Source organism: Neovison vison, chromosome 1 (assembly GCF_020171115.1).
Source record: "Neovison vison isolate M4711 chromosome 1, ASM_NN_V1, whole genome shotgun sequence".
Classification (NCBI taxonomy): Eukaryota; Metazoa; Chordata; class Mammalia; order Carnivora; family Mustelidae; genus Neogale; species Neogale vison.
This window is the reverse complement of record NC_058091.1, coordinates 174983517-175055605: the sequence shown is the minus strand read 5'-3', so window position 1 is coordinate 175055605 and position 72089 is coordinate 174983517. Positions and strand designations below refer to the sequence as shown.

At 38.3% G+C, this 72089-nt stretch overlaps 1 pseudogene; it reads right to left on the bottom strand.

The window, feature by feature from the left end:
- Positions 1 to 28338: 28338 nt before the first annotated feature.
- On the bottom strand, positions 28339 to 68033 carry LOC122917327 (annotated as a pseudogene).
- Between the last annotated feature and the right edge of the window lie 4056 nt (positions 68034 to 72089).

Here is a 72089-nt window from a genome sequence, read left to right as displayed (position 1 = left end):
CTCAGCTTCTCCAAGCGGAGTTAGAAGAATTATCTAAGGTTGGGGGCCATTCTGATGCTGAACAGGGATGCCTCCCAGACAAGGGGAAGGAAGAAAGGTTCAGGATAGTTAACAAAGCTTGAATGCCAAGGAACCCTCTAGTTTTGTAGTGTTCTTCACCCTCCCTTCCCCCTGCACACGCTGCAGAAAGTCTGTCCTCAGGATGAATCTCAGAAGACAGTTTTTAGATGAGGAAGAAATCACGTAGCACTCACTGTAATGTTTCAGGGCAAATAAAGGGTCTAGAGGGGGCCTGGGTGGCTCAGTGGGTTAAGCCGCTGCCTTCGGCTCAGGTCATGATCTCAGGGTCCTGGGATCGAGTCCCGCATCGGGCTCTCTGCTCAGCAGGGAGCCTGCTTCCTCCTCGCTGTCTGCCTGCCTCTCTGCCTGCTTGTGATCTCGCTCTGTCAAATAAATAAATAAATAAATAAATAAATAAATAAATATAAAGGGTCTAGAAAGAGTTGCCAAGTTATCAAATCATAAAGAAAAAGAATAAAAAAAATAGTGTTTCGACAAATTTACTGCAGCAAAAAGAGAAAATGAATAAAAGGAATGCAGCATGTAATAAACAGAGGACGGCTTTATGCTGACAGAAAGCATAAGCCAAGAACGTAGAAAAACTCAAAAACCTTACCCGTCCACAAGCATTCCCCACGAAGTCACCAATCCTGGAAGGACTAGGTTTGTACCTTTAGAAAGATCACTGAAACGCTCTTTGAAACCAGAATTGTTATTGAGTCAAACAACACCACAACAACAAATCTGTATAAAAAGATAAAAAACTACTTACAAATTTTACTACAGATATATAGTAAAAATTAATTAACAAGTTTGCTAGATAATTTCTACCATTTAAGCTGTTATTCATACTTAGGCCAGAAATAACAGCTTATTTCTCACAGTGTGTTTGACACAAGAAGGGCATGATTCAGGAGTCATGATAGCTATCTACAACTTTCAAGTTAAAAACATCAATTTCAAGTATGGACAGTTATTGGGCTATGGGGGTTGTACAATAGGTTTGGTATAGGATTCTTGGTTTCACCTCCGGTCATGATCACAGGTTTGTGGGATCGAGCCCCACATCAGGCTCCATGATCAGCAGGGAGTCTGCTTGATGCTCTCTCTTTCCCTTTCCCCTGCTTGCTCTCTCTCTCTCTCTCTAAAGTAAATAAATAAATTTTTTAAAAAACGGACAAAAATTATTTTTCTCACGTTATCTTTCCCAAGAAAATGAGATTTCAGCATTGACTAAGTTTATAAATGTTGTTTTTGTAGATGTGCAACTGAGAAAATATATGTGCAACTGAGAAAATAATATATATGATTTCCATTAATTTCTGCTCAGCCTTCAGGTTTTCTGATACAGTAATAACACACAGTCAAAGGAGTGGGAGGAGTCAGGTCAGAGTCTAAATCAGAAGGGTCATTACCTGACTGCCATCTCAAGAAAGGCTCTTGGGCTTTCACTTTCTTCTCTTCCAAAACTACAGACATTTGACCTACTAGCTCTCTTTAAAAAAAAAAAAAAAGAATAAAAATTCCTTACTTTTCCTATTGTTTTCTAACTCTTGGATCATATGGGAGAAAAAAAAAATGTCAATGGTCCAAAATCGCCTAGGGAAAGTTTCCATTAGCGGGAAAATGCATGGGGCCTGGCATGCAGTTGGGACTGGATTTAATCCCAATCCTGCCACTTGTACATGTTATGAACCCAGAATGCTGGCAACTCTCTAAGTCTCTCTTTCCTCCTGGGCAAAACCGGGCAGGCCAAGAAGGATGTTTTTTCTTTTTCTCCTCCTCCTCTTCTTTCTCCCCCAACTCTTCATTCTTTAAAGTTCTAACTGCCTTTTTTTTTTTTTAATGAACTCACAAACTTATAAAAGCTTCTTTCCATGAAAACACACATAAACACAAAGTTCTATACATCCTATCAGTGGGTCTCTTTAGGAAGAAGTCCATCAACTCCATATTAGGAATTTCAGGACGTGGATTACCGGTAAGGTCACTGCTGGTACTAACCTGAGGGATACCCACATTGCTACTCTAAAACAACTGGCCGGATTTCACTTTGTGACATCAGCAGATCCTCTCAAAACATTAATAACTGAACTCTGTCTATGCTTATTGCCTTGCATATGACTTTTACTAGAGGGTTGAATAGATGGCTATCATGTTTTTTAAGATTTTATTTATTTATTTATTTATTTGACAGAGAGAGAGAGAGATCACAAGTAGGCAGAGAGTCAGGCAGAGAGAGATGGGGAAGAAGGCTCCCTGCTGAGCAGAGAGCCGGATCGGGGCTCCATCCCGGGACTCTGAGACCATGACCTGAGCCGAAGGCAGAGGCTTTTACCCAGTGAGCTACCCAGGCACCCCAGATGGCTATCATTTTCACCAAGATCCAATTATTTAAAGATTTCAGGATATGCAAGGAGGGACAGTAGAATACAGTGAACAAAATCCTTGGCTTATGAATCTATAGACCTGAGTTCTACTCTTTGATCTCAAAGGTTCTCTGTCACTTTAAGTAAGTTACTTGGCAGCTCCTTTCATAATCATGATGGGGAAACTTGCCTTCATGATTCTAGAGTGATTTCCTACTCTCTATTTGTTTATTATGTTCAGTTAGCCACTGAATAGTACATAATTAGTTTCTGATATAGTGTTCAGTGATTTATTATTTAAGTATAACATCCCGTGCATATCACATGTGCCCCTCTCTATACACATCACCCTGTTACCCCTCTCCCCCATCGTCCTCCCCTCTGAAACCCTCAGATTGTTTCCTACAGTGCACAGTCTCTTATGGTTCATCTCCCTCTCTCCCCCTTCAGACTTCTCTCCTTCCCCTATGGTCCTCCATGCTATTCCTTACGTTCTACATATGGTGAAACCACACGATAACTTGACTTTCTCTCTATTCTTATTTTTTTTTTCCAATTTATTTATTTTCAGAAAAACAGTATTCATTATTTTTTCACCACACCCAGTGCTCCATGCAAGCTGTGCCCTCTATAATACCCACCACCTGGTACCCCAACCTCCCACCCCCCCGCCACTTCAAACCCCTCAGATTGTTTTTCAGAGTCCATAGTCTCTCATGGTTCATCTCCCCTTCCAATTTATCCAAAAGCACATACCCTCCCCAATGTCCATAACCCTACCCCCCTTCTCCCAACCCCCCTCCCCCCAGCAACCCACAGTTTATTTCGTGAGATTAAGAGTCACTTATGGTTTCTCTCCCTCCCTATCCCATCTTGTTTCATGGATTCTTCTCCTACCCACTTAAGCCCCCATGTTGTATCACCACTCCCTCATATCAGGGAAATCATATGATAGTTGTCTTTCTCCGCTTGACTTATTTCGCTAAGCATGATACGCTCTAGTTCCATCCATGTTGTCGCAAATGGCAAGATTTCGTTTCTTTTGATGGCTGCATAGTATTCCATTGTGTATATATACCACATCTTCTTGATCCATTCATCTGTTGATGGACATCTAGGTTCTTTCCATAATTTGGCTATTGTGGACATTGCTGCTATAAACATTCGGGTGCACGTGCCCCTTTGGATCACTACGTTTGTACCTTTAGGGTAAATTCCCAGTAGTGCAATTGCTGGGTCATAGGGCAGTTCTATTTTCAACATTTTGAGGAACCTCCATGCTGTTTTCCAGAGTGGTCGCAGAATAAATATTGTGAAAATGTCTATGTTACCTAGAGCAATCTACACATTTAATGCAATCTCTCTATTCTTATTATGAGTTCATAGAGGACCCATAAAGACTGCTGTTTTTATTTATGTGGATACAAAACCATTTGGAATTTTATCCAGCGGTTTACAGTGAGCCCCATTTGTGTCCATTCCCAGATGTGTCTGGCTGTGTACACCCAGGCCTACTTGTGCAACCAGAGTCAGGCACATCTGAGCTGCTGTTCTGGGCTCCTTGGAGTCTAGATCAGCTGGGAGAATCCCTCAATCAGCTCCATCCAGACCAATGTGGCTTGCCAGAACGTGCACCCCAAGTAGTGAGGCCAGCCTTGTTTCCTGACAACTACAGAGGCCTCAGCCCTCCCAGAAATGAGGGCCAAGATGGTGCACAGCTTCTACTACAATGTCAGGGGAACTATGAAGAATTTGCTCCTACTCACATATGCCAGAGCCAGAGGGGGCGTCATGCTGTAGGAAGAGGGAACTGGCTATTTCAGTGACTGCTAGGTGGGAATACATTAAGTAGTCTGGAATTATGGAGAAATTCATGCCCCTGGGACATCCTTTGAAGAGCAAGAAGCAGGAGAGCAGAAGTGTCAAGAAGATAAATTCCTTGTCCTTTCTCCCCTCTGAAAGCTTCTCTGGCAATACCCAGAGTGACCAAAAAATAGGTTGTATCTTCTTGTGAAACTATCCTCAGTAACTGGTACTGTTTCCCAGTTCTATGGGCCTCCCTGTCTCACTCTTGCTGCCTGGAATTGTACCACCAATAAAGCATAGCCTGGGAGCTTCACCTGGAGCTCTGTTTTCCAGTTTCTGCAAGGTGCACACAGAATGTAATGCCTAGGATCTTCCTAGGCATTTGCTTCTCATCTACAAAAATCTGTGGGGGTAGGGGGCAGGCAGAGGGGGAACGATGGCAGGGAAATCTGAGAAAACTCAACAATATGGCTTCGCTTCAAATGTGAACCAGATACAAATGCCATCAATAGCCAACGAATTGGCAAATGGTTTCCAATGTTCATAATGTCACTCTTCTCTTTACATTAATCCGACCCTGGTATTATTGCTCTCTTCTGAATTGATTTTTTGTTATTTACTTGAGAGGGGGTTAATTTTATAAAGACTATGGAGAAAATACAGGAGAAATAGAGAAGTAAAAGAAGGATGTCCTCTAAGAAATGGGAAAACAAAATTAATAGATGACAGGAAGATACCAGTCCTACATACAAGAATGCCTACGGTCTATGGAAGCCCAAATTAAATATCGTGCATCTACAATAATAAAAGATATTCCAGTTTCAAAAATTTGATTTAGGGCGCCTGGGTGCTCAGTGGGTTAAGCCTCTGCCTTCGACTCAGGTCACGATCTCGGAGTCCTGGGATCGAGTCCCACATTGGGCTCTGCTCTGCAGAGAGCCTGCTTCCTCCTCTCTCTCTCTGCCTGCCTCTCTGACTACTTGTGATCTCTCTGTCAAATAAATAAATAAATTCTTTAAAAAAATTTTTTGATTTAAGCTCTTCTTTTGAAAAAATAAAGATCCTGAAGCCTATTAATCTTCATTGGATGGTGTAATAAGCCACAGCACTGATTTGGAATAAGCACAGGATAGGTACCATCTATCTTCCAAGAAGGACTTGTCTGTCTTACTGGGAGTCTTGTCAGCAGACACCCTTTAGTTGCCAACATTGTTTGGAGGCTGCCTCAGTTGCAGAGAGCAAACTCACCCAAGATTACATCCATTGTAAGTCAGCACAGCAGAGAGACCAACAGAGAGGGATATAAAGGCCTGGCCTTTTGGTCCCAATGAGGAACGTCTATAATGGCTCATTGGAGCTCCATCTCAAGCACCCTGAGGTGTCAGCATAGGTTGTTGTTGGCTTACACGGCACCTCAAATTCTCCTTCTGCCCAATCTAGCTCATTTCCCCTCACAACAATAGGTGTTGATGCCAACGCATCTGTTGATAAATATTAAACACAGTTCATTCTACACTTGACTCTTTTCCACATTAATTTTCTTGGTGTGAATATGTGTGTGGGGGGGGGAGGAAATTTTAAAATAGCTCCCTTTGGCCTTTAACTTATATGCCTAGTCCCCAAGCAGAGGTAATAAGACACTTAAGGTCAGAAAACTCAGATGTCAAACCAAATAGATAAAGACCTTTACTGTGCATTAACCTTTTATTTGCTGGTATGTATGAAGAGCACAGGTTTATGAAAGCACTTTATATATATTTTTTAACTTATGGGAAATATTTTAATTTTTTTTAATTTAATTTTATTTTTTCAGCATTCCAAGAGTCATTGTTTATGCACTGCACCCAGTGCTCTACGCAATACGTGCCCTCCTCAATACCCACCACCAGGTGGGTATTGAAAGATTTTTATGAAAGAATTTTAATATTTTATCAACTGATGGGAACATCCTGGGTCATCCTGCCTAAATATGTCTTCCCCTAAGCAAAGTGGGACCGTTATTAAGGTGGCTCTTAAAAGGGAGACCAACATGAGGCAGACCAACATGGTCTCCTCATTAACTGAAGATTTCTGCCAGAGGGGGGAAAAAGCATGTAAAGATAGAGACTGTTCCACAGTGACAGAACTTTCCATCATATGGCAGCTGTCTAACTGACCTGGAGCCCACAATACTATCTCTCTGACTGCTGGAAATACTTGCTGCTCTGCTCTGAAGAAGTCCGTTCCACCAGCTGCTTCAGCCAGGCAGGAGAAGGACAGTGCCTACACCCAGAAGAGCTGAAAGACAAACTGCTGGACTAAGTAGTGAACAGCCCTGCTGAGACACTGCCTTTCAAGTGACCAGTGACCCTTTCTCTACTTCCTACAACTAACTAGCTGCTGAATCGACACCAAACTAGAGAGAGATAAAGAATAGTCCTTTCTCTTTCTCTCCTTTTTCTTGGACTACAAGCATTGTCCAGAGAGCCATACAGTCTCTGGGAGAAGGGAATCCCTTATTGATTAATCATTAATATTATTATGGTATTAATCATTAATTAATCATTAATATCAAATACATTTGACCTGCTTTCCTATACTTGGAGCCTGCCCAGTAAAACTCACTAGAAGGAGGAGAGCATTCTCTAGTTAGAAACCAAGAGAATATTCCAAGGGACATGAGCAAATGTGCCACTGTAAACTTGATTTATTTAAAAAAAAAATAGAAAACTTAAAAAAAAAACTTAGTTCATAATCTCAACAATATTTGGGAACACATTATTATGGATAAATTGTTCAGATGAAATAGGAAAAAGTGCTTTAGGTTTAGAAACCAAATGCAGAATGTAAAATATTTTTTAGGTGTATTATTGTAACTAAGTAGGATAACGTTGTTACTCTTAGGAGGAGACTGTTAACATTTCCTGGTTGAAGAGTCACGTCTAAATGGCTAACCAAAATGTAAGAGGATAAAAGTAAAGAGAGATCAAGAAAGTAACAGAAACAGCAACCTGGCCAAAATATAATCCAATTTAAATTTATCCTTTCATCTAATCCTTATATTTAAAAATATTCCAATTAAAAGAGAAAAAAGGAAAAGTACATCCATAAAGGCTCCTGAAGTTAAAGATGCATTCATAATAAATAACCACCGAACTGTGCATTTTCATGGAATAAATATCATATACAGTATATTTTTATTCTTAAGTCAGCATTGTGAGCCTAAATAGGTTTAGAAAGTGAGTGAAAGAAAAGCAACCACTTTGGTGACTCACTCTAAAAAGAACAGCTATTTATACTGTGAAACAAATAGACTTTAAACTATAGAGATTCTAATCTCAGCCTACGTCTTCTAAACCACCAACATTGTGCCTATATATAGAGTCAAACATAGTTTGTTTGGCATTGAAAGGCCAGAAATGAGCCCACAGTTACATGGTCAATTCATCTTCGACAAAGTAGCAAAGAATATTCAACATGTCCCTTCAAAAATCATGCTTAGCGAAATAAGTCAAGCGGAGAAAGACAAATATCATATGATCTCCCTGATATGAGGAAGTGGTGATGCAACATGGGGGCTTAAGTGAGTAAGAGAAGAATCCATGAAACAAGATGGGATAGGGAGGGAGACAAACCATAAGTGACTCTTAATCTCACGAAATAAACTGTGGGTTGCTGGGGGGAGGGGGGTTGGGAGAAGGGGGTAGGGTTATGGACATTGGGGAGGGTATGTGCTTTTGGGTAAATTGGGAGGGGAGATGAACCATGAGAGACTATGGACTCTGAAAAACAATCTGAGGGGTTTGCAGTGGCGGGGGGGGTGGGAGGTTGGGGTGCCAGGTGGTGGGTATTATAGAGGGCACAGCTTGCATGGAGCACTGGGTGTGGTGAAAAAATAATGAATACTGTTTTTCTAAAAATAAATAAATTGGGGAAAAAATGGTGCTGGGAAAACTGGACAGCTACTTGCAAATAAATCCACTTGCATGGATCATTTTCTTACACCATATGCAAAAATAAACTCAAACAGATTAAAGATCTAAATGTGAGACCTGAAACCATAAAAACCCTGGAAGAGAGCACAGGCAGTAATTTCCCTGAAATATCCCACAGTCTCTTCCTTCTAGGCACGTCTTCTAAGGCAAGGGAAGCAAAAGTAAAAATAAACTATTGGGACTACGTCAAAATAAAGAGCTTCTGCACAGGGAAGGAAACAATCAACAAAACTAAAAGGCGGCCGATGGGATGGGAGAAAATATTTGCAAAATATCAAAATATATAAAGAACTTATTGAACTCAACACCAAAAAAAAACCCCCAAATAATCCAGTTAAGAAATGAGCAGAAGACACGAACACACATTTCTGCAAAGAAGACATTCAGATGGCCAACAGACACATGAAAAGATGCTCAACATCACTCATCACCAGGGAAATGCAAACCAAAACCCCAATGAGATATTATTATCTCATACCTGTCATAATGGTGAAGATAAAACACATAAACAACAGGTATTGGTGAGGATGTGGAGAAAGGGAAGTCCTCTTGTACTTGTGACAGGAATGCAAACTGGTTCAGCCACTTTGGAAGACAGACTGGAGGGTCCTCAAAAAGTTAAAAATAGAACTACCCTATGATCCAGCAATTGCACTACTAGGTATTTACCCAAGGAATACAAAAACACTTCAAAGAGATACGTGAACCCCCAATGTTGACAGTGGCATTATCTACAGTAGCCTAATTATGGAAGCAGCTGAAGGGTCCATTGACTGATGAATGGATGAAGAAGATGTGTTGTCTGTGAGTGTGTACATATAGATGGTGGAATTTTACTCAGCCATAAAAACAATGAAATTTTTCCATCTGCAACAACACGGATGGAGCCAGAGAGTATAATGCTAATGGAAGTAAGTCAGTCAGGGAAAGACAAATACCATATGGTTTCACTCATATATGATATTTAAGGGAAAAAACAAAGGGGGGAAAGAGAGAGAGAGAGAAAGAGACTTTTAACTCTAGAGAACAAACTGATGGGTTACCAGAGGGTAAGTGGGGAGGGGATGGGTAAAACAGGAGATGGGGATTAAGGAGGGTACTTGTGACGGGCACTGTGTGTTACATGTAAGTGGTAAAATCATTAAATTCTACTCCAAAAATTCATATTACACTCTATGTTAACTAGCTGGAATTTAAATAAAAACTTAAGAGTTTGTTTGAACATAAGGTTGATTTGTCTTTGAACTGCAATAATCAAATATCATCATCATCATCATCATCATCATCATCATTTTGGAATGCAAGCCTAATGGAACTCCTAACTAAAATAAAAACGATTTATGCATTTTGGCCACACTGCTAAGGTATGTGAGGTACTGCTTTCTCCTCTTGCAGAACATGGGGTATATAATTCCCAGCTACAGTGGAATACTTCACATGTAAAATAATTTCTTTGACAATATTCATGACACTACAAAAATAATCCTAGCCCCTCTCTACTTCGGCCTATTATTCCCTTGATAGAAATCAAAATTATGATTTCTCTTGTGAGATCCAAATAATACAGGAAGGGATAACAAATTTTATTAACTTCTTTTATACTACCATGTGAATTCACTGATCCAATCCTTTCTCAAAGCAGATCTTTGATAAGAGAGCAAACATGAGTCAAGCATAGCAAAATTTTCAAAGAAAAAATAATGTTTCTCTAATTCAAAAAACTGTTTTAGATTGTATTAAGTGTCCCTTACTGAGGATAATTACATTAAAATTTATCACTTAACATTTCTAGTTTTAAAAAATAAAACATACCTTTTCTGTATAAGTAAATCCATTTTAATTGTGAAATGCTTGAAACATATTTAAAAATCAAAGACTAATATCACATTTAGTTAATACTAATATTTCAAATTATTTGTTTCAGATCTTCTAATTAAAAAACTCATTATGGGGACGCCTGGGTGGCTCAGTGGGTTAAGCCTCTGCCTTTGGCTCAGGTCATGATCTCAGAGTCCTGGGATCAAGCCCCACATCCCCTTCTCTGCCTGCCTCTCTGCCTACTTGTGATCTCTGTCTGTCAAATTAATAAATAAAATCTTGTTTAAAAAACCTCATGTAGTTATAACTACATTAGTACCTCTATTGATGAAATTCCCTCCTCCCTTCCCTTTCTGGAGCTAAGAACTGTGCTCAGTTGATGATTCCTCTTTCCATCCATGTTTTGATATTTTCTCTACACCTACATGCTTTCACCAATGTATGGTATTGATTTGATCTTTTTAGCATTTACCCTAACAGGTGGCTTGTTCTTTACCCCAATCAACACTGCTTTTGAGATCCATCTCTGTGTATTCATGTGACTCTACTTCATTAATTTTGCCTACTGAATAGCCTTCTGTTACCTGAATCTACCTAGATTTTGACCATCCTCAGTAAGGTTAATTTCAATATTTGGCTATTATACACAAATCAGTAAGGTTAACTTCAGTATTTTGCTATTATACAGAAATCTTCAATAAGCATTCTGGTACACGTACCTCATGCACAGGTGTTAGATTTCCTCTAGTCTACAGAGATAAATCTGTCTAAAAATAGACATTATGGGTTGCAGATTATGTGTGTGTGTGTGTCTGTGTGTCTGTGTCTGTGTGTGTGTGTATCTGATTTTACTAAATATTCCCAGTTTTGTTATGCCAAGTAGTTCCAACCTATACTACGATCAGAAGTATGTGAGGAGTCCCACATCCTCAAAAAGACTTAAGAATTGTCATATTTCAAGACGTGTGGCAATACAATACACTAAGAATGATATGACAATATCATGAAAATGGCCTCTTATCTATTTTTACATTTTCAGCTCCTTTTTTCCAAATGAGGATATTTCTGTGTATTTATTAGCTTTTCTCTGTTCCCATTCTTTGATAATCTTACCCATCAGATGTCTTACTTAGTGACATGTACCATTTCTTTGTATATTCTAGATACTAAACCTAAACCTTTGCCAGGTATTGAGTTACAAAGAACCTCTGGTTTAATTTGTCATTTAACTTTGTTCTACACTGTCTTTTATATGTAAAATTTCATGAATTTTATTACTATCAAATCTATCAATTTTTTCTTTTTGTCCTTTGTAAGAAATCCGTACAAACGCTAAGGCAATTATAAACATGTTCCATTTTCTTCTAAGGGCTTAATAATTTTATTTGGAAATCTTAGCTCTTTAATCTATTTCAGATTCTTTTTTTTTTTAAAGATTTTATTTATTTGTTTGTGTGAGAGAGAGAGAGCAAAAGGAGAGGGAGTAGCAGAGGGAGAATACCAGGTAGCCTGACATGGGGCTCAATCCCAGATTCCAGGACCCCAGGATCATGACCTGAGCAGGAGGCAGATGCTTAACTGTCTGCGACACCCAGTCATTCCTCAAATTCTCTCTCTCTCTCTTTTTTTTTTCATTTAAAGAATTATTTATTTATGTTAGAGAGAGCAAGAGAGCATGCGCACATGACTGCAAGTGGAGGAGGGGTAGAGGAAAAGGGAAAGAGAGAAACTCAAGTAGATATCATGCTGAGAATGGAACCCAACTCCTTCTTCCATCTCACCACCCTGAGATCAAGACCTGAGTGAAACCAAGAGTCGGACGTTTAACGGACTGATCCACCCATGTGCCCCGGATTCTTTTTTTCTATGAATAACCCAGAAATCCAATATTTTCCTGCTGTGAACTGCTACTTCTTCATAAGCACTCAGTGAATAGGTCAAAACTTTTCCTCCAGATATTGCTTCTGTCCTGTATACTCCTCCATGGTGACAGGGACTCTCTCTGTGTCCTCTTCCCTATTGGCCTAACTATGATCTTTTCCATAACTTATAACACTCTTTTAATAACTACAGTTCCATAATAAATACCCCATCTTCATTCTTCTGTCAAGTTAACTTAGCTGCTCTTAGACCTTTAATCCTACATGGGAATTTAGAATAAGCTTATCGAATTTCAGATTCAACTTAGGAGTGGTCCAATTTTGACCATGAAATTCACAAAATAATAAACCACAAGTGGTCATAGCATTCTAAAATTTATTCTAAAAGGTACTCAGACCAAGGTCTGAGAAATCTTGATCTTTGCTAGCAGTGTAAGAGACTCCTTGAACCTGCATGTAGGTGATTTGGCCTCAGGATATCAGGATATTTCTTGTTTCGTTCATAGTCTCAGGCCAGAAGAAGATTTTATTTCTAGTAAACAAACCTCTTCCGACTTAGGCCACAGTGATATCCTTGTTTTTAATCTCCAATTACATGTATCTGCAGTATTTCCTACTGAGAAAATGTGTGTCCAATTACCAAGCTGTATGTTTTATACATAAAGTAGTAAATCCTTTTTCAAAGCAAAGTAATGAAACATCATGTTTATTTAAAACCTAACCTAGCACAAAAGCCAAACACTGTATACAGTGGTTTGCATGCAATTTTATTTAAAGCTAGCTTTTCTATTAAGTTTTGTTTGTACTTTTTTTTTTTTTAAATCTTTCCAAGTAGATATTTGTTCATTCATTCCAGGAATGATCGTTTCTGTCAGTCAAAAATCAAACATGCTTTTCACTCAAAATTTTTGGCTTGGCATGTCACAGCCACTTCAAGATCTTACTTTGGAAAAACACATCAAAATCATCATTATCCCACAGCCATGAGATTAATGCCTAAGAGCAGTGAAAGGGAATCTAATTCTGGACTTTTTTTTTAAATTTATTTTTTATTTTCAGCTTAACAGTATTCATTATTTTTTCACCACACCCAGTGCTCCATGCAATCCGTGCCCTCTGTAATACCCACCACGTGGTACCCCAACCTCCCACCCCCCCCCGCCACTTCAAACGCCTCATATTGTTTCTTTTTAAATTTTACTTTTTTACTTTATTTTTTTCCCGGGCTTTCTTTAAAAGAAAATTCAAGTTTTGTATATAATGATGCAGTAAGTAAGAGGAAGGTCTTGCTAAGTTGCACGCCACTGTGTATTTGCCTTTGCAAAATACAGTTTATGTGTTGATGGTTTTCAGGACAGATATGGGGACTCATTTAGGGGGCAGTTTCAGCATCAGTTCCTGCTAGCTTTATCTCAGATCCACCTGGAGAGAGCTTCTGCAAAATGAAGCAAATCTATATACAAAACATGAGAGCATATCAAAATTAATTAATAAAGCATACCATGGACATAGCCTCCAGATAGGAACTTTAGAGAAAAATGATTTATTTCATAAGACAAACATACCTGACAAATAGATCATGTAGGTTCTGCTTATATAATCCCTACAGTGAAATACTGACTTTAAGTTTAATTAAAGACTATTGAATGGTTTCTAGGGATTAGGTACTCTATTAAAAGCCACAACTATAAATACAAATGGTGTGTGTGTGTGTTTGTGTATGAGCGTGTGTGTGTGTGTGTGTTTGTGCCTTAGTATTACTTCTTGTTTCAGAAAGCAATTGTACATCATGCATATAAGAATTTATAAAACACACAAAAATACCACAATAAGTTAAAAAAAACAGGCAAAAAAAGAGGTAAAGTGAGAAAATTAAATTTAATGATGAATAAGGCTAATGTGAATGAACAGTTATGTCCTAAAGTCCTGTTCATGTCTGTAGGTAGGTCATTATATGACCACAAGTCAAACATACCCATTTACATTTAATTGATTATTTCATCGGGTTAAATTTCCAGAAGAGGAATGACTGAGGAAAGGAGTTTATTCTGAAGGCTTTGATTCATATTGCCAAATTGCCCTCTGCAAAATTTATTCAATTTACCGTCTTGCCACCATCATATAAGAAGGTCCTGTTTCCCACATGTTAACTAATTCTGCATATTATTCTTCATTTAATTATTGCCATTCTAATTAAGTAAAATCTCATTTTTATTTTCATTCCCATGGTTCTCAAAGCAATGAAAACTTGTCATAGAATATTGTGTTTAATATGACTTGCCTCTTGGAAGGCATTATTATTATTTTTTTTAATGAGGCATCTGTCATTTTAGAGATCCCTTAAATAATAGTAAGGATGTTACACAATATATAAGGACAATAACCTATATTCTGCCACATGTGTTAAAAATACTTTTTTGGGGGTGCCTGGGTGGCTCAGTGGGTTAAGCTGCTGCCTTCGGCTCAGGTCATGATCTAGGGTCCTGGGATCGAGTCCCACATCGGGCTCTCTGCTCAGCAGGGAGCCTGCTTCCTTCTCTCTCTCTCTCTCTCTCTCTTTCTCTCTGCCTGCCTCTCTGCCTACTTGTGACCTCTGTCTGTCAAATAAATAAATAAAATCTTTAAAAAAATACTTTTTTTCTCCTGTTGTGAGTACCTTTTCAACCACTTTTTACGTATTGATAGTGTTTTGTTTTTTCTGTGGTTTAATTCACTTATCATTGCAGGTGTCATTCATGCCTGTTGTCAAATTTCATGGGTTGTATTCAGACTAAGATTAGATAAATATATATGGATATTCTCTCCTAGGAATTTTATAATGTTACGCAATTATACATTTAAATAGCATTTACATTTGGGGCATCTGGGTGGCACAGTTGGTTAAGCATTCAACTCTTGATTTCAGCTCAGGTCATGATCTCAGTGTTGTGAGATCAAGCCCCCAGTCAGGCTTCAAGCTTAGTGTGGAATCCGCTTGAGATTTTTTTTTTCTCTCTCTCTCTCCTCCTCTGTCCCTCCTGCTTGTTTTCTCTCTCTGTCTCTAACATAAATAAATAAAATCTTTTAAAAAATGGCAAATACATTCATGGAGAATTTATTGTGGTTTAAAATGGAATTTAGGAATCTTACTTTATTCATATTTCCAGACAACTGGACAATTGGCCCAATGCTAATCATTAAATAGTCATTCATGTCTTCACCAAGATGGAAGACTAAATTTGCAATTCTGTTTTGAACTGTTTCTCCCATTTAATTAACAATATTATAATGATGCTAGAATTTATATTTTAATTTTTAGAAACATAATAAATTTCTCAAACTTTTATTTTGTTTTCCTTGATAGTATCTTTTCTTTCAGTGTTTTGAGCTATTTATTGGACAGTCATCTTACGGGGTACTAGGGATTAAGCAGCAAACAAGACAGATATCCACAGAAGATTACATTTTATTGTAGAAAGTAATTACCATACAAACAATTACCCAATTCTTTAATTGTAAACTCAACTACTTTATGGAGTAAAATGCTGCCAAAATGATGTAGACAAAGTGAGTAGGAGAAAGCTTATCCAAGAAAAAGATTTTGAAGACAAACTCTAAAGGATGAAAAGGAATTAGTAATGAAATGAATAGTAGCAGGGAATTTTTCAAGCAAAGTGACAGCAAGCAGGTGCAAGTGTCATAAGATGATAAAAGAAGAATGGTGCATTTGAGGAATGTAAAGAATATGGGGGTGGCCACAGTAGAGAAAGCCAAGGGAACAACAGCTCAAGTTGTGAATAGTGTATAGAAACCACATTACTCAGAATCTTAAAGGTCATGTGAGGAATCTTAACTATTTTTCTGAACAACAGTGACAAGCAGATATTGCTTCTGTCCTGAGTGGATTTAAGCCAGGGGGACGTGTTATGGAATCAGTCATGTGTCAGTATCATGAAAGAATCAGGAAGGCACTAGTGTAGATACAGTAAAACAGGTGAGGAGATTATTGCCATTGGTAGGCAAGAGATGACAGTGACTTAAAATATGGTCATGGCAGTAAGGAGAGAAGAAGGCACGTGAAAATGATTCTTAAGAGGGAGAACTGAAAAGGATTTATTGATTTAGTGTACGTAGAGAGCAAGAGAGCCAAGAATCTGGGATGCCTACTAGGACGCAGGGATTAGGAGACAAGGTAGATATTGGTGACTTTCTCTGTGAGGGGAGAGAACCATGTTTGAGATATATGTAAACTTATTTATTTGTGAAAATCAAAATCCCTCATAAGAGGGATTTCAAGAAGTGATATAATATATATTAGGGAGCCATCAGTGTCCATTAAACTATGTGGCAGATGAGATAGCTTATCTCAGGGGAGGGTGCACAGAAAAGGACTAACCTCAATGACACATAATACTGACAGGTTTGATGTACAAAAACATATTGGTAAAGCAATCTACTGTACAATGACCAGAGACATGGGAGATACACTAGGAGAATGCAAGAACACAAGACAGGAACCAGAACAAAACAATAAAATATTACTACCTGAACAAATCCTGAAAAATGAAATGAAAGCACAATTACTGAGAATCAGAAATATTAAGCAGAGAATTAACTCAAAATTTAAAAATAAAAAACTAACTGGCCTCTATGAAATAATTTTATTTTACTTCAATGTGAAAGAAAAAAAGAAAGAAAGGAGAGAGCCTGAAAGAAATAAGCAATTTTCTAGAAAAAACCTAATTGAATATGGGTGGCCGAGTGGCTCAGGCGATTAAGCACCTGACTCTTGGTTTTGGCTCACAGTATGATCTCAGGGTCATGAGATCAAGACCCGAGTGGGCTCCATGCTTGGTGGGGAACTGGCTTAAAGATTATTTCCCTCTGCCCCTCCCCCTATTCGAACAAGCACTCTCTCTCAAATAAATGAATTTATTATTTTTTAATTTTCTTTTTAAAAGATTTTATCCATTTACTTGACAGATCACAAGTAGGCAGAAAGGTGGGCAGAAAGAGAGAGAGGAGAAGCAGGCTCCCTGTTGAGCAGAGAGCCCAATGCGGGGCTTGATCCCAGGACCCCGAGATCACGACCTGAGCCGAAGGCAGAGGCCTTAACCCACTGAGCCACCCAGATGTCCCTCAAATAAATGAATTTAAATAAAGAAAAAAAGAAAAAGCATAATTGATTAAACCCAACTTTTGACAAGAACAACATTTAAAAAGACCAATTTCTATAAAATAAATAGAAAATTATGTCAAGCATTTGCTAGTCTAAGATTATTTCCCACAGGAAATTTCTATAAAATCGGAAAGAGTTGATAATTCCAAGGGTATTTAAAATGTTACAGAGCATAAAACAAAAATGAAAACTTCAATTTTCTATGAAATAAGAACAACACTAGTACCAACACTTGTAAAAACTTGTACCAAAAGGGAAACTAGAGATAAATTTCAGATATGAACATTGACTAAAAACTTCTACAGAAAATATTATCACAGTCCAGGGAAATATAACTGTTGTGACCTTTATTCTTGCAATGCAAAGATGGTTCATACCAGGAGAACTATTAACTAAGTTCATAATATTAAAATATTTAGTGAGAACAATAATCCTTACATAGATCCTAAGAAAGGAATTTTGCAAAACTAAATACCTTCTATGACAGTTTATACTCAACAAACTAGGTATAGGTTTATACTTTCTTAAATGAAAAATATTCTTTTTTTTAAGATTTTATTTATTTATTTCACAGAGAGAGACACAGTGAGAGAGGGAACACAGCAGAGGGAGTGGGAAAGGGAGACGCAGGCGCCTCAAGGAACAGGGAGCCAATGCAGGACTCAAACCAAGGACCCTGGGATCATGACCTGAGCCGAAGGTAGACGCTTAAGAACTGAGCCACCCAGACACCCCATGAAAAATATTCTAAATTCAGCCCAAAGCTATCTAAGCAAAACCCATGATGATGCTGTCCAAGGAAACATGAGATTCTTTTAAAGTCAGTAACAGAAAAAGCAAGTCCACCATCATTACTGTTATTCAACGATCTTAATGCCAACACAATCATAAAATACAAAAAAAAAAAATCAGAATTATAAACTTTGAAAGCAGGGCTTAAAACCATTCCTGTCTGCAAATGATAAGACCGGAGAAGAGAATACGGTGGGGATGTCCCACTGTAATTAACAAATACCCCTATGATCAAGAAGAAGCCTCGGCATAGGACCAGGAATTAACAATATAATTAAGGGAAATGCTTGCATATATACAAACAACTCATTAAGAGTTAAAATGGAAAAAAGCCTCAAATTTCTAGTAGCAACACAAAGTCCTAAATACTTACTAATAAGCTTAATAAGACTATGAAGAAATGTTGGAATACTTTTGACAAAAAAGATTTAAAGCAATAGCTTACTGTGTTGTTTGACAGGGAGATTTAGCTTCATAAAGGTATCAATTTCCCTGAAGTTAATTTATACATTTAATATGATCCTCACAAAATCAGCTTACTTCTTAAAACATACACTAACTCAAAATCATGCATGGAAATTTTTAAAGTTAAAAAAAAAAACCTTTAAATTTATGAAAAAAAAAGAGCAACAATGGATCGTTAACATTTGTAAATAATAAAAATACAAGCTTCGGGGGGACAAGATGGCGGGGTACTAGGAAGAGGCGTCTTTTCAGCTGGTACCCCAAAGTGAGCTGATTACCTACCAAAGAACTCTGATCACCCATGAAATCAGCCTGAGATCAGAATTATACACGTCTGGATCTCTACAGGGGCAGAAGACGCCAGTGAGCAGGTAAAGCGGAATGGGAACAGCGGACTGATATCGGAAGATAAACAAAAGGGGGAGGGAGCCACCAGAGGCGACCGGTGCAAAAGTAATACCCCGATACGAGCGAGAGTGCCCTGCGTCTGGGGATCAGCATTAACTCGGAGACTGGTTGAAAGCACTCCAAAAGAGCAAAGGATCGCGGGGGCAAACTGTGGGAATCGGGGCGGCTAGGGACAGGGGCTTGAGTCCCCGGTCCCAGACGGCCTCCTCGGCGCGGAGGCAGAGAGAGTGCGGCGGAGAAACCGGCTCCTGGTCCCTAAGCCGCCAGCGTGCCCCAGAGCGCGGGGTTCCGGCTCCTGTGAGGGGATGGAAGCTGCGCCGGTCTGCAGAACGCGCGCTAGCCCTACCACAAAGCTTGAGATGCGCGCGCACGTCGCTCCAGCTCTCCTGGGTTTCTAAGGCCCGGGGGCGCTTCTTGACCCGCACCATTGTTTCAAAGTCTAAGCCTCGCGCCCGCGAAACTCTTCCCCGGACAGAGGCGCGCAAAAGCCCAGCCTGCGGCTTACGGACCAGCGCCCCGTTCTCAGTGCCCCAGACGCGCGCCCGACCCACAGCCGCCTCTGAAAAGAGGTGCGCGCAAGCCGGGCACTCCCAGCCCCGGCCAGCGGCAAAATCTCAGTGTGCGATCGCTGCTTGGAACCTCTCTGGCGGTCAGGAGCTCCCAGACAGCCGCCACTGCCTTGGCTTTGGGGACGAGCAAAAGATCCTGCGCCCCCAGGGTCTTTAACTTGGAACCTGCACTGCCAGCATCCAAGGGGGAATTTATTCAGCTTCTGCACCCAGACTGAGGCTTCTGAGACGGAGATCAGGAAGTGTTCCAGGGTGCACCTTGACTGCACCAGAGTTGATACATCCAGCTACATCTGTTCAGTCTTCTCCCACCAAAATGACTAGGAGGAGGAATGCCCAACAGAAGAAAAATACAGAGGATGGACCTTCCGCAACAGAGCTAACGGCTATCAACATAGACAATATGTCGGAAAGAGAATTCAGGCTAACAATTATCCAGGCAATAGCTAGGTTGGAGAAAGCCATGGATGACCAAACAGAATTGATTAGAGCCGAACTGAAAGCGACCAGACAGGATGTTCACAATGTTAGGGCGGAGCTTAAAGCTACCAGGGAGGAGGTCCACAATGCTCTCAATGAGTTCCAATCCAATCTAAACTCTCTCAAAGCTAGGGTAACTGAGACAGAAGATAGAATTAGTGATCTGGAAGACAAACAGATAGAGAGAAAGGATCAGGAGGAAGCCTGGAACAAACAGCTTAGATCCCACGAAAGCAGAATTAGGGAAATAAGTGATGCCATGAAGCGTTCCAACGTCAGAATTATTGGAATTCCTGAAGGGGAGGAGAAAGAAAGAAGTCTAGAAGATGTCGTGGAACAAGTCCTTCATGAAAACTTTCCGAATCTCGCGAATGAAACCAGCGTTCATGTACTAGAGGCTGAACGGTCTCCACCCAAGATTATACACTCCAAAAAAACATCACGACACCTGATAGTCAAATTGAGAAATTATAATTGTAGGTATAATCTCTTGAAAGCTGCCAGGGCAAAGAGGCTCCTTACTTACAGAGGGAAGCCCATCAGAATAACGTCAGACCTGTCCACAGAGACCTGGAAAGCCAGAAGAGGCTGGCAAGATATATTCAGGGCACTAAATGAGAAGAACATGCAGCCAAGAATACTTTATCCAGCAAGACTGACATTCAAAATGGATGGAGAGATAAAGAGTTTCCAAGACCGGCAAGACTTAAAAGACTATGCAACCACCAAGCCGATACTGCAGGAAATATTAAGGGGGGTTCTATAAAAGAGGAAAAATCCCAAGAATAGCATTGAACAGAAATATAGAGACAGTCTACAGAAAGAAAGACTTCAAAGGTAACTCGATGTCAATAAAAACGTATCTATCAATAATCACTCTCAATGTGAATGGCCTCAATGCACCCATAAAACGGCACAGGGTTGCAGATTGGATAAAACGACAGGACCCATCCATATGCTGCCTACAAGAGACCCATTTTGAACCTAAAGATACACGCAGACTGAAAGTGAAGGGGTGGAGAAGCATCTTTCATGCCAATGGGACTCAAAAGAAGGCTGGGGTAGCGATTCTCATATCAGATAAATTAGACTTCAAACTAAAGACTGTAGTCAGAGATACAGAAGGACACTACATAATCCTTAAAGGGACTATCCACCAAGATGATCTAACAATTGTAAATATCTATGCTCCCAATATGGGAGCAGCCAATTACTTAAGAAAACTGTTAATCAAGATAAAGAGTCATATTGATATGAATACACTAATCGTAGGTGATCTTAACACGCCTCTTTCAGAATTAGACAGATCATCGAAGCAGAAAATCAATAAAGAAACAAGAGCATTGAACGACACATTGGACCAGATGGACCTCATAGATATATACAGAACATTCCACCCTAAAACAGCAGAATACTCATTCTTCTCAAGTGCACACGGAACCTTCTCCAGAATAGACCACATACTGGGTCACAAATCAGGACTCAGCCGATACCAAAAGACTGAGATTATTCCCTGCATATTCTCAGATCACAATGCTTTGAAACTGGAGCTCAATCACAAGGAAAAGTTCCGAAGGAACTCAAACACCTGGAAGCTAAAGACCACCTTGCTTAAGAATGCTTGGATCAACCAGGAGATCAAAGAAGAACTGAAACAATTCATGGAAACCAATGAGAATGAAGACACTTCGGTCCAAAACCTATGGGATACAGCAAAGGCGGTCCTAAGGGGAAAATATATAGCCATCCAAGCCTTGCTCAAAAAAATTGAAAAATCCAGAACACACCAGCTGTCTCTACACCTTAAAGAACTGGAGGATCAACAACAAATCAAACCAACTCCACACATAAGAAGGGAAATCATCAAGATTAGAGCTGAGATCAATGAGGGAGAAACCAGAGATACAGTAGAACATATCAATGAAACTAGAAGCTGGTTTTTTGAAAGAATCAATAAGATCGATAAGCCACTGGCTACACTAATCCAAAAGAAAAGAGAGAAATCCAAATTCATAAAATTATGAATGAAAGGGGAGAGATCACAACTAACACCAAGGAAGTAGAAACAATCATCAGAAGTTACTACGAACAGTTATATGCCAATAAGCTTAGCAACCTTGATGAAATGGATGCATTCCTGGAAAAATATAAACTACCAAAATTGAACCAAGAAGAAATCGACAACCTGAATAGACCGATATCTAATAACGAGATTGAAGCAGTGATCAAAAATCTCCCAAAAAACAAGAGCCCAGGACCTGACGGATTCCCTGGGGAATTCTACCAAACCTTCCAAGAAGAAATAACACCTATTCTCCTGAAGCTGTTTCAAAAAATTGAAGCAGAAGGAAAACTTCCAGACTCTTTCTATGAAGCCAGCATTACCCTGATCCCCAAACCAGGCAAGGACCATACCAAAAAGGAGAATTTCAGACCAATATCACTGATGAATATGGATGCTAAGATTCTCAACAAGATCCTAGCCAACAGGATCCAACAACACATTAAAAAGATTATCCACCATGATCAGGTGGGATTCATCCCTGGGCTACAAGGATGGTTCAACATTCGTAAATCAATCAATGTGATACAACAAATTAATAGGAGAAGAGAGAAGAACCACATGGTCCTCTCAATTGATGCAGAAAAAGCATTTGACAAAATCCAACATCCGTTCCTGATTAAAACGCTTCAAAGTATAGGGATAGAGGGAACATTCCTGAACCTCATCAAATCTATCTATGAAAGACCCACAGCAAATATCATCTCCTCAATGGGAAAAAGCTTGCAGCCTTCCCGTTGAGATCAGGAACAAGACAAGGATGCCCACTTTCACCACTCTTGTTCAACATAGTATTAGAAGTCCTAGCAACAGCAATCAGACAACAGAGAGAAATAAAAGGTATCCAAATTGGTAATGAAGAAGTCAAACTCTCTCTCTTCGCAGATGACATGATTCTTTATATGGAAAACCCAAAAGACTCCACCCCCAAACTACTAGAACTCATACAGCAATTCAGCAGCGTGGCAGGATACAAAGTCAATGTGCAGAAATCAGTGGCTTTCTTATACACTAACAAGGAAAATACAGAAAGGGAAATTAGAGAATCGATTCCATTTACTATAGCACCAAGAACCATAAGATACCTGGGAATAAACCTAACTAAAGAGGTAAAGGATCTATACTTGAGGAACTATAGAACACTCATGAAAGAAATTGAAGAAGACACAAAAAGATGGAAGACCATTCCATGCTCTTGGATCGGAAGAATAAACATCGTTAAAATGTCTATACTGCCTAGAGCAATCTATACTTTTAATGCCATTCCGATCAAAATTCCACCGGCATTCTTCAAAGAGCTGGAGCAAATAATCCAAAAATTTGTATGGAATCAGAAGAGACCCCGAATCGCTAAGGAAACGTTGAAAAACAAAAATAAAGCTGGCGGCATCACCTTACCTGATTTCAAGCTTTATTACAAAGCTGTGATCACCAAGACAGCATGGTACTGGCATAAAAACAGACACATAGACCAGTGGAACAGAGTAGAGAGCCCTGATATGGACCCTCAACTCTATGGTCAATTAATCTTCGACAAAACAGGAAAAAATATACAGTGGAAAAAAGACAGTCTCTTCAATAAATGGTGCTGGGAAAACTGGACAGCTATATGTAGAAGAATGAAACTCGACCATTCTCTTACACCGTACACAAAGATCAACTCAAAATGGATAAAAGACCTCAACGTGAGACAGGAATCTATCAGAATCTTAGAGGAGAACATAGGCAGTAATCTCTTTGATATCAGCCACAGCAACTTCTTTCAAGATACGTCTCCAAAGGCAAAGGAAACAAAAGCAAAAATAGACTTCTGGGACTTCATCAAAATCAAAAGCTTCTGCACAGCAAAGGAAACAGTCAAAAAAACAAAGAGGCAACCCACGGAATGGGAGAAGATATTTGCAAATGACAGTACAGACAAAAGGTTGATATCCAGGATCTATAATGAACTCCTCAAACTCAACCCACACGAAACAGACAAACACATCAAAAAATGGGCAGAAGATATGAACAGACACTTCTCCAATCAAGAAATACAAATGGCTATCAGACACATGAAAAAATGCTCATCATCATTAGCCCTCAGGGAGATTCAAATTAAAACCACATTGAGATATCACCTTACACCAGTTAGAATGGCCAAAATTAACAAAACAGGAAACAACATGTGTTGGAGAGGATGTGGAGAAAGGGGAACCCTCTTACACTGTTGGTGGGAATGCAAGTTGGTGCAGCCTCTTTGGAGAACAGTGTGGAGATTCCTCAAGAAATTAAAAATAGAGCTTCCCTACGACCCTGCAATTGCACTCCTGGGTATTTACCCCAAAGATACAGATGTCGTGAAAAGAAGGGCCATCTGTACCCCAATGTTTATAGCAGCAATGGCCACAGTCGCCAAACTATGGAAAGAACCAAGATGCCCTTCAACGGATGAATGGATAAGGAAGATGTGGTCCATATACACTATGGAGTATTATGCCTCCATCAGAAAGGACGAATATCCAACTTTTGTAGCAACATGGACGGGACTGGAAGAGATTATGCTGAGTGAAATCAGTCAAGCAGAGAGAGTCAATTATCATATGGTTTCACTTATTTGTGGAGCATAACCAATAGCATGGAGGACAAGGGGCGTTAGAGAGTAGTAGGGAATTTGGGTAAATTGGAAGGGGAGGTGAACCATGAGAGACTATGGACTCTGAAAAACAGTCTGAGGGGTTTGAAGTGGCGGGGGGGTGGGAGGTTGGGGTACCAGGTGGTGGGTATTATAGAGGGCACAGCTTGCATGGAGCACTGGGTGTGGTGAAAAAATAATGAATACTGTTTTTCTGAAAATAAATAAATTGGGAAAAAAAAAAAAAGAAAGAAAATAAAAATAAAAATAAAAATAAAAATACAAGCTTCAATAATTAAAACAGTGTGCTATCAGCACATGAATAAACAGTCTAAAAGAACAGAAAAAGAAATGTCAAAAATAGATCTTAAATGTATTAAAAATTAGCATTTAATAAATTTATCTTCTACCAGGAGGGATAAAGAGCCTGTTAAATAATTGATCTGGGTACAAAAATAAGGTCAGATCCATACCAGAGTAAATTCCAAATAGTTCAAAGATTTAAATATATATAGAAATGAGTCCATAAAAACTATCAGAAGAAAAAAAAGAGAACTTTTCTATAATCCCAATGTGGAAAAATCCTTTCTTGACTCAAAATTCAAAATCTAAAAACAACAGAATATCTCTCTATGACAAAAATTGCCATCATGAACACCAAAGGATAAATCAATGATAAAGTGGGAGTAACAAAGTTACACTACATCTTATCACCTTAACAGATAAATAATTTAAAAAATATTTTAAAAAGATAAACAGACAAATGAGCCCACGATATGAACAGAGTTTTTATGAGAAAATTTAAAATCTACAAATGACTCTTAAACTTAGGAAAACACACTCTTTCACTCAAAATAATGAGAAGACAAAGTAGAGGTAAAGTAAGAGACCTCACTTTGACAAAATGTAGACCAAGAACTCAAGTGATAGAGAGAACATTAGCAGAGTTGCTGTGCAAATATGACATGCAAAGTCGTGCAGCATTCCACATTCAAACAGAAATGCAATTTTAAAGCATCAGCTTGACAAAAATCCACGGTTTTTTCCCATCTTTTTTTTTAATTTATTTTTTATTTTCAGCATAAAAGTATTCATTATTTTTGCACCACACCCAGTGCTCCATGCAATCTGTGCCCCCTATAATACCCAGCACCTGGTACTCCGACCTCCCACCCCCCGCCCCTTCAAAACTCTCAGATTGTTTTTCAGAGTCCATAGTCTCTCATGGTTCACCTCGCCTTCCAATTTCCCCCAACTCCCTTCTCCTCTCTAACTCCCCATGTCCTCCATGCTATTTGTTATGCTCCACAAATAAGTGAAACCATATGATAATTGACTTTCTCTGCTTGACTTATTTCACTCAGCATCATCTCTTCCAGTCCCGTCCATGTTGCTACAAAAGTTGGGTATTTGTCCTTTCTGATGGAGGCATAATACTCCATAGTGTATATGGACCACATTTTCCTTATCTATTCGTCCGTTGAAGGGCATCTTGGTTCTTTCCACAGTTTGGCGACCGTGGCCATTGCTGCTATAAACATTGGGGTAGAGATGGTCCTTCTTTTCACTACATCTGTATCTTCGGGGTAAATACCCAGGAGTGCAATGGCAGGGTCATAGGGAAGTTCTATTTTTAATTTCTTGAGGAATCTCCACACTGTTCTCCAAAGAGGCTGCACCAACTTGCATTCCCACCAACAGTGGAAAAAAGACAGTCTCTTCAATAAATGGTGCTGGGAAAACTGGACAGCTATATGTAGAAGAATGAAACTCTTTGTGTACACCATACACAAAGATAAACTCAAAATGGATAAAAGACCTCAATGTGAGACAGGAATCCATCAGAATCCTAGAGGAGAACATAGGCAGTAACCTCTTGGATATCAGCCACAGTAACCTCTTTCAAGACATGTCTCCAAAGGCAAAGGAAACAAAAGCGAAGATGAACTTTTGGGACTTCATCAAAATCAAAAGCTTCTGCACAGCAAAGGAAATAGTCAAGAAAACAAAGAGGCAACCCACGGAATGGGAGAAGATATTTGCAAATGACAGTACAGACAAAAGGTTGATATTCAGGATCTATAATGAACTCCTCAAACTCAACACACACAAAATAGACAATCATATCAAAAAAATCCACGTTTTTAAACACACTTGGTAAGTGTGTGGAGAGTAGAGCTCTCAGCCATTGCTGGTCAAACTGTAAATTGGCATAATCCCCATGGAGGGCAATTTTGAAGTATCTTTCACAAATTACATGGTACATATCCTGTGAGCAACCAATTTTACTTCTAAGGATGTATCTTACATAGACATACTCATAGAGACCGTAAATGATGGTAAGGACAAGTAATGCACTATAGCACAGATTGTAAAAACAAAATTTAGAAACAAAGTGTCTGTAGATGAGGGATGCCTTAATATATTATGGTATATTCACACAAGGGAATATTACACACTCCTTATCTTGATGTGGAAATACATGTGAGATAGATTTTTTTAAGTGAAAACACAAACATAGAAGAATATGTAAAATACGGTACCCCTGGCATAAAACACAGAAAAATAATGCATGCTTATTTGGTTTTATGTGCACAAAAACCTGTGTGGAAAGACACCTAAGAATTGAACACGATAATATATGTCAAAGGGTGTACTGGGAACTGGACAAATGAGAAATAAAGTCAGGAAGAGACTTAGCATTGTATAGTTGTGAGGAGTGAGGAGTACAGTCCTTGGCAATAGTCATGACAGTGAGTGAAGCTGCAGACGTACAAGTTTGTACGGAAATACGGAAGCAACTCAAGTGTCCATCAACAGATGAATGGATAAAGGAGATGAGGTGTGTGTGTGTGTGTGTGTGTGTGTCTATATACACATATGTGTGTGTGTGTGTGTATCCTTCATCTTCTCTCGATATATACTGAATATTACTCAGTCATAACCATGTATGAAATTTTGCCATTTGCAATGACATGGATGGATCTAGATGATATAATGTTAAGTGAAGTCAGAGAAAGACAGAGGCCATATGGCTTCCCTTCTATGTGGAATTTAAAAGCAAATGAACAAAGGAAAAAAGAGACAAACAGAAAAACACTCTTAAATATAGAGAACAACTATGATTACCAGAGGAGAGATGGGTGAGGGAAGGGTCAAATACACAAAGGGGATTAATAGTCACTGATATGATGAACACTGAGTTATAGAATTGTTGAATCATTACATTGCACATCTGAAACTAATAAAACATTATTGGTTAATTATACTGGAAGTTCTAAAAATTCTATTTAAAAAAAGAAAGAATGTGGTATTTATAAAATACAATCACTGAGTCCAGATTATAGGGATCTGGATTGAAGGCTGAAGAGTTTGGGTTTTACTTCATGAATGTGGGAAGGTTCTAGAAGTGCAGGAGAAGCACAGTATTAGCATCCAAATGGCTCCTGAGCAAGGATAACCTGGCAACAAGTTTGCAGAATGGTTAGAGGTAAGGGTGGATCTTGGAGAAAGGAAAACAAGTATGAGGGTACTGGAGAAGTCCAAGTGAGACATTCTTAGAATCATGATGGAAAGTACAAGGGAACAGATACATGGCATCACATGGAGGAACGAGGGAATAATAGGGACCCAATAAATACTTGCTGTAAAAATGGATAATTAAATGAATGAATAAATAAATGAATGAGGTCCGACAGCTGGAGCTCATTTTCACTCCTGCTCCCCACTCAAATTATTAGTCAGCCTGCATTGAGTTCTTTCTCCAGAGTCCCCTTCCTGCCTGACACTCTTGGAGGAAAGGCAAGACCAACAGTCTATTTATTACTAGATGGGGAAAGGAAAAATTCTTAGCTTTCTTGTTAAGCTTCTGCTCTTCCCCTGTTCATTCTCGAATCAACTCAGCAAAAGGAGTGCTTTGCAGAAGGGCTGTGGTTTCCGAGGCGTGCACACTGCAGATTTCTTGGTCACCACAGAGGGGATGTGACCGAGCTATTTTCCTCGAAGCCAGGGACCACTAATGAATAGACAGGAATGTTAGACTGAAGCGGGAAATGCGGGACAGGACCCGGGACAATCGGGTTTCTGTGTGATGACATGATTTAATCCTGGATGTTCTTCAGGAATGAATGGTAAAACAGATGTCTGAGGAAAGAAAAGAGGAAAGAAGGAAGAAAAAAATTAAGGAAATAAAATATGAGGGGAAAGAAAGGAGGATGAAAAAAGAAAAAAAAAGAAAAAGGAAAAAGCAGAAAAAACAAATTGTTTTTATTTTTCTGAAACTTCTCTGTTGGAAGATTTATAGACATTTAGCCCTGACAGTCAAATGAAGTAAGCACTATCATTTTTAATTTTATAGATGAAATCACCTAAATGATGATTACTATTCTTATTACTACTATTACTATTATATCTCAAGCTTTCTTATAAATTCACACCCTTGGGCAGCAGGTCATAGAGTAATAAAATCGCTTATGACAAGGAAATGCAATTATTGTGAGAACAAGGACCATTTGGGAAAAGACAATTTAACTGATAATACAATTTACCTTTGCTTTTTAATTCAACTGATACTGCTATGGGAGAACTGTACTTTTAGCAGTCATTGTCAGACCTGGTTTCTATGGAAATTTTCGGCTGCTGTCATTGGATAAAGTCAATGATGCCATGGGAACAACATCCCTGAAAATGGCAAGCTTCTCTTCCAAAGGTGTAATGTGCTTTCTCCTGAAATGTGACACAACCCACTGACAAACACAAATTCCCTCCAGAGATAAGCACAATATGAGTTAGCTCTGCTACTGTTCTCAAAAATTACTGTGAAAAATTACAAAAAAAAAAATTACATACCCAAATAACGATTTTCAATTAAAGGAAGAAGAGAAAGGAAAATAACATCATAATCAAGAGGGGGATGGAGAGTCTTCATGAACCTAAACTCAGCCACTGAAACCACAACTCATGTATAGATGTGCTCCTTACTTGGACTTTCCTCCCCTTAATTTATGACATGTCCTAGTCAGGCAGAGAGAGCTTCCCTTCTTCTCCGTACTTTTCCACACCTATCTGCCACTGTCCTCCTACTATGCAGATTCCCCAGTGTTAAAAGTCACTGGCTGTTTGCAGACATCTTACCCTAGGGTTTGCAACTGGTCACTGCTTGGAGGGGTGAGAGCAGATGGAAACTGTGCATGATGAAGGAGAGAGTGGAAAGAAGCATTTCCTTACTGAAATATTTGGTGTGTCACTTTACCTGAAATTTCATTCTAAGTGAATCCTTGGAGTTTCCACAATACATCATCCACTTGTGTAATCATGGTGAACATGCAAACTGCATGGGCTCTTGGATATCTGAAAGTTGATATGTGATGATACAGAAGGTCTTGGGGTACGAACAGGAAATGTATTATAGCCTTCCTCGTCTATACATGCCTTTAGTAAAAGGAGGAAGAAGAAAGAGCCAAGAAACTGGATATAGTAGCTATGAAGGCAAGTAGAGTCCTAGGTCTTTCTCTAGTTGTCCACCATGCCCCTGGGGTCTCCATTTTTCTTGGCAGGGGAAACTAGTATTAACAGAAGACACAGGTATTAGAATACTGCATAGCAAAACACTGCTTGAGTCTCCATGATGAAATTACTTGAGGTTTTTATTTTTGAGCGGAAGGGAGAGCTAAAAGATATTCAGCAAAGCTGAAGCCCTTCAAACCACCCTCCCCCATACAACTACTACTTCTTTGACCACCATGTTCCCATTTTACATGGTGGATCTCAACTCCATTTTGATTTGATTTTTAGAAATTAAAAGTAAAACATCAATCATTTAACTTCCCTCAGAAATGATGCAAAGGAAAAAGGAAAGGAGTTAAAGAAATTAACCTGTCATGGATTTAAGACTTTTTAAGGCTTCACTGTTGGATCTAGTGGAGCTCTTTGCATGCTTCAGATTGACTTGTGTGCCTATTTTGGTATCTGCCCATCCTAAGAACACTGCTTCTGTGTGCTGAGTTTATTATTCTGTTTTCCAGTGTGAAGACGCTCAAGGGGGATAAAACTCCTTTAGGCATGGTGTTAGGTGTGGTGATCTCTTCTGTCGTCTGAAACATTTGTATGAGAGACAGCTACCCAAAGGTGAAGGTGCCATCTTGCCATGGGCCAGAGTGAGCTATTCCTCTCCAAGCAGAAGTGAAGGATGCAGGCCAGCTTAGCACAGTTAAGGTGCAGGACTCAGATGAATTAAGGGGAGTTATAAATCAATAGTGACATGTGGATTCAAACACGGAGCGTTCGCAACCCCCAGACTTCCCCATCAAGTGCTCTAGCTGTTGTTCACAGAAAGGCTGGTTCAATGAACATCTGTTTTGCTGATTTTCAGACCTATTTTGTTGGCTCTGCCCTTTTGAAGTTTTGCATAAGTTGGGAGTTTTATTCTAAAACCCCTTTTCAAATTTTCTCAGAAGATAAGGTTGTATTTGTTGCCTGAAAGAGTAATGTATGTGCCCTGAAGGTTCAGCGATGCCAGGGGAGAAGAGTGTCTCTGTTCTACTCCTAGCTCTCCTAAATGCCACTTCCCTATCATAAACCCATATACCTTCTTTGGATTTCCTCTAGCTCCAAAGGGCATAAACATGACAGCAAGCCCAATTAAAAGATCCTTCTCAATCCTACCTCACAAAGGGACAAATAGGAGTGAATGACAACACCCAAGAAACCATCTACCTCCACCTGCTCTCCAGAATTTAAGCTATAATATCTCGAGATGCTGCTTTCCTCAAAGCCACATTGGCCTTGACATACAAGCCTCCCTGGGCGGTAGTCCTGGGCGGATAAAACGGCTAATCACACTGCACTTCAGGAAAGAAAAATGGGAGCTCGATGTAGCGCGAGTCCATGTATCATAACTATTTTCAGGGCAAGTGAAATGTCAAGGCTAAAATACCCTCCAGCTATCTATAAAAGAACGTTAGCCAGATACACAGTCATGGCAGAGTTTTGAAATATTACTCAATTGATTTTCCCCATCAGAAAAAAAAAAAACAAAAAATATATTTTTCTCCTTCACATTTATCAAAAAGGGTACTGAATTAAAGGTAAAAATACAGAAGCAGTCTGGTATCCTGTCAAAGTTAATCTATGTGCCATCGTCCAATCTATCCCACAGAAATGCATTATACTGGAATTGGAAAGCTATTTCATCAGTAAGATGTTTGATTCGTCCTCCTTTAAGATTTTTATTTTGTTTTGTATACTTGCATTATTGAAACTCGAGAGAGTGTTTAATATAGGCTGTTGCTAATTCTGTAAATTAACTCTTCTGTTGTGCACAAAATGGTCAACTGCTACAGATTTTTTTTTAGAAGATTTTATTTATTTATATGACAGACAGAGATCACAAGTAGGCAGAGAGGCAGTCAGAGAGAGAGAGGAAGGGAAGCAGGCTCCCGGCGGAGCAGAGAGCCTGAGGCAGGGCTCCATCCCAGGACCCCCCCCCCCCACCATCATGACCTGAGCCGAAGGCAGAGGCTTTAACCCACTGAGCCACCCAGATGCCCCAACTGCTACAGATTAAAGATATTTTATTTTCATTTTTCCTATTTTAATGATCTTCTAAAAGATTTACATTCCTCTGTAATATATAAATTTATGGGAATAGAGACACAGGAGTGGATTACTTTTGACAAATTAATTGAACCCCAAGTGTTAATAGTTATTGTCTTAATATATGGTACAATTATGAATAAAACTTTCTTCTCTTTACCTATGTGTTTGATGGCATCACATATATTTTATTTTCATACTATCTGAATCACAGAAGAATAGCTAGACTTTTGCCGCCAACATGCATTCTGAACAGTGGTAATGCTCTGGAATTTGAAATGATTTGAGATGATTTATTTTCTCAATCAACATTTAATTAACATGCCTACTTGATATCAGCTACTTGTATAGGTTTTGAGAGCCTAATGAGAAAGAAAACATACTTTGCATCTCCATTGAACTCCCAATCTGTAACTATTAGCCCAAGATTTTTTTTAATGAAGACTTTTTATAAAGGCTGTCATATAGTTTTGAAAAAGTCATTTGAAACCATTACAAATTGGCACCAAAAGAAAGGCAAAGACTTTAGCCCATCTTGAAGAACTTTTCTCTGTATATTCACATATGTAAATGGAGAATAAAAACAAAGAGGCTCAAGCTTTATACTAATTGTAGAAAAAAATAATTCTGAAAAGATTTTAAAAGTGAATAAGTGATATTCATGGATCTTATATACTCCCAATCTGGCACTACATGGACAAAACACATGGACCTAGACAACTTACTACTTCAACTTTCAAAAACGTCATGTTCATAAGGTATAGTGCCTGGCCTGCCTTTTATAGCCAAGAGTTACAGAAGAAAAGTAAACGGTGGGAATGGTTTCATGTTCTTTCTTTTTTCCTTCTCTGCAATGAGATCCCCATTCCCCTTTCATGATCTGACGCCAGCACTCAGGACCTGACTTAGAAAATATTTACAAATATTACTACAAAAACAGATCTTATCAAACTGAGACCTTTGAGTGGAGCCAAAGACTATAATGTTAAGTGAAAAAAAAAAAAAAAAAAAACAGACAGACCGGCTATCAGGAAATAATCGTGTAATTTAGGGTACCCAGATAAACTCACAAGGTCCCTTTGTTTCTTCCACATTAACAAGGAGCTCTCTTTATTCCAGAAGAGATCACATATCCAATTAAAAAATACAAACTGTTCAGATGGAAGGAAACTTACAGGTAAGTATATCCAGTGCACACATCCCTGTGTTGTCACGAGGGAAGTAAAATCCAGAGAGATCCATCTCAGAGCTGGCAAAGCTCTCCAGGCCTCTATTGGGATGCTTTCCCAGTAGACCTACTTCTTAAGAGTACACTACACTATGCAACGGCATATTTGCTGGGAACCTGCTGAAACAAGCTGTAAGGAGAGAGGTCTAGCAAATCTGAATGAGTGAATTCATAAAACTGTATTACGGGGCGCCCCTCCAAATTGTATATAGTTCAGATTTCTCAGGATCCCATCCTGCTGATACAGATAGAGCATAGAGTTTCATATCCTTGTAACTTATTAAATCTATATTGGAGTTGACTAGACTACAGTCCATTTTTTTTTTTTTTTTTGGCAAAGGTCTGGCCAATTAAAAGAGTCTAGACTGGATCATGAGGGATTTCTCTCTCTCTCTCTTTTTTTTTTTTTGTTTAAAGTGTTAATTTCAAGGGCTTCTCATTAGTTTTTCAGTCACCATTTCTTCCTGTTTCATAGGAACACGTTGCTTTTTCAGTCAATGAAAAAAAGTCTATTAATATCAAAATAACTTCAGAATGCACATATTTTCTAGCTGGTTTAAATGGAAAAAATAATTTTAATATGTGAGGTAAAATAGGTACATGAGGTGCATATATGTCAAGAATAACTCATATTTAGAGATTTTTTATCATATTGAAATGAATTTTCACTTATGTATGAAGCAGAAGAATTGCAAAGGAAGTAGTTCTTCCTGTTTATTTCATTTTTTGGAATATCTCATTGTTCACATGAGAGAAAACCTAGATGTCTTTGTTGAAAAGGTAATCCTGAGGACTCCTGGGTGGCTTAATTGGTTAAGCATCTGCCTTTGGCTCTGGTCACGATCACTGGGGTCCTGGGATTGAGCCCCTCATAGGGCTTCCTGCTCAGTGGAAAGTCTGCTTCTCCCTCTACCCCTCCACCACCTGCTCTCTTGCTCTTAAATAAATAAAATCTTTAAAAAAAATTAGGTAATCCTGAAATATTGTTCTATAACCAAGATAAAAATATTTCTTTTTCAACTCCCTATACTTAACATTCAATTTCAGTTCCATGATTGATAATGTGCATTAATAATAAAACACTTCAGGATTTAGCACATCATGGTATGATCAGAGTACAGCATCAACAAAGAAAAAGACAAAGACAAAACAATAAGAAAAAGGGTTAGCATTCCTTGATATGAATTTCTGAAATACAAACTATAAATTTACAAATACAGAAGATTTCCTATCCATTTGAGGAAGAAACACACACACACACACACATACACACACATACCAATTACACTAATTACTACATTTTATGAAATGTATTCTAATCATTCATGACATAAAGGATTTCTACTTGAGAAAACCACTGAACTTTTGTTTATGGAGATTCTGTTTCTTAAGCTCCTTGAGAGTTTGGGAAAATGTATCACATATCTTAAGCAACATAGAACAATTAAATGTAATCAGATATTATCAACTTATCAATCCTTAGATGGCAGCATCCTAGAAAAATGCACTATTTTGGAGAAAACATAATATTTTAGGGGAAATAAAGCCTGTTGGAAGTAAAAATATCTATTTTACTCCAAAACAAATCTACTACTGTCTCTGGGTAAAACTCCACTTCACCAGTCTGTAGTCACCCATTTAGATGGAAGAGTTGACGTTTGAGGAATGGCTTTTCCCTGCTAGGGTTCTTCATTCAGTACACTGATAAATATTTTTGGGGTAGGAGTTTTATCTATGCCCATTTATACCTGGCACATTTTTAAACACCTTGAATCCCTTCTTAGAGTTCTGTCAGAACTAAAAATTCTGCAGTAAATTTTTGCCTTCTTTAATCTTAAATTCTCCAAACATTTTCATTTTTACCCTTAATGCTGTTTTCTCCAAACACCTTATAAGTGTGTATCTGTGTGTGTGTATGTGTGTGTGTGTGTATGTGTGTGTATTCTATCCAACAAAGCTAAAGAAAATTAAAATTGGAGGATGTCAAGAACTCTTCTCAAGAAGTTCCACAAAGTAGTTGCTCAGTAAGTATTTATTTCATTAAAAAAGAAAACACAAACATGCTGTTACAAACTAGATTAAACAATGTTTCTTCAGGTCATCTATATTCTGTTCTTTGTATTGTCTTTCCTAACAGAGTTGAAAACATGGATAAATTAGATTTTTCTATTATGTGGCCACAAAGAGACACTGCACTTTTATCTTGTTTGTAATAAATATGCATAGCCAGTGGCAATTGTGTATTCTGAAGGTAGTATTAGCGAAGAGAACACTAAACCTACCTAAAATCATGACTATTTTGGTCATAATGTTCACAAGCACTTCTGCCAATTCTGAAATGATGGATTACTAATTCCATCCTCAAATACTTGAAATTTCTCCAAACAATCAATTTGGAATTCTACTGGGCATAGATCATTATTTTGGAGCCAAATTCAAAGTTGTTAATGAACTTCTATCTCAGATTCTACAGCTGTCATTTCAAATAAAATTTTATTGATACATTTCGTAAAAATTAAATTCTAGTTGCATTGGACTCTGGTAAATATAAACAACACACTTCTCTTAGATTCTTGCTCTTGGTTTTGATCTCTTTACATTAAAAAGGGAGAAAAAAAGGAAGGAGGGAGATAAATTGTCAGTGTCATGAATTTTGCCTTTGACATTAAACAGCTCGCTTAAATGCTGCAGAATTGATAGTTCTGTATTGGATTTACACTGTGATAATGATAACATAGTGTTATAACATTTATTGCCAAACAGCTGAGATCTCAGGCTTTTTATTTGTTTTTTAAATGGAGTGTCTCAGTCTGTAAGCAAGGATTTTTAGTTTTTATTTATTCTTTTTTTTAATAGATTAGGAGACTGAATCTTCAGAAGATGATTTTAGACCTTGTAGAGGGTAAAGAAAGCAACCACACTTGTAATTACTTAAGGAGTGGCAGTAAAAAAATTTTAAAAAATTACTTAAACCAGGCAACTCTGAGGATGAATTAAAATAGAAACTTTAGAATAGCTCATTTAACTTAAAATGTGACATACATTTTATGCTTGGTTAATATCTGAGCTTTAAAATAAGACATTAAAAATTAAGTCACCCTTCTGAAGATAAATTACCAAAATTCTTTCCATATGAAGTGCTTAAGTATATTCTCCCGAGGTTCAAATGGGTATGATTTTCACCTTCCCTTTACACTTTACGCATGCTACAGCACAATATGCTTTATACAAGGATATTTCCACCAATGAAGAGGCCTATGTCCTATGAAAATCAGTCCCTTGGAACTTGAGAGAAATACTTAATAATTTCTTCTATCCAACAGAGGATAATAGTTGCCAATATACCAGAGCTTACTATATACTAGGTACTGGGATAAGATACAAACCTAAACAGGTACTAGTTTATCATCATCCCTATTTTTTTAAAAGATTATTTTTTATTTTTTTAAAAGATTATTTATTTGTCAGAGAGAGAGAGAGAGAGCACGCAAGCATGAGCAGGGAGAGCTGCAGGCAGAAGGAGAAACAGACTCCCTGCTGAGTGGGGAGCACGATGCAGGACTCGATCCCAGGACTCTGGGATCATAACCTGAGTTGAAGGCAGATGCTTAACTGGCTGAGCCACCCAACAACCCCCATCATCCCTATTTTATAGTTGAGAAGAGAGATATTTCAGTAAAGTAATTTCAAATGTTAACCCTAAGTAAATGCCAGAGAACCACATTTTCTAATTCTGGCTCTCTGATCCTCTGACTGACTGACTACAGCCTGGTGCTCACTGGAAAAGCCTGCAGGGATGGGGCAGAAGAGTCCACCTGGGCTGCCATGACTGTCGGCTTGCTATCCATCATCCATGGGTGGAATTTTGAAGATACAAGATGTAACTGGGCTAGAGGTGACTGCCACCCAGGTCACTCAGAGCCTGGCTAGGACCAGGTCAGGGAAACTCATTCCTCAAACCCACTTCAGGGGTAATTCTGGGTGGAGATGAGGACAAAAAGTCTCTGCTCCAAAGTCTAGTCAGGGGCTCTTTGGGCAATTACATGGAGGCTAAAACTACCCTTGACCCCATCTCTAGGCAAGTTGTACCAAAGACAACTTCCAGTTGGAAGACCTCTATTTCCAACAGGCTGAAAGAAGAGAGAGGCAAACAGAAGCTATACAAGGCTCAGTGACCTGAAGGACTTCTACAAATATTAACTAATTAATTTTCATTTTTGTAATCATCCCATTGAGTACAGACTATTATAATACCTCCTAATGAAGCAACATCCAAAGTTTCTGAGCTAGGAAGTGGCAGAGCCAGAGTTCCATATCCTTACATTTGGTTCCATGCCACTCCACCATGCACGTCTCATTGCCGAGGCAGTCTCAGCCCCCCAGGAACCATACCCCACTCACCGGCCTGGAAACGCAGCAAGTCTGCACCACACTGGCCCAACCAGACTGACTATTCCAGGTACGGGCTGACGAAGATGCTGTTTTTAAACATGTGCTTTGAACAAGGGCATTGACAGAGACTGAAGGCAGAAGCTCAGATACACACAATGGATACCTGATGCCCAGGGAGGGTGAAAATAAAACCCTAGGGACAATCAGGGAAACAGTAACCATGTTGGCTAATAGACAGCATGGAATTGGGGCCAGACAGTCTGGGTTCAGATTCAAGTTCTATCACTCCCTAGCTGTGTGGCTTCCCAGTTTACTTTGACTTTTTGAATACTGGATTCCTCACCCTTAAAGGGGGTGTGGGAATAATATTGACCTGTGCAGATTGTTGTAAGAATTCAGTGCAAAGTGGCACTTACTAAAGATTATATAAGGGTGGCCATTGAACCTATTTCCTAGAAGAGGATGAGAAGAACCTAAGAGCGCAGGAAGAGAAATACAAACTTTATCATCACAAAGATATTTTCAGTCATGCTGGGTCAAGTGATTTTACTGGTCCTTTAGTGAGAAGCAACTGGATATCAATACTCATACCCCACTCCTCTTTCACAGTGTTGATTAAAATCATGCCCATGGTAGATGTTCTCAATGAATTTTTGTCAACTACAGTGAATCCAGAATAGAGCCACAAGTTCTTCCCAATCCAGGATGCATCGCTGCATCCATTTTGCCTTTCCCATTAGAAAGGGAGCAATTTGCCCATTCTTTGAATGTGGGCTGGCGTTGGTCTGACAGAACAAAGAGAAGAGATGGTACAAACACCTCCGGGGTTAGATCAGAAGCTATGCAGCACGCTGGCCTCGCTTTCTGGGAACGCTGTCTTGTGACCGCCATGTAAAGAAGCTGAGCTGGTCTACTAGAGATTTAGACCAGGCGAAGGAGAACGAAGGGAACTCAGCTGACAAGAGACACACCTGCCTGCCAGTCATGTGACTGATACCATCTTCCCACCAACCCACTCATCCCTTTGCTACGTGTAGCTTCAAGAATGAGGAAAGACGAGGAGAAGAACTAGCAACAATTTTGAGAAAAAATAGATCACTGTTTTAAATTGCGGATTGAGCGGGGCACCTGGGTGGCTCAGTGGGTTAGACCGCTGCCTTCGGCTCAGGTCATGATCTCAGGGTCCTGGGATCGAGTCCCGCATCGGGCTCTCTGCTCAGCAGGGAGCCTGCTTCCTCCTCTCTCTCCCTCTGCCTGCCTCTATGCCTACTTGTGATCTCTCTCTCTGTCAAATGAATAAATAAAATCTTAAAAAAAAAAAGTGGCATCATACCACTTTAAATTGCGGATTGAGCATGGCAAGAAAAAGCTAAAACAGCTTCTTCATGAATTAAAGAATGTTTTCAGAGGGGCACCTGTATGGCTCAGTGGGTTAAGTGTCTGATTCTTGATTTCAGCTCAGGTCTTGATCTCAGGGCTGTTAGTTCAAGCCCCATGCTGGGGTCCATGGTGGGCAAGGAGCCTACTTAAAAAAAAAAAAAAAAGAATGCTTTTAGAAATTTCTATGCCATTTCTAAGACTGTAGACTCCATGTATGAATGAAACCAAGATTTGGGCAAAGACATGAGGCAGAACACAAAGACATTTTGAGGAATGCTGCCTTTATCAGGTTTATTTTAGTCTGATTTGATTCTCTCATAAGTACTGCAATCCAGGAGGGCCATTTTTCTGCACAGGGATATTCTAGACCTATATTCTACATGCATAGATACATATAATATTGTAAAAATATTTATCACTAGAGCATAGATTAGAGCACAAGACTGGGAGCAAAAGGATCTAACGTTGATTCCTGGCTTACCAGCCACCCACCTTAGACAGTTTACTACATTAAGTATTACCAATTACAAGTAACATGTGTGTGTCCAATACTGAATAAACAAGACTCATTGGATACCACCACAAAAATAACTTAATTTTTCTCTATTAATATCCATTCCTCTAAAAGTTTCCTTGCAGGGAGTTCTTTCCTTGTCTATCTATAAAAACTCATCGTGAAACCTGTATTATTTTCTCCCAGAGTACACACCCAAGTCCTAAAACTTGCCAAAATTTGGAAGAGCAGATGTAGTCTCACACAATCAAAGACAGAAAACAAAGAAACAAGCAAGTATTACCAAAAATAAAACATGTAAAATGCGATTATAGAAGAAAGACCAAAACAAATATAATGATTAATAGTGAGTTTAACTCCTTCACTAAAGAGAAGTGACTAGATTTCTAGTCACTTTGGATTAACAAATACTAGTGAGCTAGATACTTCTATGAAATTCTCAGTAATGTCAGCAGATATACAAAAATATTTTTTAAGTAATTATGAACTATGAGATGCCGGAGAGATAATACTCAATGTATTAATATTAAAAATACATGAATGTTTGAAAAAAAGCCCAATTGTATGATATACAGGATTTTTTTAAATAAAAAGATATAGTGCACAATAAAACTTGTATACCTTTATATGTAGATAGCATAGCACTGAAATGAAAAGAGCCATGACTTGAGAAGGTTGGCAAAGACTCCTGAGTCTTCCAATCTTCTCCAAATAAGAGCCAAAGAACTAGACACACAAAGCATGACCTCAGGATCTATTATATTTATGACATTGCTCTTGGCAACAGGGAGATAAAGCAAGAAATCGTAGAGTCTAACCATCCAAGAGCTTACTGTCTTCTCGGAGGAGATAGCCCACATATTAAGCAATAGTAAGTAACACAGACAGTCTGGCTTTGAAATAATAGAAAAAAACACTGAGGGCTCTAAGAGTTCCATCAAAGCCAGTCAGGGCTTCAAACGTGTTCCTTTCTTTCTAGAACAGGCAGTACTTGATACTCTGTCCGCAACTTTGGTACGAGTCATCAATTCTGGCCAAAAAGAAGAGACTTCCCCAAAATCTTACACCGTGAAGTCCAATCCTCAAATAAATAACACTTCAGGTTTGTTTTGCCGTTTTACTAAAATACCAGAATTAATGAAATTTCTTTTAGTCTTCGATGTCTTTCACACTGATTTCCAGGAGTTTACTTTTATGTGCTCTGGAATCCTTTTTCAAGAATTTTTTAAAACTATATTTTTAAATCGTTATATACCTGCCAAATGGCAGTGAGCTTGCTAAAGTATTAGGTTGCATAAATAGAAGCCAAACTCACTATCACTGATTCTTATCCTGATAGAATATAGTTGGTTCAAATGAACACTGTGGTCAAAACCGAGACAGTAAGGAGTTTTAGTACTTCCAATTTTACTAACATCTGAAAATTTTAGGGTTTTTAAAAAGCTCTTTTCCTGATCAGGAAAAACAAAAACAAAAACAAAAAAAACGTAAAAAGAAAAAAGATGCATAAGGTCTAACTTAGAACAATCTATGTGATGGTTTTGTCTTCTAAACAAACAGTCAGTTTGTGTATACATATACTCAGGAACACAATGACAGCAAAACACATCCACCCCTGAAGAGTCTCAATAATAAGTGACCATTGTAGTTTTACATGTGGGAGATAGAGGAAAACTAATTATCATTCATTTTATATTACTTTGTACTATCTGGTTGGTTCAAATGAGAACTGTAGTTTTTTTTTTTTTAAGATTTTTATTTATTTATTTGATAGAGAGCGCGCGCAAGTAGGCAGAGAGGCAGGCAGAGAGAGAGGGGGAAACAGACTCCCCACCGAGCAGAGAGCCTGACGTGGGGCTCGATCCCAGGACCCTGAGATCATGACCCGAGCCAAAGGCAGAGGCCTAAACCACTGAGCCACCCAGGTGCCCCTTTTTTTTTTTTTTAAAGATTTTTATTTATTTATTGAGAGCTATAGTCTTAATATTCTATTGCTCCAGAGAGTAAAGTGTTAAAACACTAGACCACTTTATTAATTTATTTGGCAGTCTAAATATTTTGGTTTACTTAGTAGTCCCATTTCCAAAAAAAAGTAGTCTCACACATGAATACTTAACAAATACACTTCCAGATCAGGAACCCAAAAGTAAAATATCTGATCTTCTGCCACGGCCTGGCTTGAGTGCCTGAACCAATAAATCAATACTGGAATAATTAATTATCACCTTCAATCATGTCAAGTCAGTCATTTTTGGTTAGTAAGCAAACCAGCTAGAGCGAAAAGAACACTTCTAGGGATTAAAGTTATTTGCCCCCCCTTTGGCTGAGTTATCTTAAACTCTTCACCATTCATAGTATTTTCTATACTAAGGAAAGTAAAACTTTTTTTTTTTTTTAAGATTTATTTAACAGACAGAGATCACAAGCAGGCAGAGAAGCAGGCAAAGAGAGAGAGGAGGAAGCAGGCTCCCTGCTGAGCAGAGAGCCAGATGTGGGCCTCGATCCCAGAACCCTAGGATCATGACCTGAGCAGAAGGCAGAGGCTTTAACCCACTGAGCCACCCAGGAGCCCCAATACTAAGGAAAGCAAAGCCAACTGAGAGGGATTTAGCTTCCCACGGTGCGGCTAAATTACTATTTTTTGCCATCTTCATAATCACCTAATAGATTCCACAACTTTGAGCCCTTCATTTCACTAATTCAGCAAATCCTTCTTGAGAGCCTCACCATGCCAGGCACTGGAGAGGCAAGAGAGAGCAGTATCAGACTGGTTTCCAACCCTCGAGGAGATTACAGGTGGGCGTGGGAGAGAAGTGATAGTGGGACAAACTGGTAACTGCTACAAAATGTTCGTCAGCTCTTTCACCTACCAATCCATTTTCATGGTGACTCATGCCCATCCATCCCTGAGATGGATAAGAGGGGCTCTGTTATGCTTACTGCTGTAAGTCTTCAATCAGTCACCTAGAACACACCAGACATCCTGAGGACTGAGAAGGTAAACTTAACTAATTCCAGTGGCAAAACCTTGACTTGGGTTAGTCATCACACTAAATCTACCGTTCCCTCAATTACACGGATCATTTCTTTGACTCTCTGTCTCCTTTAGTAGTTGGAATGTTGCTTCTTACAGTAAGATAAAATCAGATGTGGTCATTTCTAAAAGATGCATGAAAAAAGATACTTTTTAGGTACTATAAAATCTAGTTTTCCAAAACAGAAATAAGATAGCAGATGAAAAAGAAACTTTTTCTTTTTTTCTTTTCTTTTTTTTTTTTTTTTGCAAGATCAAGACATATTGCGACAATCCATTGGGGTCAGTTCAGGTGTGCTTACCTAGAATACCCACCACTATGTTTCAGGTAAAATGGTGAATTTAGAAAACAAGATTTTATTAATAAATTATTTTAGTTCTAATTTTTTATTCTTTTCTTCTGCTGAGATATTTACTAGTACATATGCCTGAGACTTTAGTGAATACTCACATTTTTCAAGGGAGCATGTATGGCTTTCAGGAAAGACAGGGCAAAGAGTCAAGGAGATGGGTTTAATTCTTAGGTTAAGTGAAGATAATGGAAACATGTTTCAAGGTATTGCTACTTATGTGGAGAGCCACTGTCTGAATGTTTGCATCCTGCCAACATATGTACATGGACATTCTAACGTGATATGATGGTATTGGGAGATGGAGGCTTTGGTAGGTGATTAGTTCATGGTGGTGGCGCCTTCACAAATGGCATCAGCGTATTTAGAAGAGAAAAGAGGGACAACAAACAACCAAGGGTACAGAGTGTAGTGCTGGGGAATACGAAGGAGCTGGTCCTGGAAGCAAGCGGCGTGAAGCCACCACAGATCCTGCCAGAGGACGGTGAACCCAGAAAATGGAGTCAGGGAACAGTGACACAGCAGAAGGACCAGGATGCCCTCAAGCAGCCAAGGAGGCTGCCCCCTTCCCCCATTCTGCCATCTGAGGACACTGCAGAGACAGCTGCTGAAGAAGAAGCCTCTCACCAGACACCACACCTGCCAGTGCCCTAACCTTTACTTCTCGGTCTCCAGAACTATGAGAAATAACTGTCCCTTTTAAACCACCAGCATATGCTCTTTTTGTTCCAGTAGCTTGAATAATCTAAAACACACACACAGATACGTGTGTTCTCTTGGGTTACTGATCTACAGTCAGATGCTATTCTCAAGGTGTTATCCTTATCATTTCCAAATTCTAAAACCAAATAGAATAGCAGACAGCCTCATTTCTACTTTTCACAGAAAAAACATATTCAATTTCAAGAACATTAAACCTCAGTCTTTCTTGACTACTAACCCTAATTCATTAATAATTACAGTTCTAGCAATATGTAAAATACTCATCTATAGATGATTTTAACATATTAAATCATCCTTTTTATTTTTTATTTTTAATTACACAAATATATATGTTATCGTGGTAAAATTCCAAACAATCAAGAAAAAAAAATCTATCTCCCTCTGTCCTTCACTTCCAATATTAATCTACTCCAAGAATAACTATGATCAATTGTTTAGTGATTGTTTCTAAACTTTATACCAGACATTTATATACAGGTACACATGTTCACACATGATTTTGTGTTGGCTCTTTTCATGTAAATAATAGACACATATCACCTTGCAACTTTTCATTTAAGTTTTTGAGATTTCTCTATGATATTCATTGCCATATTGATGGACAATTAGATAGTCTACAATGTTTTACTTTTATAAATATGGCATCAATAATCATCTTTGTACATGTCACCTGGTCACATGATTGAATACTTCTTTTCAGTGAATACCAAGAAGTGGACATGATGGATCATGAGCAGCAGTATAAATCAGTTCTCCAAAATATTCTTCCAATGTGATTTATACTACCAGCAGTGGTGCAAAAGAATTCTTCTGTAGCGTCATGTCACTTACATTGTGGGATTATTTACAAAATGTTAGGTCTATCTAATTTTAATTTATTTTTACAGATTTTACTTATTTTGGGGGAGAGAGAGTGTGTGTGCATAAGAGTAGAGGGAGGAGCAGAGAGAGAGGGAGAAACAGACTGTGTGTTGAGCATGGAGCCTGTCATAGGGCTTGAACCAAGGACTCCAAGATCATGACCTGAGCCAAAATCAAGAGTCAGAGGGCCAACTTCCGAGCCACGCAGGCGCCCCTATCTAACTTTCTTTTAATTTACTTGTCCCAGATTATATTTGAGGTTGAACATTTCCCTTTATGTCTGTTGACCTTTTATATTCCATCTTTTGTTAATTATTCATTTGGCCACTTTTTATTAGATTATATATTTTGTTTTTTTTAATTAATTTGTAGAAGCTTTGTATTTTGAATATAATTATCTACTATAAATGCTTAAATATACTTTCCTACCCTGTCAATTCTTTTTAACTTAGTTTTGGTTCTTCTTGTGGCTTAAAAGCTTACATTTCTAAGTAGTCAATTTATCAATCACTAACTGTATGGCTATTATCTGCTGCGTATTTTGACAAAAGGTCTGCCTACGCAATAATTGTAAACATACTTCTCCCAAATTTTTTCTGAGTATCTTTTTTCCCATTAGGTTCAAAATTCATCTGGAATTCATTTTTGGGAATTCTGTAGTGAAGATTCCTAACTACAAACACATAGCTGTCTGTTTCCACATGGTATAGTGAATTCTATGGGAATGTTGTAATGTAAGATTTATAATTCCAAACTTATAGCCAACTATTCTTAAACAATTTTCCGACTTTTCCAAACCATTCTTTACCTTTCCTTTCACTAGAAAACCTACTTTTCCCATAGGGTAAACTCTTATTTAGCAAATAAGTATTAGTTGTCATTACTTCAGACAAAATTATTATTTAAGTATTTCCTCCCATAAGCTCTAAGCATTTGGAACTCTAGAGAAATGACTACACTTTATCCATAAACATGAGAACAGTTATAGAACAATCGCTCCCTTCTCCAGCTCTGGTTTGATATGTTAGCTGTTTTGTCAGAATTAGCACATCAAACTGACATCATAGTGAATGCAGCTGAGAAGGCATGAGCTTCATCTTTTCGTAGTTTCCATCTGTCTTGTTCTCTGGCCATAGCTCCTAGCTGATGACTCCCCAGCGCTAGCTGGCTTTGTATCAGAGGCTAAGTCATTAGGCAGTGAGAGAAGTGATGAGCAGCTTTCATCAGGGTCCACTCACCAGGCACTACAGGCCTCCACTGTGCTGATAGTACTTCTCTTGGTCAACCACATTATCCACGACTCAGTACAAAGACTCTGGCCTTTTATGCAAACATGCGTTTCTTCTATCAAAGAACCCCCTCCCTCCCATCTTTTCCTTTAATGTCATATAACGGCATATTCACAGACTTTGAGATTGTAGCTTTGATCATGACTGTCTTTTATATGTGAATTTCTAAGAACGCATAAATTAAAAGAGCTTATTACATAGTTTAGTGTCTTATTTGTTTCCCATATCTTTCTTCTCGAAATCCAACATGTCATTAAGACCAACTGACCACTCTCCTGAAACATCATGTAAACTTGTTTCATCTTTTCTATGCCGAGTGACACTTTTACTCAGCGCTGTATCAAATTTCACTTATGGCAACTATTGCAACACTTTCTTCAATAATTTCTCCAATGTGAATGTCACTCTCCTTTTCTTTGTATTTTGTAAAAGTCATGTCTTTCTAAACCACAGAGTGATTACAGTTTTATGATCTTAACCTAATATGCAAGTCATGTAACTCCTCATTTTCTATGAAATAAAACCCCGACCACTTGGAAGGGCAGTCAATAAGCCCTATAAATGTACAGCCACTTAGTTTTTCTAGCATCCACTGCCTCTCTCATTCTTTCTCAACCTACTATATTCTAGATGGCAACCACAAAGAAAAATGTGGCATTATATATCTTAATGTTCTTACTATGTGGCATTAGACACATTGATAGTCTTACTACGAAACATAATAAAATATTATAAGACAACTTTATCTTTCTTTTACAATGAAAATATGCTCAACTTAGGAAAAGATTACAACCCAACTTTTTCTCTTGTGAAAAGAGACAACTTTCTCCCAGTTCTTTGTGTTGAATAAAATGTCTAGCATAGTTGGAGATTCAATCCGTACTCCAAAGAAGACGATCTAGACTTTTACTTCTATGATTGAAAAGCCAGTAACATAAAAACTTTCCAGTTTGAAACAACTATTAAAATGGGCTAAAGTTTTAAAATCTACTATTTAGAGGCATGAGGGAAAAACCCACCCCAAACTACTGAGTCAAAAATCCTAGAAAGGAAGAAATGGATTTAGGTAAAAACAATTTTTCTGTTGTTTTTTTCCCTTAAGACATTTGGTATCCATGTTCTTCCTAACACTGCCCAAGTAAGGGCCCGGATTAAGGTGTAAAGAGAGCAATCAAGAGTGATAATGTACTGTGTGAGACCTATGCATGTTCTAATTTCTCTTTCTAAAAAGAAATAATTGAAAATTCCAAACCTCACCAAACCACTTTATTATTAAATATAATTTAAAAAAATTTCCCACCTCAACTGGGTAAAAGATCAAGAAATTAGGCTGAAAAATTAAGCACAACACATAGCAGTCTCAGTGTTATGTACTAAAAATTATAGTATAAGCCTGAGGAGAAAGGGCTTCAGAAGTACTGCTGGCTTTCAGCTCAGACCCCTCGAAGACTACACTATGGGATGAAAGCAAACTTCAGTTTTTACAAAACTGAAACTCAGCCTTAGCCATAAATCAACCTAGTCTCTAAAAGCACAAGGTCACCAGTCCTACTAGAGCTTCCTTCTAGAAGAAAAAAAATGTTTTTTTAAAGATTTATTTATTTTAAAGGGAGAGAGAGAGAGAGAGAGCATGGGCAGGGGAAGGGCAGAGAGAGAGAGCTAATCCTAAACGAGCTCCACGCCTGGCTCAAATCCCACAACTCAGAGATCATGACCTGAGCTAAAATCAAGAGTCTGACACTTAACAGACTGTACAACCCAAGCACCCCGGAAGAAAATTTAAGAACAAAACAGAATTTATAGTCTTTTCAAGTTTTTATACATAATGTCTATTACACAATCCAAAACTACCAGGTGTGCCAAAAATTCTCAAAATTCAGAGTACACACAGAGATAATAGAAGCTATCCCTCAGGCAATCCAGATATTGCTTTAATATAATTGTGATTAATATGACCAAGGAAATGTTTGATAAAATAAATTATGTCACCAAAAAATAAGCAAATGAAAACTACACAACAATAAACAAAGAATCAGATTATTAGTTAAGAATCAAATGAATCAGCAATCCTATCCAGCATCAAATTTTGCTAAACAGAGGCAAGGATACAAGCAACCAAAAGGTTTAGACAAAAGAAAAAAGAAGCTCCTGGGGCATCCATGATGACTCTCACAGGTCCTTCTTTTCCATGTCAGACATGAATCATTAGCTCAGAGAGAAGCCTCTAAGTGATATTCATGGGATTCCTCACATAGTAGGTAGTATTTCAAACCACATACATTTCCATATAACACTCCAGGGAGCTGTATAACTTATGTGATTTTTCTCCAGGGAAGTATTTTATATCCTGGATTCCATTTTATATAGGTTATCCTTGGCTAGAGAAAGCCAGGGAAAGGTGTTTTAGACATAAAGTCTCTTGTGTCTAGTAAATATCATGAGTCCTTTGACCTGAGTGTCCAGGTTACCCAGTTAGACTAGGTTACCTTTGCTACTTTTGCTCCTTTCTCCATAGGTATTCCCCCAGTAAAGGGAATGAATGAATCACAGGCCAGCTGCTTTATCCCTTTATCCCAAATTTTAAAAATAACAACTTCAATTAAAAAATGATCAATGTACCTATAATTAAATTAGACAGCCATTTGCAACAACATGGATGGAACTAGAGCGTATCATGCTTAGCGAAATAAGTCAAGCAGAGAAAGACAACTATCATATGATCTCCCTGATATGAGGAAGTGGTGATGCAACATGGGGGCTTAAGTGGGTAGGAGAAGAAACCATGAAACAAGATGGGATAGGGAGGGAGACAAACCATAAGTGACTCTTAATCTCACGAAACAAACTGTGGGTTGCTGGGGGGAGGGGGGTTGGGAGAAGGGAGGTAGGGTTATGGACATTGGGGAGGGTATGTGCTTTTGGGTAAATTGGAAGGGGAGATGAACCATGAGAGACTATGGACTCTGAAAAACAATCTGAGGGGTTTGAAGTGGCGGGGGGGTGGGAGGTTGGGGTACCAGGTGGTGGGTATTATAGAGGGCACAGCTTGCATGGAGCACTGGGTGTGGTGAAAAAATAATGAATACTGTTTTTCTGAAAATAAATTGGAAAAAAAAATTACATCCAAAAAAAAAATAAAAAATGATCAATGTACCTATAATTAAATTAGACAGAGCAGGAAAGGAGATTCATAGTCTGGAGAAGTGTAGGGTAGATCAGTACTGTATCACATATCTGATCCACAGGTCAGAGAAAAGAAAGGAGCATACAAAACAACCGGCACGCAGTAATACATTTTATTAGAGTCCTGGAAAGACAAGAGAAATTGAGAATGAACAGAATATGTACTTGAAGGCATATTGGCAGCTTCTGCTTTGGGGTAAACATAACCACTACAACAAAGTGTTACTGCTGCTAACAACACAAAGCCTTAAAGGGCCTGGAAACAATGAAGACTAAATTGGGGTTGAGAAAAATTTTAAGTAGGCTGAGAGCAATAGCTCTTTGTCCTTAGGGACATTTAAGAATCATAGACAGTCTACAGTCTGAGAAGATAGAGACTTAGCCAAAGCAAAAGGCAAATAATAGATTTCAGTGGTTGCATGGGCCTGGAGTAACAAAATTGGAAATGTGAGGTTTTCAAACATTTGATGTATACTCCCCTATAAACAGTACCGAATTTTAAAATTGTACGAGACAGGAAGCTAAAGAGATATGACAAAAGTTGTGGCAGAATTAAGTTTGCAATTCACCAGAAGTGAATATAAAACAACCTGGCAACAAGTGTGAACCATAAATAAACTCAGTCTTACTAAAATTTAAAGCAGCTTGGACCTAACTCAGTCCTTGCTGAGTTGGGGAGGTCTCCTCTCAAAGTCCAGTCAACACCACAACTCTGATTTTTTTTTTTCACCAGGATAAAGTAAAATCTTTCCAGTAGGAGAGTCTTCATATGAAATCTCTATGTTTCTATCATACACAATATCTGGAATGTGATGAAAAAATTCAGAGTTATGAGAAGAGTTATGAGGAGAGAAGAAGAGAAATTAAGAGAAATTAAGAGTTAAGAGACCACTGTGTGGCTCAGTGGGTTAAAGCCTCTGCCTTTGGCTCAGGTCATGGTCTCAGGGTCCTGGGATTGAGCCTCACATCAGGCTCTCTGCTCATCAGGGAACCTGCTTCCTCCCCTCTCTTTCTCTGCCTGCCTCTCTGTCTACTTGTGATCTCTGTCAAATAAATAAATAATAAATAAATAATCTTTTAAAAAATAGCCTTATGAGAAGAAGCAACTCAATGTGGACAATTACTAAGAAGAAAAAAAAACCTATAGAAGCAGACCCACAAATGACCCATATGCTAATCATCTTGAGATAACTATGATTAATAAGCTCTTGAAAACAAAAACAAAAAGGATAAAATGGATGAAACAATAGAAATTATAAAAGTATAATCTGTAAAAAAATATCAGAGGGACATTGAAGTATTGAAAAATAAAATATCTAACAGTAATTTCACAGATGACTTGAAAAGTAGATTAGATATAGTAAAAGAAAGGATTGGTGAACTCAAATATAAATCAAAAGAAAAGATCCAAATGATGTACAAAGAAGAACAGTGGGGTGTGACAGCAGAACAGAGTCTGAGAGAACTGCGGGTATCAGTAATTGGAAGTAAATTGAGTTCTAGAAGGAGAAGAAGGAACAAATGGGGCCGAAGCAACATTGTGTTTGAGAATTTTCCAAAACAGATTAAAGTAGTGCCTACCCACAGATTCAAGAAATCTGGTGTAACCCAAACAATATAAATGACAAGCCAACCAAACAAAGACCCATTTTGTTAAAACTGTTGAAAAACACAACAGACTTAAAAAAGACTTAAAAACAACTAGAGAAAAAAAAACAACTAGAGAAAAAAGAAAAGGTATAGTATATTTAAAAAATGCAGCAACAAGACTCAGTTACATAAAGATGAATGCCAAAATATATCCCATTGTCTGTCGGTATGGCACCTTTAATACACTGATTATACAATAAATGCCACAAAATTTTTCATTTCCACTGAAAATATTCTTGAAATACGTAGCTCAATTTAAAACAACAAAAATTAATTATTTATTACATGAAAGCCTACACTAGGAAAAAAAAAAAAAAAGAACAGTGTTCTTAAAGTAGAAGAAAAATGATCCAATTTGGGAACATAGAAATCCAGAATGGAATAAACGACAAAGAAAGGGATAAACAGGCTAAGTAAATACAATGAACATGGGTCATACAAAATCATGACTAGAATTTCTTATGGTATTTTAAATGCATATACAACTGAAACACAGGCAAAGAGAATATAAAAGGAAGTAAACAATTATTATCTTCTCTGGTTTTGGAATTATTGGTGAAAAGATAAATCTGAGAGTTTTTAGTGGACTGCAAGAGTTATGTATGTTATAACTTCTAGGGTAACCACTAAGAAAATAGAACAATTAATAAATAACACATAAACAGGAGCAAATAAAATATAATTAAAAATTAAATAATCCAAAATGAGACAATTAAAATTAAATATAAGGCAAGTGTATGAAAATGAAAACAAAGAGAAAGACAACAGCTATACATTTAAATAGGCAAATGAATGAATAATACAAGTGAAAGTCTACAACCCACAGCATAAAAATGCCATTAATTATAAAGACACAGAAATCTGAAAATAAAGGATGGAAAAAAATGTACTGGTTATCTCTTATTATATAACAACCCTCAAATGTGGCAGCTTCACACAACACATATTTATTATCTCATAACTTCTATGGGTGAGAAGTGGGAGATGACTTAGTGACCAGATTCTGACTTGGGATCTCTCACGAGGCTGCGGGCAAGGCTGAGTTAGGGCTGCCTTCATCTCAAGGCTCAAGTGACAAAGGACCAGCTCCTTCCAAGCAATTCATAGGATCTCTTCCAAAAGGCTGCTTTAGGATTTAAAAACCAGCTTCCTCTAGGGCATGGGGTTCTAGGCAAGAGCGAGAGAACACACGCTACATTCTTTTTATAACTTAATAGTGGAATTGACAACCTATGGCTTTTGCTGCTTTCTATTCCTTAGAAGTGAGTCACTGAATCCAGCCCACACACAAGCAGCAGAAATAAAACAAAAAATACTAATCTATAGCAGATTCTGATAAATTATATATCCACCTCGAATCCCAAAAATGGAAGTCCTCAAAGCAGACCCTTTCAGGAGCTCAGTGCAGTGACAGCTGTTTTCACAGAAACTAAGATATTACTTGATTACTTGCTCTCGTGTTCAACACACGTATACAGAGGATTTTCCAGAGGTTACATGGCATGTGGCATCAACTTTACTCTGGTGAAGAACGGGATGTGTGTGCATTCCTACAAATTAAAACTTTCTCAGTTTTAATTTGTAATAGCATTATCAAAATTAAATATGTATCTTGCATTATCAGAAGATCTTTGGGAGCCTCAATTTTTAAGAATGCGAAGGAATCCCGAAACATGCTTAAGACCAGGATTTAGGGTTAAGTCACTAAATAAATGTAGAAAACATAACTAAAAAGAGTCATGATTTTTAAATGATTACTCCATAAGAATGAAAAATGAGGGGAAAAAGGATGAGGTTGACAGAAAAGAGTAAGTTTAAGTTTAAACATATCACATATTACAATTATAGATGTTATAAATCACATAAATACCATGTTAAGTGAAAGAAGCAAGAATACAGTTCTAATGTATGAGTCCACTTATACAAGTTTAAAAGCCAGCAAAGTAATCGATTGTGCTGGACGTCAGAATACATGTAGCCTTTGGGGTGGGTAACATCTGGGGTGATTATCAGGGGGCGCTGGAGAGGGCTCTGTAGGGATATTAATACTCCCCGCCCTTATTCCTAGTAGTGGTTTATGAAGGTGCATTCACTGTGCAAAATGTCACTGAGCTGCCAACTTTGTTAGGTACATTTTTCTGTACCCTTCTTAATCATAGATAAAAGAGTTAACAAAGAACATGGAGGGTAACCCCCGCTTGGTTGGCTGCTTCAAAGACTTGCCCACAGCTGCATCTGTGTGTGGTGTGAAGCTCTATCATTTCATTTAACCTGTGCCCTTATGCATATCTATGTACACTGAGACAGAAAAATGGAGTTAATTCTACTTCTACTAAATTTTCTTTAACTTCTGTCTCATCTCATCGGTCCAATTCAAACTGCAGCCATGTCATTGTGTCATAGAGTGTTGAGTTCAAAAGAGCCTTAACTTTCACGTTCCCACAACAAATTTTCAGAAAGACTGTCTCCTATCTAGTTCGGATGTTTACCATCCATTCAAAAATGCCTTCTTGCCCAAACGCCTATAGATCTAAATAGTCACCTCGTTGGGAAAACATGATTTTAAATAAGGAAACTAAGACCCAAAAGGTCTAAACAATTTTTTTTAATCTAGTCATTTCCTCCCGAATCTTCTCTTGATCAACTAGCTCCAGTTTCCCTTAGTCTGAATGACCTTAGTACTCAGTTCTTGACCAGTAAAAAGATAAGTACTGGTTCTGTATTATTAGATATTTTCTTGTGGACATTTGACAGGCTTTCACTATTTCCCGTGTCATTTTAGGTCAGTGATTGTCTTACTTTTTTCTTTGTTTTATAATCCTGGGGACCTGTCATGATTCTTTTGCTCTAGTAATGTCCATTCATGCATGCATTCATTCATCAAATATTTGTTGAACATCTACTATGAATCAAGCAGTTAAAAAAGTCCTTCCTCTTGATAGAATACAGACCCCAATGTAAATTAGTTCATTAGTAAGTAAAAAAAAAAAATATATATATATATATATATATATATATATAAAATATTGTATGTAGTATGTTATACAGTGATAAAAACTCTAGAGGAAAAAATAGTCCACGGATTAACCTTCAAATACAGTGGTTTTCATGCAGCTTTGAGATCTTACTGTGGAGATCCCTTTGGAGTGTCTGCGGTGAAAAGCAGTTCAAATAGCCAAACTCCCCAACCTGGCTTCGTTCACAACAGATGCTTTTATCTCTTTTACATAAAATGTTGCCACATACAATTCCACTGAACAAAACACTCCACAGTCAAAAATTAATTCAATAGATTTTTCAGGTTCTAAAACACTGCATCTTCTCAAAGGGACAAATAGGGTTTCTGGTTACAGACCACTGTAGAGTTACTTTGTGAAACTCATTTTGTGTTTTCTATTTTTGCTCTAGAATTATAGGTTGTGTATAACCAGGTAAGTTTATGGTGCTGAGAAGGACAGTATAACCCTCATTTACTCAACTCTAATGACTGCTAAGCGACCTTTCTAAAGATAATGGGGTGTCCTATGTGCGTTTGTCTGTATATAAGTAATAGAACCATTAGATGATTAAGAGAATGGCTGTATTTCAATGATGATTTACTTTTGTGCAATACTGGTTAGCCATGTGGAAATAGGTTAACATCCTCATGCTGAACCCAATGCTTACTTTCATCAATAAGTGCTAGCTCATTTCAATTAACTTCTCTGTCGCTAATCTGGAGGTACCGCCATTAGAGGTATGAAAGGCACACGAAAATTACTTGAAAGAGAGCAGATGTATTTTTAAAAGGGAAGCCGTCAGGGCTGAATAGCCACCAGAGACATAAGAGAAGATCCTTTTTAAATCTATGTCTAATTGAACCAGTGCTGAGACAGCTTCCATGATTGATGACGGTGATATCGGTGACGGTGATGTAAAGGTTATTAAGTATCCAACGTGTTCTAGAAGTCACATGGCACGTGTTCCTTTGAAAAGAGAATACCTTTGCCATCTGATGTCTTTACCTTCTAAAAACAGACGGGCAAGATGGGCATGTGCATGTATACATTCATCAAAAATATATTAGAGTATCTTCCTTTTTTTGCAAAAGTTGAAGAATAACAAGTAGGATAATGATAAAGAAAACAATAGAGTAGGGGGGGAAAGAGATGTGGTGTATACTTGGTAAGCACATTTAGGAAGTGGGAGGAGGCAGTACTCCAAGGAGAGGTAACAAAAACATATTTAAAGACAGGTCTTAATCTTTGTGTATAACACCCGTATATACCTGAAATTAAATAATCAGCCCATTCCAAGCATCACTGGCTTTTTTTTTTTTTTTGAATGAAGTAAGGGTTTTGAATGCATATCAGGGGAAACATCAGGGTATTTGGTCTATTTAATGCTTTTTGGAGTAGGTCAATTGTCATTATTTTTCAGACATGTTAACTGAAGCTAGTCCAATTCTATGTCTTGAAAGAATCAGTGTGTATTAACAGGCACAGAGAGAGAGAGAGAGCTGAGCTTTTCATTTGGAATATATTTCATCCAAAAGCATGAAATACTAATTTCAGGTGTGGAAGTGGTAATTACCTACACCTTAATTTGAAAAATATTACATTTCTGACTTTTTAAAAACTGTAATTTTTAATAGCATTCCATTTCTGTTGGTGCCAAAAACAATGGACTGAATCATTGAGAATTTCTGAATAATTTCAAATACTTAACAATCCAGGACATGATGAAAGGGATTGAAATTTAGCAGCCACTTTATTTGGATTTTTTTTTTACTCCAAGAGGATATAGACAGAAGCCAAACAGCTGATTGAAAATTCAAGACATTTTCGAAAAGATATTGCTAAAAAAGTATTTAGAAGATGCAAGTCTGCTGCAATCCAGAGTATCTGGTCACTTCTCATGACTGAATTTGATCCTCCCACCAGCAACATTAGTATCCCATGGGGACTTGTTAGAAATGCAAACTCTTAGGCCACAACCCTACACCCAGTTCACAACAAACCCTAAGATTAAGGCCCAGCGATCTGTTTTCATAAGCCTTCAGAGTGATTCCGATGCAAGCTTAATGACAGCTCACTCTAGGAACAAAAAATGTCTTGAAGAAACGACTCCTTCAGAAGTCTCTAAATTCATTAAAATCATTCTGAGAAATGCCTCAGGAACACCCCAAACCAGCTGCGAATCCCCTTGATGTCTCATGACAATCAACTCCACACGTGCCTAGCTCCTCAACTTGAACATTTTTTGGAAAATTGGTTAACACATTCTGTTTTCTCTCTTTTCCATGATATAATCAAGGCCTTGAAGTAGGCTCACTTTTCAAAAGCTCTTTAATAAACCTTCTACTCTGTGGGGGTCCAGGAGAGAATGCGGAGGTACAAGAATTTTAATAATATATTCAGTAATAGATTTGGGGGAGAAGATGACAGAACCTCTCTCGGTGACTTATGCAAATTAGAATTGCATTTCAGATCCTCGCCCTTCAAAAGCTACCAGTTACCAATGCAAGGAAACCCAACAATCTATCAGAAAAACATAATGTTCAAGTCAAGTAATCATTTATTGAAATGTCTTCTTTTATTTTATGAACTTTATACTTTCATGAAAAGATTTTGTTAGGTTAACAGGGAATCGCTTTCAAATCTCCCAGAGCAATGCCAATGGGAAATAGTGGCAAGCTGGGAATTTATCTTTCTTTGGTTTGTAATATTATGTGTGTGATGTTCAGGAGGAAAACAGGAAATCCAAGTGTATTCTTGCTTTCCGCAACCAGCACTTCCAGAGTCTGGGTCGAGGACAGTGGATGAAAACTGTGTCAGCACTTGCATCTGTGCAGTTTATTCGAAGTTTCTTTTTCCTTTTGGACAGTCTGAGTCACTGACATGAGGGCATGGATAGCAGGATTGTAACAACAGTGAGGATAGAGAGAGAACCAAGAAGACATATTACTACTCTAACACAGTCAAAAGCTTAGTGAAGGGAGAAAAATATAAGCGAATTTCTTAATGTATATTTATAACTTACACAAAAGAAATAGATGTAATAGGCACTAAGTATGGTTATTTTTAAATGATACACTTTCATTAGGTTTTAGAATTAAATATGAAGTCCCTGAGGAATTAAATCCAAGCAATTTTTTCAATGTCCTAATTGCAACAAAGGTAGAGATGGTGAGGTGTGCATTCTGAAATTATTTTCTAAGCAAAAAAACAGTTTGGAATGCCTGGGTGGCTCAGTGGTTAAGCGTCTGGCTTCCGCTCAGGTCATGATCCCAGGGTCCTGGGATGGAGCCCCACATCAGGCTCCCTGCTCAGTGGGAAGCCTGCTTCTCCCTCTCCCATTCCCCCTGCTTGCATTCCTGCTCTCACTGTCTCTCTCTGTCAAATAAATAAATGAAATCTAAGAAAAAGAAAAAAAAAAGAAGAGAAAGGCAGTTCATATACTGTGAGACAACGCTCATGCTGAAATTAATTTGGAACAATCCTAAAAAAGTTTAGACATTGAGAGTTTGAATACTAAATTTTAATATACTGAAAGTAAGCATTTTAGATGTTGAGCTGAACAGTGAAATCTCACAGGTTAAAAAAACACACACAAAAACCAAACCAAACAAACAATTATAGTCTTAAAAGTCTACTTAAAACTCTCAAAAGTCCCTTGAATGCAGGAAAACCTCTTTTCTAAATTTTGTTTCCTTTTAGTTTAACTGCAGTAGGTTAATTAGCAGTCAGATACTCACAAAAGCTTTATTTTTTCACTACTTAGATTTCTCTCATCCCACAACTGGCCTTCCCAAGACCCCTGCTCATTACCTGAGTCCTCTTCACCTCTTCAGCTCTGAAGGCTCTGCCTCACTATAAATCACCTGAACTAATTTTTGGAGGGGGGGGAAATCACTATCAATAGTCATTAGATATTCAATTAATAGCCCATGGATCTGTAGAGGCTGCATTTTTTAAAAAAGGCCAATTGAGCAAACTTTAATGTGTATGAGGATATCCTCTACATATTCCTGTTCAATAATTTATTTTTTCAAGTAACAGATATTCTAGAGAAAATCTTAGAGAAATAATTCAGATACTATGTCATTAAAAAGTGAAAGACAGCACGAGGCATCCAAGTGACAGGACATTTGTGTTCAAAAGTTTGGGTTCAGATCATATCGATTATACCTCAATGATTCATTAATTAATGCTGTGTATTTAATTATTAATCACCAAATATATACATAACTTTATCTTAAATGATAAAACTACACTCTGTGTTTAGAAGGTTTTAATCCAAATAAAAATACGACAGTAATCGCATTATAACTGAAGGAGGAAAAAGAGTTTTGAGTAATTTTACTTAAAGATACCAAATATATTTTGATCCCTGACGGATGACAATTTTAAGTCAACATCAAACATTCAACTTTCTACCTCTATCCTATGCTAAAATGTTAACTTTCATGAACATTAAGCTTTCTACCTCTATCATGAGTGGCTGCCTGGAGAGTGTCCCATGACACAGTTACTATCGTCTTGACACATGCTGTTTCCCCTCTGCAACCGCTAGTCTCTCCTGATGCATTATTTTATTTTATTCTAGTCTATTTATTTTAATTTACTTTATTTATTTTATTTTTTTAAAGTAATCTTTACACCCAACATCACACTTGAATTCATGACCCTGAGATCAAGAATCTGTGCTTTCTGGGGCGCCTGGATGGCTAAGTGGGTTAAGCCTCTGCTTTTTTTTTTTTTTCTATTTATTTATTTTCAGAAAAACAGTATTCATCATTTTTTCACCACACCCAGTGCTTCATGCAATCCGTGCCCTCTTTAATACCCACCACCTGGTACCCCAACCTCCCACCCCCCCGCCACTTCAAACCCCTCAGATTGTTGTTCAGAGTCCGTAGTCTCTCAAGCCTCTGCTTTTGACTCAGGTCATGATCTCAGAGTCCTGGGATGGAGCTCCACATCAGGCTCTCTGCTCAGCAGGGAGCCTGCTTCCCCCTCTCTCTCTGCCTCTCTGCCTACTTGTGGTCTGTGTCTGTCAAATAAATAAATAAAATCTTTAAAAAAAAAAAAAAAAGAACCTATGCTTTCTTTACTTACTGAGCCAGCCGGGTGCCCTTGCTTTTGCACGACTTCTAATACCTTCTGGTCACTCAATGGACCACTGCAGTCAATACTTACCCCAACGAATTCACACAAATTCACAAGGCATCTCGGTATTTCTATATGGCACTTGTTGATGGTCAGTTTCATCATTAGATTTCATTATTTACACCAAATGGTCAAAGACGGAATGAAATTATTAGGTACCTAATATCAGCTTTTTAAAAAACATCACAAAGTATTTTTTTAAGATTTTATTTATTTATTTGACAGACAGAGATCACAAGTAGGCAGAGAGGGAGACAGAGAGAGGGGGGTAAACAGGCTCCCCACTGAGCAGAGAGCCCGATGCACGGCTCAATCCCAAGACTCTGGGATCATGACCTGAGCTGAAGGCAGAGGCTTTAACCCACTGAGTCACCCAGGTGCCCCCAAACAGAGTATTTTTTAGTGAAGTTTCAGGTTTACAGAAAATTGAGCAGTTGAAAACAGAGTCTCCATACCACCCACCCCCGACTTCTCATAGTTCTTGTATATTCCTATCTTGTCTCAGTACAGCACATTTGTTATATCTGATGAACCAATACTGATACATTATTAATACTGACACATTATTTTTAACTAAAGGCTACAGTTTACAGTATGATTCTTTGTGTTACACAGTACTAAAGTAGAGGTAAAATGTCATGAATCCACCAGAACAGTATAATACACAACAGTTCCACTGTCCTAAAATCCCATGTGTCCACCTGTCACCCACCCCACTTGCCTGAACCTCTGGTCACCAGAGATTTTTTTTTAAACCCTCTACAATTTTGTCTTTACCAGAAGGTCATATACTTGGAATCATACAATACGTAACTTTATCAGACGGACACCTTTTACCTAGCAATATGTGTTTAAAGTTCCTTCATGCCTTTACATGGTCTGAGAACTCATTTCTTTTTTTTTTTTTTTTAAGATTTTACTTATTTACTGAGAGAGAGAAAGAGAGAGAACCTGTGTGAGTGGGGCGAGAGGGAGAGAGAGAATCCCAAGCAGACTCCACACTGAGCTCAGAGACGGACATGAGACTCAATCCTCAATCTCACAACCCTCCGATCATGACTTTGCCACTCAGAAGAACCACCCTGGCCCTTTACCTCATTTCTTCTTATTTCTTTTTATTCATGATTGAGATGAACCAGAATTTTTTTTATCCACTCACCTAAAGAAGGATATGTTGATTTCTTCCACTTCGTAGCAATTCCAAATAAAGCTGCAATCAACATTTGCATAGATCCTTGTATGGATGTAACTTTTTAACCCATTTGAGTAAGTATGTGGGAGTGTTGGGTCCTAGGAGAAAATTATGGTTTATTTTGTAAGAAACTTCTCAACCGCCTTCCAAAGTAGCTGTACGATTTTAAATTCCCACCAACAGTGAATGAGAGTTCTTGTTGCTCTACATTCTCATCAGCAGTTGGTACAGTTAATTTTTTGGATTTTAGCAATGCTAATAGATGTGTCCTGGTATTTTGTTTCATTTTTGAAATTCCTTAATGGAAGTTTTTCCACATGTTTATCTGCCATCTGTACATCTTTAGTAAGATGTCCATTCAGAGATTTACCCTTTATCTGAAAAATTTCCCCTTATTATTAAGCTTTTAGGCATAAGTGCTCTATATATGGTTCCAACCCAAAGTTGATCATCAGTTTTGGGTTATTTTTTTTTAATGTTTTCTCCCAGTATGTGGATATATTTTTCTATTCCCAAAAATGTCTTCACAGAGCAAAGGTTTTAATTTTAATGAGGTCCAACTTATCAATTGTTTTTCTTTCATAGCTCATACTTCCAGTGTCATATGTAGAAACTTATCACCAAATTCAGGGTCACCCAGACCTTGCATCGTATGTTATCTTTTAGTAATTCTATTGTCTGGCATTTACATTGAGGTTTATAATACAGTTTGAGTTACATTTTGTCAAAGACGTGAGATCTGTGTTTATATTCTTTCTGTTTTTGCTGTTGTTGTGCCTGTGGACCTCCAGCTGATCCACCATCCTTTCTTTAAAAGACTATCCTTTCTCCAGTGAACTACTGCTGCTCCTTTGTCACAGAGCAGCTGACTGCATGTGGCAAGTGTCTCTCTAGGGTCGCTTTTCTTTTCTACTGATCTGTGTGTCCATTCTGTCCCCACTGCCATGCTTGTCTTCACTACAGCAGTTTTATAGCGAGTTTTAATGTCAGATAATGTTAGACCTTTCACTTTTGCCTTTTCATATAATCTTTAGAACCAGGTGAGCAACATACACAAAACAACTTGCTATGATTTTAATTGGGATAACATTTGAATTGGTGCCTAAAGTTAGGAAGAAACAGACATCTTACAATATTGAGTATTTCTAATCATAACCATAGAATAGATTTCCATTTATTTGGAGCTTTATCAGAAGGTCACAGTTTTTCACAAACAGATATTGTACAACATTCATTAGATTAGTATCTAAGCATATAATCTTGGGGTGTTAGTATAAACACTTTAGGTCTTTAATTTGAAATTCTAATTGTTCATTGCCAGTACACAGGAAAGCAATTGACTTTTGTCTGTAAACCTTGTATCTTGCAGCCATGCTATAACCAATTATTAGTTCCAAGAGTATTTTAACAAATTATTTTCTTATTTTCTATATAGACAATTATGTAATTTGTGGACAGTTTTCATTTGTCTTGTCTTACGCCTTTACTTAAAAATATCCGGTATGATGTTGAATAGGACTTGTGAAAGAAGACATCCTTGTCTTGTTCTCAATGTTAGGGAGAAAGCACCTGTTTCTTACCATTAAGTATAATGTTAACTGCAGGTGTTTGTTCTGTTCTGTTTTTGTAGAGGAAATGCCTTTCATCTCTATTCATAGTCTGCTGGAGTGTTTTACAAGAATCTATGTTAGGTTTTGTCAAATTCTTTTTCTGTAGCCACTGATATGATCATATGAGTTTTTTTTTAATCTACTGATGTAATGATTACATTGATTTTTTTTATAATTATTTGATTTTTGAAGATTGAATCAGCCTTGCATTCTTGGTGAATTTTAGCTAACTGTAGAGGAAAATGATAGAAATTCTCTACAGTCTTCTCCTGCAAATACATGCAAAGGGAAGCCTCTGAATTCATCCGGGCAACAGCACTACCGTCTTATTAGTCCCAGAGTCTCAAAAACCAAAGCATGATTCACCTTTCCCATCATTTTCCTGTTACACTTTAATATTTTACATATTATACAGATAAAAATCACTTAGCTTTCTTATACTTAAAGTCAATCCTAAGCCTTTTACTTCTACTCCCAAATATCACTACTTCTATTCCCTTCTTTGCAGTCTCATTTCTTCTGTGATGTTTCATTCTCTCAGAACTTTTGAAATAGCCACTTGGAGATTATCCTCCAGTTTCTCACCTCCTCCAACTTTCCTTCCTGTATCAAAGTAGAAATACCTTAATGCACAACTGTGATTGTTTTATTACCTCTCTTAAAAACTTCCACAGAAGTAGGAATAAAAACTAGCTTAATACTCATGGCTTTCTACAAACTGAGTGTTAGTTCCATGTCCAGACTCCGCTAATTCTTCCATCCAGACAGCCACTTCCCAATCATTCCCTCAAGTCTGTTTAATTAAAGCCACCTTTTCTAGAAACATCTCTGACAATGAACATGCACATGCATAAATCATTACCAGTAGTAGGAAACAGTATCTCTTTCCTCAAACAAAATTTTCTGTGGCACCTGTCTCCTATTGTGTATGACAAAGTTTATAATATATTAATTATTACCTCTAGTAGATGGTGAAAGTCTTTGGGCAGACTTGTTTCTGTTGTCAATAGTTTCCAAGTAAAAGTAGAATAATCAGGATAATTGTAAAAAGCACCATGAATATAAATGTTGTGTGAGCTGACAAGCCTTTTCAATACAACTTCACATCTGGATCCAAGACCCAAATTTCTTTCAGGAAATCCCTCTCTCTTTCCTGGTCAGCGTGGTAAGAGAGCAACCCTCTTCCCACTCTAGTCCTAGTTACTTTCCTTTCCATTCCCTTGCTTTCTTTCCATAGTAACTCATCACTACTTCAAATCATCTAACTACTTCCTGGCTTAACTACTCTTCCTCTCACTCTAAACTAAAAGCCCCTGGAAAACAGTAATGTATGTTCCCTTGTCTCACATGACGCCCAAAACACAGGTGGCAGTAACAGCCGAAAAAAGTGAGTATGTACCTATATGTTCTATTCTAACTGGGAGCTAGAAAACATTGCCCAGAAAAGAAGGAAAAGGCAACTTCTTGAACATGAAAAAGCCAAGATGGTCCCGGAGGAGGTACAAGGGGACTGAAGCACTGTCAGTTCTGCATGAAGGAAGGTGAACAGTCCCTGGGCACAGCACATGGCATGGCTCCCCCTTTCTGAAAGGCCAGGAGGTTCCAGAGGTGGCACAGTTACTATTCATTGCCCCTGCTGATACCATTACTTCCTAGCTTAAGACATAATGTAAGTAGCTACTGTTAGCAAATGAAATCCAGCTGAGGCAAACCAATGGGAAGGGACTTGGCAAAGAAAATGACAGCAATAAAGGGGAATAAGAAATGCTAGGCCCAGGAGAGACAGGGTTCGGGAGGCGAACTCCCAGGAAAGGCTTTATTACTAAAATAATAAATTGATTCTCTGGCCAGAATAGCTATTTGACAAGTAGAAAAAATGTGAGGCCACATTTCTTAGCCAAGTGAATCTAAAGTGTTTAGTTTTATTTCCTTAAACTCCATATCTTTTTTTTTTAAGATTTTCTTGTTTTATTTATTTGACAGACAGAGATCACAAGTAGGCAGAGAGGCAGGCAGAGAGAGAGAGAGGAGGAAGCAGGCTCCCTGCTGAGCAGAGAGCCCAACTCGGGGCTCGATCCCATGACCCTGGATCATGACCCGAGTCAAAGGCAGAGGCTTTAACCCACTGAGCCACCGAGGTGCCCCTAAACTCCATCTTAATAGATCAGTCATCCTTAAACTTTGGTAGCGTATCTAGAGAACATGCGAAAAGTAAACACATGTGTATAGAGTATGCATGTGTTTATATATCCCAACAGGTATATAGGGAGTAGATAATACAGACATATACATTTAAAACTTCAGTAAGTTATATATAGTCAATTCTCACCGATTGTGGTTGTCATGGTCTATAAAGTCACCACAGACAATGAATTGGTAAATAATGAATTATCCTCCCAGGAGAAATAAAGCATCAGGCTCTGGCAAGCCTCTGCCCATATTTTCCTCAGCTAATCAATACATAACTTTATTATATGTGTCTTTCTTTTTAAAAACATCTTATTTAATATATAGTTGATCCCTTACCATTGAACTGATGATCAACAACACTCTAACTCATGCCAGAATGGAGCTTATCCTACCCATTTCCTTTATGAGGCACATCGGAGCCCTGGTGCATTAAGAAATGCTAGACAGCATTTCAGCCCTATATACAGAGGCCACGTTAAACAGTGCAACTGTCAACAAAAAGCACAAAAGTGTGAAAGATGTTGCCACTGAATGGACTGCAAAATGGACACTTATTTACAGTATGAGAGCCAAAGGAATAGCCAAAGGCAAAGTGATGTCTTGTATGACACCAGCTGGGGGAAGGGGACACTGATATTCCCCTCTGCACAGGTACAAGATAAAAGCACCTGATGTGGAGGGTTACAAATAAATTTTAGTGGTAGGTGAATTCACACACATGCAAAATCTACAAATAATGAGGCTCAAGTGTTTGTATGTGTGTTTACCCTATACATTATTTATACATATGGCAGTGTTTGAGTGTAAAAATTCAGAGAAAGAAGGAACGAAATATCTGGAAGTTGGCAACTTGACATATGGAAGCACTAATTGTCTTTTAAAATCAGATTACTGATTAATTAATTAAGCCTTGTTTTTAGTTTAATTAGGTATAAAAGTGACTTGAGAAATTCACAAAATATAAGTACTAAGGGCAGGAAATCATGATTACCTCCAAAATTACTCTCCACTTCCAGAAATAGAAAGAGGTAAAAATGGTAATAGGAAGTAGCTACAGCCCTGCCAAGAACCAATCCTATCATTGTCAGTTTCTGTCAATTTTCTTTTTCTTCAAGCTTTCATGTGACTGAATTTCTGCTTTTCTTAATACTTCAGATAGACTGTTATGACATATATTTCTAACTTAAGACGACAATTTTAGAAACTGGACCACAGAGTTGAGAATCAACTAAAATCAGTAGGCAAGAATGAAAAGGAAAAGCAAGAAAGCAGATCATGACGTAGCAGACGAAGATCAAAGAGATCACGCTTTATTCATGCAACACAAACCACAGGCTCAGCTGTTGGTTTGCGGGGATGGTGGAAATGGGTCCTTTTAGGAGAACAGTAAGAAAGCAAATGACAAGAAGAGAAGACGGAATGTATCGCTTCCTTCTCAGTTGCAAAGCAACCTCACAATTTTTTAGAAAAATAAAAAGCTATTTTAAACCACTAAAAAATGAAAGGATTCTAAAAGACAGTTTTCCAGTTTCTTATAAAACTGAACATATTCTGACCATACCATCCAACAATTGCACCCTCTGATATTTGCCCCAAAAGAGTTGGAAACTTATGTCCATACAAAAACCTGCACGCATTTGTTTTTATTGGCTTTGTTCGTAACTGCAAAACTCAAAAGCAACCAAGACATCTTGAGCAGACGAATGGACAAATAAACTGGGGTGCATCCAGACAATGGACTATTATTCAGCACTCAAACAAAATGAGTTATCAAGCCATAAAAACACAAGGAAGAAAGTTAAATGCGTATTACTAAGTGAAAGAAGTCAATCTGAAAAGGCTACAAACTTATGATTTAAACTCTATGACATTCCGGAAAAGGCAACAAGAGAAGGTAAAAAGGTCAGTGGTTACCAGCTGGCTGAGGGAAGAGATGAATAAATGAAGCACAAAGGATTTTTAAGGCACTGAAGATACTCTGATACCATAATAATGGATATGTGTCTATATCCATTCATCCAAAACCACAGAATATACCAATATCAAGAATGAACCATACTGTAAATTATGGACTTTGGTGGTTACAGTATGTCAGCATAGGTCCAGAAATTCTTACAAATGTATCATTATGGTGGAGGATGTTGATAATGAGGGAAATCATCCCATTGCATGGGCAGAGGGCATAAGGGAAATCTCTGAAATCTTCTTCTCTGTTTTGTTGTTAATCTAAAACCACACGAGAAATAAAATTTTCAAAATCTTTTCTAACTATAAAAATTGGAACACTAATAAAAGTGTTTCCAAAGGTAGATATAATATTATTGGGGAGTTAAATTACTTTGTCAGGTATTAGGTAAGTACAGTGCTTTTTTTCTGGAGAGCTTACTCAGATTCTTTAAAAGGAAATTAAGTAATTCAAGAGTTTAATGAATCTACCAAGTGGACAAATGCACTGAAGAAAATCCTCTTTAACAATTCATGACAACCCTTTATTACTGTTAGAAATTCCACTTAGAGGCTCCATCACTGCCATCCAGCAGTGATCTGAACTTTGCCAGGATCAGTAAACATCAGAAAGAAAATGGTCTAGCCAAGTCAGACCTGTAATTAACCATGGAACTAATCGTTCTAAATTGAATGCCTGTGTAGAACTACACAACCTAGAAGTGGGAAGACAAAGTAAACATTACCAGACAATGACCTGATCTTACAGTTCCCTGGTTCCAGTGTTACAAAATTAAATACACAGATTAATTCTGTGGAAAGGAGCATGCCCAAAACAGAGTGACACAGTGATACCAACTACCGACATTTTGACTGCAGACAGATCTCATTAGGAAAACCTTAAACAGGGGCACCTGGGTGGCTCAGTGGGTTAAGCCTCTGCCTTCAGCTCAGGTCATGATCTCGGGGTCCTGGGATCGGGGTCTCGCTCAGAGGAGAGCCTGCTTCCCCCTCTCTCTGCCTGCCTCTCTGTCTGCTTGTGATCTCCCTCTCTCAGTCAAATAAATAAAATCTCAAAAAAAAAAAAAAGAAAGGAAAAACCTTAAACACACAACATACACACACACCTACACATACATTCCTTTCTTCACTTCAGAGGTCTTCAGGGAGCCTTGAGGGTGGGGAGCTGTTTTTAAAAAAGAAAATCTGAGAAAAAACTGAAACAAAACTGAAGCACAGTGAAGAAATTCACCAAGGTAAAGTCTTCACTGTTAACTCTAGCTTACTTTTCAAACATTGTAATAATGGTAGTATTTGTTGATTGTTTATAACATCTAAGACATTGTTCTAGGTACTTTACAATTCATTACTGGGTTTGCCTCCTAAAAAACACCATAACGTAGATGAAATTATAATCAAACTGTACACCCTGAAGGGCACTGGGGTTTAGAGAGTTTAGGTAACTCTCCCATGTTCACGGAGTGTAGTGCTGGAGTCTGCAGTTGGATCACAGAACTCACACTCATAACCACCACCAGGACCACAAAAATCAGCTGTGATATACCAAGTAGCAAAAGTAGTTTTCTTCTAATACTCTTAGCCAGGACATCTGACCCTCACTCTGGGATCATCAACCCTTTCTCTTTCCTTGCAGTCTTTCTTATTCTCAACGTTTTCTCCAAGACCATCCTCCACCGCACCCCCCGTTCTTTTTTCTCATTTTATATAAAAGAGTATTTTAATTCTTGTCCTTAGGAACTATAAAGTCTATACATGATTTGGAAATGAGACTGTACCAAACAATAGCCAAAGGAGAGTCGTCCACTCCATGCCTTCTCTTTGGTCTGGTCACTCAGAAATATAATGTTATTAGCTAACATTGTTGTTGCTTGCCGCCTCACGTTATTTTTATCTGTGTGTTCACCATAGTCTGCTTCCCCTTCTACATAACTTCGGGACCCCTTCTTCACACACTGGTATACCCCACCTCTGAGGTCTGGGCGGAATACTGTATCCTATGCAACATATCCTATGTTGTCTTTTGACTTACATCACTCATCTGGTACGCTTCACTCTCCCTGCACCACCACATCTCATTTGTCACTAGAGAAAATATCGTGACCGGGTTTTTCCCTTCCACCTGTCTCATGATGGGGTCCTGACCCACTCACCCGAGCAGCTGCACATGGTTCAGAGATCTTTCCAGAACCAAGCTGCTAGCTATTCCAGACTCATGCCTTACAAACTTGATGAAATACCTGTAACACAGGTCTTCGAAACATGGCTTCTATTTGCTTTTCCTACAGTCTAGTCTTTGGTCTTCCCCTAGCAAAGAACTCCTGGCTCCCTCCCTCCCTCATGGGATGCTCTAGCTGGTTCAGCTTCTAGCTAGGCCCCTCTGTGTCTTTTTCATCCTGATTATTTTCCAACGGTTTTCTTCCCTGTCTTTAACAGGGGATTACAGAGAACCAAGGTGCATTTTATCATATAAATTAAATGACTTTGTAGTGCATATTATTTATCCACTCCCCAGAATCAATCAGGTTATTAATTAGATTTCTTTTTGCTTCTTAACATTGCAGGAGATGCTTAGTTAGTGACCTTTGTTAAGGAAATATTTCAAGGCCTTATTCTACATAAATCGTAGTCACACATTAGACTGAGCTGAGACTGCAGATAATTAGCACTAAGAATCGTAGAGCCCACTCACAGATATGCTGCTTTAACAGAACAAATTAAAAACTGGTCCAGAGGTGCCTGGGTGACTCAGTCAGTTAAACATCTCTGTGGTCGTGATCTCAAGGTTGTGAGATCGAGCCCCGCAACAGGCTCCATCTGGACATAGAGTCTGCTCAAGATTCTCTCTCTCCCTCTCCCTCTGCCCTTTCCCCTTCTCTCTCTAAAATAAATAATTCTTGGGATGCCTGGGTGGTTCAGTTGGTTAAGTTGCTGACTTTGGCTCAGGTCATGATCCCAGAGTCCTGTGATCGAGTCCCGCATCAGGCTCCTTGCTCAGTGGGGAGCCGGCTTCTCTCTCTGCCTCTGCCTGCCACTTTGCCTGCTTGTTCTCTGTCTCTGACAAATAAATAATTTTTTTTTAAAAAGAAAAGAAATAAGTACAATAAATAAATCTTTAAATAAATAAAAATAAGAACTGGTCTTCACTGAAAAAATAAAATTAAGATGTTTAAAAAATAAAATTGTGGTTAAAAAAATCACTGAAAAAAAAGAACTGGTCCAATTTAGGCCAATTTTGGCTCAGAGAAGTTTTTCTTTGGCCCATGCTATACTTTATACTTTGTTAAACTACTTGAAAATATTTGTAACTCAAAGAAATACATACGAAAATCTGAATTTCTGGTTTCTCTTGATAAGTTAAATCTGGTAATGCTATTCCTGATTTTTCTGAGCAATCACCAGATGATGCTGAGTAACAATTTCTTTTTATTTTTCTTTAAAGATTCTATTTATTTATTTGACACAGAGAGAGATCACAAGTAGGCAGAGAGGCAGGCAGGGTGGGGGGAGCAGGCTCTCTGCTGAGCAGAGAGCCCGATGTGGGGCTCGATCCCAGGACCCCGGGATCATGACCCGAGCTGAAGGCAGAGGCTTTAACTCACTGACCCACCCAGGTACCCTTGAGTAACAATTACTATCTCCCTAAGACAATCTCAGGACTCTACAGTGGTATTCCTACACACAGCTCCATTCATTCATCAATACCTGCTGGCACTGTGAGGCAGCTGATATTGCAGTCTCCTGATTTTAAAATATGAGTAAGCTAGAGATGCCTGGATGGCTCAATGGGTTAAGCCCCTGTCTTCGGCTCAGGTCATGATCTCAGGGTTCTAGGATCGAGCCCCACATCGGGCTCTCTGCTCAGCGGGGAACCTGCTCCCCCAACCCTGCCTAGCTCTCTGCCTACTTGTGATCTCTGTCAAATAAATAAAGAAAATATTTTAAAAAATAAAATAAAATATAAGTAAGCTATAGACCTACCCCTTAAGGTCAGAGTAGGGAAATTAAAACCTTGCTTCTGATTTGGTTTGTAACTTCCTATTTTTTACCAATTATTTCAAACTAGTTCTAAAACTGACCTAGTTTGGAAATTCACTGGTCGTTTTTTAAATACCAAGAATTTAAATATATGACACCTAAGAACACCAGAATTGACATTTTTGTATAAAATAAGAAAAATCCAGAGGTCAGCCCAGAAGACACTGTGACTACGTCAAATCCAGAGCAGAAATAAATCTTAAGAAAAAAATGTCATGAAGGAGATTATGCTAAGTGAAATAAGTCAAACAGAGAAAATCAATTATCACATGGTTTCACTTATTTGTGCAACATAAGGAATAGCGTGGAGGACATTAGGAGAAGGAAGGGAAAAATGAAGTGGGGGAATCAGAGGGGGAATGAACCAAGTGAGACTGTGGACTCCCGGAAACAAACTGAGGGTTTTAGAGGGAAGGGGGTTGGGGGGTGGGTGAGCTTGGTGGTGGGTATTAAAGAGGGCACAGATTGCATGGAGCACTGTTTATGTACAATAGTACATAAACAATGAATCATGGAACACTATGACAAAAACAAATGATGTACTGTATGGTGACTAACAGAAAGAAAGAAAGAAAGAAAGATCATTCCCAAATAAAAGTGAGTCAGTGAAGGGTAGTGACTACAAATTTACAAGGTTTTTTGATATACATAAGATTCTCTTTGTTTACTCCAAATGTGTTTGTCTACAAAGCATGGTTGAATGGCAGCCTCCGCATTTGTGAATACATAAAGCTTAGAGGTGAAGACCCAGGTGACAGCAGGGAGGCTGGCAGACCTGTCCAGAAGACACATTTTCAGAACAAGCTCCCATTTTAATTTAGATGTTACAGACCCATAACAATGACAAAATCTGTAACATGGCCTTTCTTTCTTTTTTTTTCTTTCTTTCTTTTTTTTATTAAATTGATTTATTTATTTTCAGAAAAACAGTATTCATTATTTTTTCACCACACCCAGTGCTCCATGCAATCCGTGCCCTCTATAATACCCACCACCTGGTACCCCAACCTCCCACCCCCCCGCCACTTCAAACCCCTCAGATTGTTTTTCAGAGTCCATAGTCTCTCATGGTTCACCTCCCCTTCCAATTTACCCCAACTCCCTTCTCCTTTCTAACACCCCTTGTCCTCCATGCTATTTGTTATGCTCCACAAATAAGTGAAACCAGATGATAATTGACTCTCTCTGCTTGACTTATTTCACTCAGCATCATCTCTTCCAGTCCCGTCCATGTTGCTACAAAAGTTGGGTATTCATCCTTTCTGATGGAGGCATAATACTCCATAGTGTATATGGACCACATCTTCCTTATCCATTCATCCGTTGAAGGGCATCTTTGTTCTTTACATAGTTTGGTGACCATGGCCATTGCTGCTATAAACATTGGAGTACAGATATGGCCTTTATTTCTATTTCAGGTAAGGATGACAGAGAAGGCTTCAGTTGATCTGACTTGGGACAGGGAGAGTACTTGAGGATGCTAAAAAAGGATCCGTCCTCAGATTACCAACCTGGTATACGACTGCCCAGGATTAGAATTAATTAATCAGAAACTCAGTCAGGTATTAATTTCACAACAATATTGGGGAGATGCCTCAACTTTGAGTCACAGTTTCTTCACCTGCCATTTTGGAGGGAAACATAAACTAATATGTAGGTTTTTTGTTGGGCGTCTGATAAGATAATAAACATAAAATCTCATATCGCAGTACCCGGGCTACTAGGAAATAATAAGAAACTGTATTATATTTCACAAATGTGCCTTCCGTGTCTCTCGCACACCAGCTGAGAACAGCAGTCCTCGAAAAAGCAGAGCTGGGTGCAGGGCAAAGCAAGTGAGCTCAGAGGCAGCCAGGCTGCTTCTGAGTCTCCCTAATGCTATCTATTAGGGTATTTTAGAGACAAACATTAAAAATTCAAACCGTGGCCACTAGAGGAGGTTGCTGTGGCTCTCAGAACTGCTATAAAACAAAATAAAAATAAGTAATCTAAAAACTGCTGACATTTCCAATTAACCTTGCATTCTTTGGTGGTCCTTTAGAAAATTTATGGGTGAGGAGCTCAAATACAGTTCCTGGCTGATGCCAGCACGCTCCTTTCCTTCGGAATGACATCCTCAGACAGTGGCCACTGAGAGTTCTAACTTTTCCCCTCATTTTCAATAGCCTTTCGCTACCATTGTGCTGCCCTGGGTATCCGCTTGAATTCCTGTGCCTCTGCTTGCTCCTGGCATTAATCCTTGGCATTCTTTTGTTCTATACTAACCTCTTACTGAGCCAGGTCACTTTTTGCCCC